Source organism: Vombatus ursinus, unplaced genomic scaffold, assembly GCF_900497805.2.
Source record: "Vombatus ursinus unplaced genomic scaffold, bare-nosed wombat genome assembly UNPS02000580.1, whole genome shotgun sequence".
Taxonomy (NCBI): domain Eukaryota; kingdom Metazoa; phylum Chordata; class Mammalia; order Diprotodontia; family Vombatidae; genus Vombatus; species Vombatus ursinus.
The window spans coordinates 5,144,886-5,216,974 of NW_020940358.1; positions in this window are offsets into that span (position 1 = coordinate 5,144,886).

Here is a 72,089-nt window from a genome sequence, read left to right on the forward strand (position 1 = left end):
TGATAGCCTCTTTGAAGCACTTTATAGAACTCAGTGATACTGATGATGATAATGGTGATGATGATGATGAAGAAGATGATGATGATGTTATAATCACAGGGGCTACTGAATAACCACTGATATCTGGATTTAAAGAGGGGAAGGTACAGTTGACTTAACAGCAGCCAATAGAGATTCCAAGGTCTTCTACTAGCTCCCCTCACACCAAACCTTTGAAACTGCATTTCCTGTTACTTTTAAGTTGTTGTTGTTGTTGTTATCATTGTTGTTTAATTATTTTTCAGTTGTGTCCACCTTTTTGTGAACCCATTTGGGTTTTTCTTGACAAAGATGCTATAGTGGTTTGCCATTTCCTTCTCTGACTCATTTTACAGATGAGGAAACTAAGGCAAACAAGGTAAAGTGATTTGCCCAGGGTCACATAGACAGTAAGTGTCTGAGGCTGGATTTGAACTCAGGAAGATGACTCTTTCTGATTCCAGGCCCTGTACTCTACTGTGCCACCTAGGTGCCTTACCTGTAAGCTACAGCCTATTATACTATTTTCAGCCCTGTATTTTTATTGTTCTTCCTCTTCCCCAGCATATCCTGCCCATCTCTTCTCTTTCATAAGTTTCAATTTTAGTCTGACTTCTTCCTTAAAGCTTTCCCTGACTAGCTTACCCCATGCTAGACTTCCCCTAAAGCATTAATTGTCTAACCATAATATATTTAATATAATACACATACACATATATGTATCATAATATGATACACATATCTATATGTTACACAAAGTAAATGCTATATATAGTCTACTTAGTACATGCTACACATAACAACACATGGGCCACACTAAATATGTATGTATGTATATATGTAGATATTTTTATATATGTTATAAATAATAAATAACCAACATATATATAGCACTTTAAGGTTTACAAAGCATTTGTAAATACTAGCTCATTTTATCTTCACAACAACCCAGGGATGTAGGTGCTATGATTATCCCTATTTTGAGGATGAGAAAATTGAATCAGGCAGAGGTTAGGTGACTTGCTTGAGGTCACACAGCTAGAAAATATCTGAGGCTAAATTTGAATTCATGTCTTCCTGCCTCCAAGGCCAGCACTATCCATTGTACCACCTAGCTGCCTAGCACATGTATTGCAATGTGCTGTACACCTTTTCCTGACCTCATTAGTTATTAGCATTCTCTCTGTCTTGAAGTTACTTTAATTTATATTTACGTATGTGTATATACATTTTATCCCCTGGTAGAATGTAAGTTCCTTGAGGGAGGGACTGTTCTGTTTTTGTCTATATACATCCCATATGAGGTTAATGTACTCTCCACATTTTGTACATATGCTCCACACACATAGTATATATTGAACATATGCTATATATACTATATGCTACAAATGCTCCAATTTAGTGCATATGCTATGCATAGTATAATATAATAACAGCGTATATGCCACATGTGAGGCTACATGTAAGCTGCCGATAACCAGAACAGCTTCAAATAAAGTAATTCTTTCCCTCTCCCAGAAAATTTTTAATGATTCCTTACCAGGAAAACATATGCTACAATAGTACATTTAACACATATGTTACATGTATGCATAGTACATTCATAAAGCATATACACTATATATATATAGCACTATACATAGAAATACTATCTTGAATGTTTCTGTGCTAAGCAGTAAAATGACATAGATACTAAATATAACGTAGGCTACATATAATATATACGAGATAGCACATACTGTCTTACATTGCTTTCTGACTGTCACCTTTGTAAAACAAGTTTCTAAGACAAGATTCTCCAAAAGCAGAGACTGCATTTCCTTCCCCTGTCTCCCTCACAACATCTGGTACAGGGCTGGTTCACTGTATAACGGCTGCCAGATAAAGATTTGTTGGCTTGTCTAGACTTTGTCTGGCTAACTAAGTTGTCCCTGTACATTTCATTTCAACTCTGACCTCTGTGCTTTTGCCCAAATGTTCAAGAAGTTGAATCCCTCAGCACTCATGCCTCTGGCTTGTACTATATTTTCTCATGATCAGGGGTGTGGACTGGCTCTTGAGAACCAATTGTTAAATTTTCATTGTGCGCATTTACACCTTGGAATCTGGCAACCACTACAAACCAGGCTTGATTTATTGTTTAAACAATTTTTTAAACATAAGAAATTGATAGAGAAAATATTATTAATGCAGATAAAACTTTAAAGTACATTGAGCATACACCCCCCCCCCCGAGAGCCTGTTCTTAAACATTTACTAGTATACTGCAGAGTATACAACCCGTATATGTTGCCTTGTAAGAGACTCGCAAAAGCACATAATGCCAGAGATGAAAAAACCCTTCAAGGTCATTTAGTTGAATCACCTAGTTAAAAATCACAATTTTAGGAGTAGGAGAACCTGAAGTCCTGAGAAGTTAAGTGATTTATTCAAGGTCCACACACACAACCATCACAGGTGGCAGAGCTGAGCTTTTCTGATCCCCGAGTTCAGGGTTCTTTGCACTAAACAATAAAGACTATTCTAGCTACTTCCTGTTCACAGGCTTATAGGATCATGATCTGAGAGTAAGAAGGGACCCCACTTCGTTTCCCCACCTAAACTATGAGCTCTTTGAGGGCAGAGCTGTGTTCTCTCAGTTCTTCTCCTCTCCCATGGAGCCTAGTCTTTGCAAGGTGGGAGCATGATACATGCTTATTAGATTTAATTGAATTGAACTGAACACTTTGCCAAGCTTTGTGCTCCAGTAAATTGCAAAGGGAGGTGGGGGAGGGGAGAGCAGATGATTCTATGACTTTGCTTGAAGATGAATCAATTTCAATCTGTAAGAGGGAAGATGAGATCTCACAGTTAGGTGCCTCTTCTGACATTGTGATTTACAAAGAACTTTTATGCTTGGAAATTAACATTTTCATTCTGGTTCCCTCTTCTTTCCCTTCTTAGTTTAATCCCCAAGGTCTAATCCAGTTGGTGACTCCATGTCCAGACCAGAGCAGCTTGGACTTATGGAATCAAAGAACCATAGCATGTTTGAGAGAATTAGAAGGGATGCTGGAAATCATCCTTGACTGTATCTTTCATTCTCTTCTCACCACCCCTATCCTATGAGTTTTTATATCTTGTCAATCTCACCTACACATTTCTGGCATCACTCCTTTTCTTTCTACCCTAGTTCTGGCCATTACCACCTTTTACCTGGATTATTGAAATACCTACTTAATTGGTCTCCTTGCTCTAGTCTCATCCTTTTCCAATTCATCTTCTACACAGCTGTCAAATTGATATTCCCCAAACACCTATCTGACCATGTTATTCCTCCCCTAGTCAAAATCTTCAGTTTTGACATATACCTTTGCAATATAATTGCCACCTACTTTTCTAATCTCATTTTATATTATTTCCCTTCATGTACTCATGCAGTCAAATTGGTTTACTAGGTTGTATCCGAACATTTCATTCCATCTTCTTCCTTTGTGCCTTTGTCCAAGTGGTCACCCATATCTAGAATGTGCCCCTTCCTTATATTAACCTTGTAGAATCCCTAGCTTCCTTCAAAGTACTATTGAGGTGCTACTTCCTACACAATCCTTTTCCTGACTTCATTAGTTATTAGCATTCTCTCTGTCTTGAAGTTGCTTTAATTTATATTTTTACTTATGTGTATCTATGTTTTATCCCCTGGTAGAATGTAAGTTACTTGAGGGAGGGACTGTTTCATTTTTGTCTATGTACATCCCATCACCTAACAGTGACTTTGCCCATGGTAGCCATAATACATTTTTTTGTTGAATTGAATTTGATAATAATGATAGCTAGCATTTAATATAGAGCTTTCCAATTTGCAAAATGCTTAACATATTACCTCATTGAAACCTCATGATCATTCGATAAAGTAGGTATTATCATTTTTCCAATTCAACAGATGAGGAAATTAAGGCTAAGAGAAATTAAGTACTTTCCCAGGGTCATAAAAACCAGAAATTAACTAAGTAAATAAAGCAAGATTTGAACTCAGGTTTTCCTGACTCCAAGTCCAGCATTCCTAGCTGCCCTCTTATCTAGTTGAATTCATTCTATCCCTTATACTTTATAGATAATGAAACTGAGATCCAGAAAATAGAAGGGGGAGAGCATTCATGAAAAGTGTTGCTGGCTTTATTGTTTTGCCTCAGGCTCATGATGGTTTTAACCTAGTTGACCTCTTGGAGCCTCCTGGGATCAGTGAGAATTTCTGAGTAAGAGACTGGTGAGCCCTGCTCAAGGGAAGCCTGTCAGTCCTGTCCTCATGCCTGATGGCAAATCACATTGACATACATTTCAGCAGGAGTTCTTGGTCTGGAACCCTGAACCATCCAAAAATAACTCACAAGTAAAATGTCTGATGGAGCCCAGGTCCTCTGTGGGTGGTGCCCTCCATGCTCCTAGCCTCTACCTCTCTCACACACTGTCAGATCGGCGTCACACTCTGAAAGTCTTCCAGAGCCAGCCAGTAATTGTTGGAGATGCAAAATTGGAAGGAAAGCAACCATAGTGACTTTTCAAAGTACCAAGTGACATTGTCACATCTTTTGACTTCAGGAGGTATTAACAGACTCACAGGCACCATTTCTAAAATAAGTTTTTATTTGTGTCTTTTGCTTTTTTTTTTTTTTTTTGGTTGGGCAATGGAGTTAAGTGACTTGCCCAGGGTCACACAGCTAGTAAGTGTTATGTGTTTGAGGCTGGATTTGAACTCAGGTCCTCCTGAATCTAGGGCCCGTGCTCTATCCACTGACCTGCCTAGCTGCCTCTGATTTCTTTTTTAACACCATCATAATTGCCCTCAATATCCATTACTCTCCCAGAGAGCCATCTCCTAATAACAAATAGTATTTTAAAGACAAAAAAAAGGAAAAAATCATTACTGATTAATACATTGAAAAAATCTGAAAATAAGTGCAATGTTCAATACTTATAGACATTCCATCTCTTTCAAAGGGGAGTAGTAGGGGTATCTCTTTGCATCTCTTTTTTTGAACCATCCTTGTTTTTTACAATTTTGTGACATTCACTTTTTATTTGTGTGTGTATATATGTGGTTGTTCTTTACATTTACATTGTTGTAGTCTTTGTGTATATTATATTCTTTACTCTGCTTAATTTGCTCTGCATTAGTTCATGTAGATCTTTACATGCTTCTCTGAATTCATCACATTCATCATTTATTTATAGCACTACAATATTTTATTACATTCATGTACCACAATTTGTTTAACTTTCCCCCAATTTATGGACATCTACTTTGTTTCCAATTCTCTATCACAAAAAGAGTTGCTACAAATAATTTGGTGTGTATAGGGACTTTCTTCTTTTCAATGGCTTGCTTGAGGTCTAAACCTAGTCTCTGGGTGAAATAGTATGGGCATTTTAGTCACTTTATTTGCATAATTCTAAGTTGCTTTCCAAAATAATTCTACTGATCACAGCTCTATCAACCATGCAGGAGTGTGCCTGTCTTCCCACAACCTCTCCAATATTGAGTATTCCCATCTTTTGTCCCATTTGCCAATATGTAGGGCATGAGGTAAAGCCCCAGGATTGTCTTGATTTATATTTCACTTATTATTAGTGATTTGGAATATTTTTTCATATGACAGTTGATAGTTTTCAATTCTTTTGAGAACTATTCATTGTTCATATCTTTTGATCATTTATCTGTGGGGAATGAATTTAGTGTTTTTACACACACACACACACACACACACAGTTAGTTATATATATTGGATTCCAAATGTTTATCAGAGAAATTTGAAACAAAGATTTCTTCCAATTTGGCAGCTTCCTTTTTTCTAGGTGCAATAATTTTGTTTGTACAAGACCTTTTCAATTTCAAGTAACCAGAATTATCTATTTTATCTTCTGTGATTGCCCTCTATTCTTTGTTTGGTTAAGGATACATCTACTTACAACAATGAGAGACATGATTTGATACTCTTCTTTTTTAAATAGTATGATTTTTAGTATTAAGGTCATGTATTCACTTTGAATGCATTGTGGATCTAGCAAAGGAAACTCAGGAGCAGTCTGGTAGGTAGGAGGAGAACCAGGAGAGATAAGTGTCTAAAAAACTTAGAAGAGAGTATCAAAGAGAAGGTGATCAACAGTGTCAAAGGCTGCAGAGAGATCAAGGAGAATTAGGATTGAGAAAAGGTCTTTGGATTTGACACTGGATTTTTGGTAACTTTGGAGAGAGTAGTTTAGGTGGGATGATGAGGTTAAAAGATGGATTGCAATGGGTTAAGAAGAGTGTGAGAGGGAAGAAAGTAAAGGTACCTATTGTAGATAGGCTTCTCAGAGTGTAGTCACCAAGGGCAGAAGACATAGGATGATAGTGGGGATAGAAGGAGGGATTTTTTGAGGATGGGGGAAATATGAGCATGTTTGTAGGTAGTAGGGAAGGAACCAGTAGATAGGGAGAGATTGAAGATAAGTGACAGAGTAAGGATGACAGAGTGGACAATCTGTTGGAGGAAAAAGGATAGAATGGTATCACTTTTGCAGGCAGAAAGAGGGGTTAGCCTTAGTAAGGAGTAAGGTCACACTTTTGAATGAGATGGGATGAAGGAAAAGATAGTGCCAGAAGGCATTTGAGTTACATGAGATGGAGAATAAGGGAAAAGACAGAGTTTAAAGCAAATGGCCTCAACTTTTTCTGTAAAATACTAGGCAAAGTTCTCAGCTGAAAGGGTTGGAGGAGGGGAAGCCACAGGAACTTTGAGGAGGGATGAAAAGTTTTGAAAGAGCAGCTTCATAGAGTGGGATAATAAGTTGATAAAGAATGTATGTAGAAGCATATAAATTTGCAGTGGACCTAGTCAGAAATGTTGCATGATTTTCTTCACTTTCATTAAGCAAAACATGTTTAGGAATGAAGTTAGGAAGTGGTGGAAGTGATCCAAGGCTAAGACTTGGCAGAGTACAATCAGTGATATAATAAGAGGGCCTAGGACTCAAGAGAAGGGGACAGTGTAGAATTTGACTGATTTACCAAAGGGTCAAGATGGGAGAAATAGGAAATGGTGGCTAGTGCAGAAGGGATAGCCTGAGAGAGAGTTGAGAGATCAAGGGATTTGGAGATCATGGAATAAAGAGTTGGGTTTGGTAAGGGAAAATGGAGGGAAGGGTGGAAAGCCAATAGATTATGGTCAGATAAGAGGATTTTCAGAATTCTTAAAGAAGGAGGTAGTATATTTGTGGGTAAGGGCAAGGTCACCACCTTTATGTGTAATGGAGGAATAGGTTAAGGAGCTGAGTGATTAGGGTGATTGAGCGAGAGTCAATACATATGTTGAAGTCCCCTATATGAAGGCAGGAGATGGGGAACAAAGAAAAATTATGAGCCAGGTACTGACCTCATTGAGGAAGGAAGAGGAGTGGCCTAGGTCTCTATAAATAACAGCTACCAGGATTTTGATTAGGAGGTAGATATAGATTGCATGAATCTCAAAGGAGTAAAGGTTACTGAGTGATAGAAGTAGAAGAGCCAGTGGTCAGGAGCAAGGATTACTCTAACTTTCCTGCCTTGATCAGTGAGCTGAAGGAAATAGTGAAAATGCAGCCAGTATTGGAAAGTGTGGTCAGGGAGTCTGTGTCATCAGGGGGAAGCTAGGTCTCAGTGATTGCTGTAAGGTGGAAGGAGTAGGAAAGGAAAAGATTTAGGATGAAGGCAAGTTTGTTGCTTATAGAACAGGCATGCTGAAAGGCAAAATGGAAGGGTAGGTAACATTCGATTGGGATTTTTGAATGAGAAGGTTGAGGGAGATGGAATAAGGAATCACCTGAAGGGGAAAAGGGATAGGGTTTGGATGATGACCTACCAGAGTTTAAAATCACTGGTATGTGAAGGATATGACCAGTTATGATTATGTTCATCATTGAGTACAACATGCCACTCTCCTTCCCAGAGAAGGTTATATTTTGATTGAGTAGGAGATAAGAAAATGAAGACAGCAAGAAATTAAAGCCACATGGTCAGTTTCTTCAATCTACTTTTCGAATAATCTTGTCCAAAACCCAAAAAAAGCAGAAGTTATTTTGCATGACCCATTTTTGAGGAATCCATGTTATCTCTTAATGCTTACTTATTCACTAATAATAATTCTATATTTTTTTTGCCAGAAAATAAAGTCAAACCCATTGTTCTATGGTTCAAGGAAAACACACATTTGCCCATTTCCAGTTCTGTGACACCTCTCTAGTTTTCAATGCCTTTTAAAGATCATTGACAACAACCAGGGTGAAAATATGGGTGAAAGTATGCTTGTGAGGTAAGGCAAAGATGGGAAAAATAGTTAACACATATAGTAAGGTCAGAATCCCCAAAGAAATTGATAATCCAGAAAGATGGGATGTATCTAATAATGAGGTAAAATTTAAGAAAGATAATTTTAAAATCCTAGACTTGAGTTAAAAAAATCATTTGCACTAATACAGAGTAGGGGAGGAGTAACAAATCAGAATGTGTGAAAAAGATGTCAGTCTTAGTGGACTATGAGCTCGAGATGGGTTTACATTTTGATAAGGAAGCAAAAGATCCAAATACAATGTTAGGAAACCTTAAGAGTTGGGTTACATTGAGATGCAGTATCTCTAGAATGATGGAAATGCTAGTTCTTTTGCACCCTTCCCTTGTCAGTGTACATCTGGAGTACTGTGTTCACTTCTGGATGCCGCAATGTAGGAAGAACATTTATAAATACAAGAAAAGTGCAATCTGGAAGGTGAGGGAACTTGAAACCACACCACAGAATATGAGGAACTGTTGAAAGAATTGAGAATGTTTAGCCTGGAAAAAAGTCACACATGGAAAGACATAACAGTTATTTTTACAAATTTAAAGGGCTTTCATGTGAAAGAGTCATTGATTGTTCTGTTTGTTTCCAAGGGGTAGCACTAGAATTCAATTGGGAGAAATAATAGAGATGGGTTTCAGCTGAGAAACTTTCTAACAATTAGCACTCTCCAAATGTCAAATGAGTTGCAGGAAGAAATGACAATTTTCTCTTTGCTGAAAATCTTTTAAGAGAGGCTGTATGTCTACTTGTTAAGGAGATATCTGTTCAGACATAAGTTGGAATGGATTCAGTTCAATCCAACAAATATTTATTATGTTCAAGGCATTATGATAGGTACTAGGGATTCAAGAAAACAAATGAAATAATCCCTGCCATCAAAATGCTTAAATTTTGCTAAAGTGACCTTTGAAGTCATTTCCTACTTTATGATTTTGTGATAGTGGCTCAGCGCTCACAGCCACCAGCTCTCCAGTCCCTGAAGACATTGTTTGGTACTGGTGATTTTCACTCACTAAGGGCAACTAAAAGAAGATCTTATATCTCATCTTTCCACCCCATCATACCCTCTTCTGTTCCAGCGATCCTGAATTCCTGGCTATCATCATTCAAATCATCTTCCCCATCTCCTACTGCCTGACCAATTATGTATACTCCCCCTGAACCAAGCTCCACCATCTCAGCCAACATCCCACTGAAAAGCTACCCACCCCTTCCACTGTGCTCTTTGGAATGTCTGTTCTATATGCAACAAATTTGTTTCCATCTTAAACCTTTTCCTGTCCCACTCTTTTCATCTTTTTGCACTCACTGAGACCTGGTTGTCCCTTGATGACACAACTTACCTGGCCACGATTTTCAGTACTTGTTGCACTTCCACTCCTACCCTTCCTATCTCCTATCCCCATCCCCCTACACTCACTGGTAAAGGTGGGAAACTTGGAAAACTCTTCGCTCCCCATGGTCACTTCTAGGCTCTCTACCTTCATTATTCAGTAACCTTGTGTCCTTTGAGGTTCATGCAACCCTTACTTACCACCCAATGGAGATTCTAGTAGCTGTTAACTACTGACTTCCAGGACATTCGCCTCCTTTCCTCAATGAGCTCAGTGCCTATCTCACAGCCTTTCTTTTCTTCTCAACTTCTGTCCTGAAACTAGGGAATTTCAAAGTACATATTGATACTCTCTTCAATCACTTTAAGCTCCCACTTCTTCAACTTATTCATTTCCTATAACTAACTCCTTCACTGTACCTCAGCAGCACACAGAGATGGTCATACTTGTGATCTTGCTGTTAGCCACAAGTATTCCACTTCCAGGTTCATAAATTCTGAGGTTTTCTTATGTGATCATAATCTGGCTTCATTATGTCTCTTCTTAAAATCCTTCAACTGTTCCCCAATTACTTAGCATATTCAATCTAAACCTGCTTGGATTTCAAGGCAATCCAAAATCTAGCCTTATCTCTATCTAAGTGACCAATCAACTGACAAGTATTTGTTGAGTATTTATTATGTGTTACGTATGATGGGAAATATAGAGATTATCATGCTTTCACAAATGCACGAGGTAGTAGAAACATGTCTTCAACCATTCAGAAATGTGGGTAGTTAGGTGGCACAGTGGATAGAATGCTAGACTCATATGGAGTCTTTCTGAGTTCCCGAAGATGCTTACTAGCTGCATGACCCTGGGCAAGTCACTTAACCCTGTCTGCCTCAGTTTCTCATCTGTAAAATGAGCTGGAGAAGGAAATGGCAAATTACTCTTGTGTCTTTGCCAAGAAAACCCCAAACTGGGTCAAGGAGTTGAACATGACTGATAGGACTGAACAACAATGTGGACACATGCTGGAGCTTCTATTTAGCTAAAAACAGAACACCTGATAAATTCTTGACTTACTTTACCAGTAATTTCATTCTTCAAAATGTGGAGATGAGTGAGGCAGCATGGAGTGTTGGCTTGCTAGGAACCTGGAGCCAAGAAGATTTAGATTTCAATCTTGCCTCAGACATTTACTGGCTGTGCAACCACTAGCAAGTCATTTAACCTCCATGAGCTTCAGTTCCCTTACCTATAAAATGAGGATAATAATAGCACCTACCTAATAGGCTTGTTGTGAAGGCTAAACAAGATAATATATGTAAAGTATTTGCAAAACATAAAAAGCTAGCAAAATGTCAACTGTAGGGCAGATCACAGTAGCACAGTGGCTGCAATGTTGGACCTGGAATCAGAAAGATCTGATTCAGATCCTGACTCAGATATTATCTTACTGGTTGTGTGACCCTGGCCAATCACTTAATCTCTCTTGGCCTCAATTTCCTTAGTTTTGAAATATGGAAAATATTAGCACTTGCCTCACAGGGTTGTTATGAGGAACACATAAAATAATAGATATAAAGTGATTTGCAAACCTTAAAGTGTTAATAATAAAGTTAGATAAATGCAAATCATTGTTAATGACAAGGAGAGACTGGTTGCTGAAGTAGCAGTGAGAGGAACACTAAAAAAAGAATCCATGAAGGAGAAGACCTCTCCATTTGGTGTCAGGAGCCTTAGGTTCAAATCCTCGTTATTCGACCTGTGTGAGCCTGGATGAATCAATTAATTTCTCTAGGTCTCAGTCTCCTCATCTGTAGAATAAGAGTTGGATTAGATGACCTCCAAAGTCCTTTCCAGTTTTAAGTCTATAATCTTATGATCAAAAAAAGAGGAAAAAAAGTCATTATTTGGTGCACACCCTAGATTTTGGAAGAGATGATTTCAAAGAGTTCAGATAAAGGATCATGTTAGAAACCACCAACTCTGTCATTCATACTCCATGCTCTAGGTCTCCTTGTGCTCTGCACACAGTAGTTCCACCAGCCTTATTTCCTTGCAGTGCCCATAGGAATGTAGGAAGTCTATATAAGACAAAATGTGGTCAATGTCCTCATGATGGCTTCAAAACCGGAAGTGCAGAGCAGAGAGGATACTAACTAGAACCAAGAACCCAACCCCAGCCCTACCACACCTGCTTATTTGCACCACTCCACCAGGCTTCCAAAATCCTGACAGCCTCTCTGCTTCTTTGCACTAAATCCCGTCATTTCTCCCTTTCAAATGTTCTTTTGTGAATCTTTAGCTTCAAAGTTTTGGGTTCATTTTTAAGGTAGTCTATATCTATGGTTGGATGGATATCCAACCTGTCTTAGCTTCTAGAGGCTATGTAGTTTGTAGTAGGTCCAGTGCTGGACCTTGAACCAAGAACACTTGCTTCTGGGGTGCCTCCATTCCTCCAAACCAGGTGTGTGGTCTCTGGATTTCCCATCACACCTTGCACAGAATAGATCCTCAATAATTGTTGATCCTCAATTGTTGATTGATTGGCTAGTTGGTTAGCTAGGTAAGGATGAGGCTAATTTATGGAAGGCCTTGAAATCCAAGCAAGTTTAGATTGAGTGCATTAGGTCATGGGGAGCAACTGAAGGATTTTTAGAAGAGAAGAGACATAGTGAAAGCAATATTTAAGGAAAATTAGTTTGGCACTCATATCAGTCTTGACTCTTTTTGAAAGTACATCTTTTTTGTTTCCTTCCTGGAAATCAGATACTTTCTCTTTAAGGGATTCTGTAATCCAATTGAAAATTCCTGTAAGCCTCCTCCAGCCACCTTTCAAAGACCTAAGATGAACCAGGCACAACTGTGGCAAATGAGAGGACTAAATATGACACAGAGTTGGGAGATTGTGATTAGTAATCTAGTTATGTGTAGTTATCTGGTTCCAGCAGACTGCCAGCGATGGAGGCCTTAGCCTTTGTGAATAGTCCGCACTGCCTGGAGAGAGCTTGATCCTTCCCATCAAACCACAGGCCATTAACAATGACCTCCAATGAATCCTCATCAAAAGAGCTCCCATTATCTCTGGCCTCCAGCTTCTACCTACTGGGCTGCTGCTTCTATGACTTTCTTCTCTCAGCTCTTTCTTCTCCCACCCTCCCAGACCCCTGGTTATTCACACCTTAGATCTTTGGAAGACAGCTAGAGAAGATGCCTAGGAGTTTTGAACTGACTTTCAAATCCTTTAAAAGGGAAAAAGACTAATTGAGAGGAAAGGGATCAAAAAGCATCTGAGGCCTCTAATATAAGCATTGCAGCTGGGAGTGCTGTTAATTTCTAGGTTAGTGTTTATAACAAAGCAGTGACATTCTAGACATGAATTCTAGTTTTAAAATTACTTTGATGTTATTAGCTATAGTTATAAATTTATTTAGATTAGTCATAAAGTTATTTAATGTTACTAGCTATACAAAATCTGACAGTTTTGAATGGCATCTTCTCTTTTTAATATGCTCTTCAAGGCTTGTGGCACTCCTAAGGAAGAGACTGTTTTTTTTTTCAAGTCGACCAGCAATAATAGGACATATTTGCATAAGATTTTAGGGTTTGCAAAACACTTTCTCCACATCAGCCCTGTGAAGTAGGCACCAAAGTATTATCAGCACCATTTTACAAACGAGGAAACTGAGTTTCTGAGAGGTTTACAGAATCACACAGTGAGTGTAACATCTGGGAAATTAAGCCAAATCTTCCAACTCTGAATCCTGTACTATCCACTAATCATAACTGGGGCCAAGTGACTGGATCTTTGCTCCAGGGAAACACATTTAGAGGGTGCTGGCAGCGCTTGTAGTCCTTCAGCAATGTTAAAACAAGAGACTTGAACTCTTGATTACAAGAATAATTAATTTAAATAGGAAGCTACTATTCCTGAGGGTAGGCTGGAGTAAGTTCTTCCTGCATATCCTTGCTGTTTCTACGCCACCCTTTGCCAGGTTTAGGATCACCTCTTCAGCAGTGGCCTTGTCCTATTGTCCTGGATCTTCATCTTCCCAGTATGGTGTGTCCTCCCTTTCCACTCAACTGAGGGGGCTCTTGTGTCACTTTCCCAGGTGAGGTTTGTAGGACTGCCACAATAGCAGAAACTACTAGTTATGGTTATGTTCTCCACTATAATACTCTGCCTCTCCATGACAGAATATAGTAAAGTCATATCAGACATGCAGACATGAATTCAACAATTCAATACATGGAGAGGGGAGAGAGAGAGAGAGAGAGACAGAGAGAGAGAGAGACAGAGACAGAGAGAGAGGCAGAGACAGAGAGACAGAGACAGAGAGACAGAGACAGAGAGACAGAGAGAGGAGAGAGAGAGAGGAGAGAGAGGGAGAGAGAGAGGGAGAGGAAAGAGCAAGACAGACAGACACACACCCACAGAGAGAGAGAGAGAGAGAGGACAGAGAGAGACAGAAACAGAGAAAGACACAGAAAGAGATTCCACCAGTCTTTTTGCTTGCCCTTGCCATATTGAGGATGAGATGGACACATGAATCTTTTGTTCTCTCAGTCAGTACCTCTCAGTGTGAGAATCTGTCTCTGCCTCTCCCATTTCCTCAGCAGCTGGTAGATGGAGTGCCAGGGAAGGAGCAGGTAATTCTGAGTATATGCAATGATCATTTTACACTCTGGCTTTAGAATCGAGCTCTTGTATTTGATAAGACTCCACTAAAGCTGAGTAACATTAGCATTTGTACTTTTGCCTGTGTGGGCGCTCTATCTATCTGGAAGCATAATTAAAATAACATTGCCATTATCAATAACCTGGTATCTTTGCTCCCCATCCCTGTGACTTCCCAAACCAAACCGACCTTCCCTGGCTACTACTCTCCTGTATGCGCCATCTCCCCTCGTTAGAATATAAGCTCCTTGAAGGCAAGGACCTTCTCTTTTTTATATTTGCATCCAGCACAGTTAGAACAATATGCTTTGGCACATGGGAAGCACTTAATAAACATTCATTCATTCCCAAGTGCAGATTGCAGCCCCGCAGCACCAGGTCTCCATAAGTTATTTGGTCAAAAAACTTTATGACCTGGTCAGTGTTCCACTGATGAGCTAAGCTGGTCCTCAGATGATGGACATACAGTTGATACACTTGGTCATATGCAAAATCTTTCAAGTTTATTCTCTACTGGAGCAGTCTCTGAGAATACAGGATCACTTCTGTGCTGTGGTGGAAGAGAAAGATGTTTTGCAGAATATTTGAAGAAAATGCAGTTTTGTTATAAGTAGTAACACAAAGTACAGTGTGGCAAAGTAAATAGAGAGCTTGCCTTGAAGCCAGGAAGACCTGGGTTTGAGTCCCATCTTTGACACATATTGGCTTTTGACCCTGTATAAGTTGCTTAATCTGTCAGTGCTCTAGGACAACTCTCAAAAACTGTCAGTTGAAGATAGCGGCTTCATTGGCAAGCTTCTTCACCTTTGACTCTGGAATCCCCTATAGCAATAAATCACAAGTCCAGTCCCATTCCCAAATCATAACACAAGCTGACAATCTGCATTGGCAAAGGGAGTTTGTCCATCAGGATTTTCCTGAACCAATGAAATCACAGTTCTCCTTCCATAACTTACCCCACCTCCATTCAAACAAATGAAAAGTCAACTAAGTGCTATCAAGTAAAGGTTATCTTGGCTCTGCTTTAATGAATAAGGTCAGTTGTATTATGCCCAATGCATATTAATTAGACTCCAAATGGCTGCTGCTGAAGTGGCAAAAAATGTTAGAAGACAATTTGTTTTCTTCCAGTTTCATAGAATGGAGAAGATGCTTCAAGATGACCCAGTCAAACCCTGAAAAAGATGTCCCTCTGCAGCATGTTAGACATAAGGTCTTCCAGTCTTTCCTTGAAGACCTCTGGTGAGGCTTCCACTCCTTTCTAAGGCAGCTCATTCTGCCTTAGACAATACGAACCATGAAGAAGTTTTTCCTCACAGCGAAACTAAACTTGTCTCTTTGTGACTTCCACCCATCACTCTTAGTTCTGCTTCCTGCAGCCAAGAAGAGCAATTCAAATGCTTCTTCCACACGATGACCCTTAAAATCCTTGAAGACAGCTACCATGTTAAGTTTTCACTTCTTCAGACTAAGCATCCCCAGCTTCTTCAGACCATCTTTATGCTCCAGGACCTTGAGGACCTTCACCATGCTGGTCTTACTCCTCTGAACATTCTCCAGCTAATTGATGTAATTCCCTGAACATGGTGCCCAAGATTGAACATAATATTCCAGTGCTGGTTTAACAAAAGCAGAGTATAGTGGGAGCACTACCTCCCTAGCTTTGGACCAGTAGTTGAAAAATTTCTCCCAAATTTATTTATGCTATTCATTTCTTCAGAAGAGCCCTTTTTCAAAACTGTGAAGCAAATTTCTAGAATAGTTTATGTCTGAATTGTCACAAATTATGAATCAGTTAGGCAGAAATTAATAAGGCTAAAGTAGTTCCCTGTCCTTGTTGTTGTTCATCCTTCATTTTCAAAGAGGACCAAAGTGCCAATTCCCTGATCTACTTTGATACCAGCACACAACTTTTATGGATAAGTAGGTGATTTAGCATGCTTGGTATCTCATGAAATGTTATAATAACTGATATTTATGCAGTGTACTGCATACATTATCTCATTCAATCCTCACAAAACCATCTTAAGTAGGTGCTACACTTATTTCCATTTTATAGTTGAGGAAACTGAGGTTCAGAGAGGTTAAGCATCCCAGAGGCATCTTAAACTCAGCATTCCCAGAACTGAACTAATTATCTTTCCCCCTAACTCTTTCCTCTTTCTGTTTTTTTTTGGCTAGGTAATGGGGTTAAGTGACTTGCCCAGGGTCACACAGCTAGTAAGTGTTATGTGTCTGAGGCTGGGTTTGAACTCAGGTACTCCTGAATCCAGGGCCAGTGCTCTATCCACTGTACCACCTAGCTGCCCCAACCCTTTCCTCTTTCAAACTTTTCTATTTGTGTTTAATACACTCTCACCCTTTAAGTTTCCCAGGTTTGAAACCTCAGCATTATCCTTGGCTTTTCACCATCCATCATCCCACATCCCTAATCAGTTGCCAAATCTTGTCATTTCTATCTTCAGAACATTTCTCACCTCTAACCCCTTTTCTCCACTCACATAGTCACCACCTTAGTTCAGTTGCTCACAATCTTTTGTGTAGACTATTACCACTTCCTAATTGGTCCTTCTGACTCATCTCTCTCCATTCTGATACATCTTCTGCACAGCTGCCAAAGAGATTTTCCTTCAGTGCAGATATTGTTGTTTCCCTCCTCAACAAAGTCCAATGGCTTCTTGTCTCCAGGATCAAATATAACCTCCACTGTTTGGTTTTTAAAACCTTTGACATTCTGGCCACAATCAACCTTTTTCTAGTTGTTTAATCATTTCAGTTGTGCCAACTCTTCATGACCCCGTTTGGGGTTTTCTTGGCAAAAATACTGGAGTGCTTTGCCATTTCCTTTTCCAGCTCATTTTACAGATATGGAAACTGAGGCAACCAGGGGTAAGTGACTTGCCCAGTGTCACACAGATAGTAAGTGTCTGAGGCCAGATTTGAACTAGGGAAGATAAGTCTTCCTACCTTCAGGCCCAGCACTCTATCTACTGTACCATCTAGCTGCCCCAATCTATCTTCATAACCTCATCATGCGTTACTCCATTTCATATACTCTGTGATCTAGCCAAAGTTGCATTCTCTCTGTTCCTCACACATGCCACTCCATCATGTCTTTTCAGTGGCTGTCTTCTATGACTGGAATGCATTTCATTCTCATCCTTGTCTTATAGAATCCCTCGTTGCTTTCAACATTCAGATCAAGTATGGCCTTCTATACAAAGCCTCTCCTGCTGAGGTAGCTAGGTGGTACAGTGGATAGGGCATTACGTCTGGAAACAGGAAGAACTAGGTTTAAATCAGACCTCAGAAACTTAATAGCTATGTGACTCTGGGCAAGTATTTAACCTACACCTCAGTTTTCTCCACTGTAAAATGGGAACAATTACAGTACTTACCTTACTTGTTGTGAGGATCAAATTAAATAATATTTCTAAAGCATTTAACACAGTGTCTGGTGCATAGTAGGAACTTAATAAATGTTCATTTCCTTCCTCTTTCTCCCTAGTTACCTGGTACTTCTTTTTATATATTTATTTCATTTTTACTTATAGCTATATGTGTTGTTTCCTCCAAGAACCCTTGAAAGCAAGGTTTGCCTCACTTTTGAATCCCTTTGGAATCCCCAGCACCTTGCCCTTAGTAAATAAATGTTTGTTGATTGATTACATGACTTACCCATGATCATATGGTTAGCAAGCGTCAGACATAGGATTCAAACACACATCTGCCCAACTCTAAGTCTGGCATTATTTCCATAATGTCGTGTTGCCTCTCAACAGGAGAACAGGCTTTCTGGACATCTGTTTCCCCACGAGCCGGTTGCTCAAACCCTGAAAAGACATTTTCTGTCTGAGTTTCTACTTGGAAATTCAAGGGGTTGCTCCATACCCCTTACAGACAAGTTTGACATTTCATCTGGAAATGCTGGTTCCTATTCTCCACTTTGTTTGGGCCCATAGCAAATATTATCAATTTGCTCAAGGTCTGAGCTCTAAGCCTTGCTCCAACCAAAGCCTGGGCAGGAAGAAGCTTTGTGTATGTGCCCCTGTATGACTTAGCTTATTAACAGTCTAGGGAGGACTCTGATCTGCCCTGTTCATGGAAGTTCACCAATCATTGGTTGCCAGTGCTCAGAGAGTGGAAGATTAATGATGTGTCACTGCTGAAGGCATATATCCAGGACAGCACAAGAGTCAATGGAGTGGGCTATGAGTCACAAATGTCAGGGCATGCAGAAACTAGCTCAGGACCAAGACAATAAGACATGAAGGAGGGAGAAGAGGATATGCCCCACAGGGCCTGCCTCATGTTGAGACCTTAAGGTTGCATCATCTTTAGATAGTGACCTCTGGAAAACTCCTTTACTCAGTCATCCATTCATGTTCTCACATTGGATAAAACCATGAAACTTCATTTCAAATATTCTGTTAGTGTTAGAGATGACACACTAATGGTCTCTGTATGGAAAGATGAAATTTCTGACCTGCTGCAAGGAAGATATGAGGTCTGATGTGTTTCTAGACATGGGTATGAGCTGCACTGAGGCATCCATACTCCCTCCCTCTATTGACCCTCTTACCAAGGACACAGATTTGTGAGATAGCTGGAGTTAGGGCTTTGTCTGTATCTAAGTTAGAAGTCAGTCTGTGGCTGGTCTTAGTGGTTAGTCTATGGCCAAGGCTGGGGACACAGTATGTATCTGTGAATGGTTTAGGGCTCAAGAACAAACAAAGATACCCAAGCTTCATGTAATTCAAACCCTGGGCTGTGGCCTAACTGGCTCTGTTCCCTGACCACTGATCTATGGCTGCACTAACCTGAACTTTGCGCAAACCACAATTACTAGAGATTTGGGTTCAGAAAAACAAACATTTTTTCCCTGCACCTTAAATGAAGCTTGACCTAAAAACTTCAAAGACACAATCCTTTCATTTTTTTTGTCCATTGTGTTCCTGGATCAGGTTGCTAGCCTCCCTAACTCTTCATTCAGGTCATGCAGACAAAGCCTAAAGCAACGGACCATTTTTAGTGATTACATTTCAGTCCAGAATAAGGTATCACTTTGCACATAGGAGTACTTTCCTCACAGTGCTTTTGAGACTTCAATTGAGTCTCCAACCTTCCTGGGAAGATAACAGTCCTGTAGATTCTAATTCTGGTGACATTAGGATAGAGAATATCCAAGTTACTTATCTAAGGACATGCACATATTTGTGACAGGAGTGAGGAAGTCAGAAGATCATAGGATCATAACTTTAGAGCTGGAAGGAGTTCAAACCCCTCATTTTATAAATGTGGAAATTGAGACTTAAAGAGATAAAATGACTTGCTCAAGGTGGCACATTAGGTAAATCACTGAGGCAGGATTCAAACTCAGATCTCCCTGACTCCAACTCCTGTCATCTATCCATTACACCACAATACAATCAGAACTTGGTTGTTTCATCACTCACCTGTCACAAAACTTTCCATAGGGCATCCACAACATAGGTAAACAAAAACATAGACATGCTGAGTAAGTTATTCAAGATTCCATAAGTTCATGCTATTACGCAGTAAAGAGATCTCACTGTGCTACCTGGATCTTTCTCATGGGCAAGGAAATTTATCTCACAAGCATAATAAGAGGCACAGTTTCCAACCAATAGCCCAGGTCTCTGTGTCTCTCTGCTTTTACCTTTTGCCTATAATTATGATTAAAGTGGGAGAGAGGTTGGTGCCCTAGGTGGGAATATTGGCAGCAGTTGCTGTCTTTCTGTCCCACAAATCATCTGACACATGATATGCACACATAGCCTGATAAAAGGCATTTTCTTGATTTTTTAAATGAACTTGAATATTTGAAATTGGAATGATCCTAGGAAATCTGGGCCATGTGGTGACTCTACCTAGCTACCCTAATGAGGAGAGGGTAGATGGTAGAAGGGAATGCAGAATGAGTAAATGGAATATTGAGGGCAGAAGCTGGAGATATGTATGAAAAGTGACTCTCAGAAAAAGGTGGTGACTTGCACATAGCAGGTGCTTAATAATGCTTGTTGAATTGATCCCAGGGAAAGAATTATTTTACTGCATTAAGATAGGTATAGTGTCCACAAAGAGAAAAATATCAGTACTGCTGCCTTCAACAGTGGTTAGTGGAGTATTGAGGTCAGTTCTGGACAACACTGCAGGAGGGATGTTGATAAGCTAGAGAACATTAGAAGTGGGATAAATTAGGCACTTGGCTGGGGCAACTAAGGAAATAGGAAACTGTCAAAGACTGCAGACTACTCAAACTTTTGATTCCAGTTTTAGCCTCTCTGGTACAAAGCTGAAAATTACCCTAGGGTACGTGTAGAGGAGAAGGCAGTGGTCAATTCTGTGAGTCCTATTTCTTGCCTTAAGCTCTAGGGCTTTGTCAGAAAAAGTTTCATGCCAGAGAAGAGATGCAAGGATGTGAAGCACTGCTTCTGTTGCTTGTGTTGCTGTCCCAAGTGCTGAAAGTCTCAACTGGTCCTCCATGTCTGGTATCAGTTCAGCCCTTAATTCTGGCCAGGACACTGCTGCAAACAGCAACTTTGACTGAAACAGACATTAAGAGTACCAAGTTTCCAGGTACCAGTTGCCATGGATCATTCTCCAGAAGCAGTTGCAGTTGCACCTATAGCTATAGCAGTCTAAGACAGGTGGACACCAACAGGTAAAGTGTGTGTGTGTGTGTGTGTGTGTGACTGCAAGTTTTTCTCTCTCTCTCTTTCTGTAGACTTACTCCAACTGTACCATAGAACCATGGACATCTATAGAAAATAATGTGAGAAATATTGATCTTGCTTAATTCCCTCATTTTACAAAAGAGCAAACCAGAAAAGTCAAGGAACTTGTCCAAGAGATGAGAGCGGTCAGGAGACTTGCCCAAGGACACATGAGTCAGTAGCAAAGAATCACAAAACCTCTGAGTTGGAAGGGACATCAGAAGCCATCTAGTCCAATCCATGACTGAATTCTAAACCTTTCTACAAGATAATTCTAAAAAGCAGTTACCCTACCCCTCTTTGAAAACCTCAGCAAAGGGAGCCCATCATGTCCTAAGGCAGCCCATACCCATCCAGGCAGCACCAATCACCAGGAAGATTATTTTTGACATCAAGCCAAAAGTTTGTTTCTTTACAATTTCAACCCTTTACTTCTAGTTCTTTTTAGAGCCAAACAAAACCAGTTGAAACCCTCCTCCCCACAAGAAGCCCCCAAATACTCAAAGGCACCCCTCATACCCCTACTACTCTTCTCTGCCCTTAAAGGACAACATCCCCACCTTCAAGGTCATCTAGTCTCACTTTACAGAGGGGAAAATTGAAGCCCAGAGAAATTAAATCACTTCCTCAAGGCCACCCAGGTGGCAGACATGGAATTCTAACTCAGTTCCTCTGACTCCAAGTTCAGTGCTCTTTTTATGGCAGCCCACTGATTCTCTCTAACCCACCTGTATGTGAGATGGTCTCTAATTATCATTCTTCTCCTCCTGCTCTTATGGATGTGCTCCAGCTTGCCAATGCCCTTCCTAAAATATGGTGCCCAGAACTGAGCACAATCCTTTGCATTTGACCAAGGATGGAAACATCAGGAGAGTCACTTCTCTCTTTCTGGACACTATTACCTCTTAATGTAGTCTAAGATCAGAGTAGTTTGTTTTTTTCCTAGTGTCCAGATGATAGCCTGGCCCTTCTTGCTACATCAGGCTGCACAGATTTTCCCACAGTTCATGGAAGATGCAAGATGGCTAATTCAGAATGGCTTTCTCTCAGTTCATTGACTCTCATTTTACCACATGCTTTGCCTATTGGATGCAGGGTAAAATGCAGCATTTTTTCCATCTGATTTCCCTGCTATCTTTGGTGAAGCTTTATCTTTCCTTTTGCTTTACAAAATGGGAGTTGGAAGGAATTTGGGTAAACTTCCCTTGTTATTTCAGTGGAGGTTGAGCCAGAGGCTGTGGGGAATGAATGAAAAATCACAGGGCTGGAGTGGGAGCCAGGCCAGATGTACTGGAGGAAGAGGGAATTTAAAAAAAAAGAGCAAAGTCAACACCTAATCAGTGAACCTGTGATGACAAACTTTCCCTAAATTAGGCACTGGGAAAGCTCTATCTCCTGAATTAGTGCAGGGAGGAGGGATATCTTTAGCCTTTCTGTTATTTGGGGACTGAAAGGACAATTGTATTCTTTGAAGAAGTGAAAACGGATTTTATTTTCTTCAGGCAGGCAGAAATGACCTGGTAAATATTTTATTCATTTTTATTTGGTTTAGAAAAGACTCTGTAAATCAGAAAGCCCTGCCCACAACTGACAATGTGGGGGATGGAAATTCACTGGGCACTTTTAAAGGAGAGGCATGGGCTGAATACCAATTGCTGGCCCCAGCCTGGACCACAAAGCCTGCTAAGGAATGTTAAACAGGCTTTTCCCATCCTATCCTTGCCATCCTGGGTTACAATTGACTGAGCCTTGGGCAATAGGGCAAGTATTAAGAATAGCTGGCATTCATATAGTGCTTTACCTAGATTTACATGGTGCTTTATCCCATTTGATCTTCCTGACAAATCTGAGAGCTAGGCACTATTATGACTTCTTTTTATAAAGGAGGGAACCAAGGCTCAGAGACATCAAATAACTTGCCTGGGGTCACACAGCTAATAACTGTTTAATGCAGAATTTGAATCTAGGTCTTCCGGATTCCAGGCCCCACCCCTCAATCTACTATGCTGTACCTCCTCTATGAGTAGAGAAGGACTGTTCATTTTAATAGCTGATTTCAAAGCAAGTCAATAATGGCTTCCTTTGCTTGACCTACCACTTACTCCTAACTGTCATTTTTCTATTTCATCCAGCAAACTAAGTTGTCACAAACAGAGGTTCAAAAGGAAATTCTGATATTTGTGACCTATGTGACCTTGGGTCATATTTTTAACCTCTTTGGTTCCCAGTTTCTTTATCGATAAAATTACTCAATAACTCTAAATTTCCTTCTATTTATAAATCATCTGATATATGAGGTATGAGCTTCATGCAAATATCTACATATTTGAACAAGTTACCAGATTTCCTTTTATCTGGGGCCATGCTGACCTTCTCCCTGAAAATAGAACAAGGCACCTGTTTGTACTCTTTAATAATGTCTAGCCAAATTCTAAACACAGAAAAGTAATAAGATCCATTCATTTCTGAGGCAGACAAGTTTTTTTTTCCTTGTTAAGGGGGTGGAATCTATCCTTTGACCTTCAGAATTCATTCAGAAATGTAAGTGTACCTCCCTTTGTTCAGTGCCATTCATAAACTCACAAAAATAGTCTAATACAATTCCCTCATTTTATATTTCAATATTTTCATGGATTTTTGAACCCTTTGGAAGCTAGGGGATGTGCAGTGGATAGGACATTGGGCCTGGAATCAAGAAGACGAGTAAAAAGGCAATCTCAGACATTATTAGCTGTGTAACCCTGGACAAGTTACTTAACTTCTGTGTAACTCAGTTTCCTCAACTGTAAAATGAAGATGATAGTAGCACATACTTCCCAGGGCTGTTGTGAGGATCAAATGAGATATTTGTGAAGTGCTTAGTACATAGCAGGTGCTTAGCACATAGTAAAGTGCCTTACATTTAGTAAGTGCATAATAAATGTTTTTTTTCCTACCTCTCTTCTTTTGACATGAGTAATACTTGCCCAGTATAGATTTTAACTCATGCATACATTCTCTGTCTTTGTGATGTTTGTCCATGTTCTCCCAAAAATCATGTACAGAAGATGTACTCTATTTATTGAAAGTCTTCTGATTCTTTTTATATTTCATGGATACACTTGAATTGTACTTCTGTTAATCTTCTGGTACAGTGGATAGAACATTGACTAGATTTGGAGTCAGAAAGACCTGAGTTCAAGTCTTACCTCAGACATTTAGTAGCTGTGACCTTGTCAAGTTGCTTAACGTGGTTTGCCTCATTTTCCTAATACGTAAAATGAGGATCATAATAGCACCTACCTCCCAGGGTTGTTATGAGGACAAAATGAGATATTTGTAAAGCATTTTGCAAACCTAAAACATTATAAAAATGTTAGCTACTATTATTTTTGTTGATGACTTTAAAAAACACATTTCTGTCATTTCCCAATGAATTTTCTTTCATGCCCATCCCCAAGGAATTAGTTAAGTAAAAGAAATCAACATATTTTCTATGTCTGACAACATATACTTAATTGCATACCTCTAATCTACCATCCTTCTTCTGAGTGAAGAGAAGCAAGTTTCACCTTCAGTCCTCTGAAATAAAATTGTTTTTTATTTTTGTTCTGTGACTAACCCACCTCCTTTTCTGGTCATACATTTCCTCAAGGACGTCTTTTATATCACTTCTCATATTCAATTTTTTGTTGGCAATATGTTGCAGCCTGCTTACATTCACTGTAGATTTTTCCATTTCACTTTAGGTCACTCATGATTAATTTTTCTGAGATCTTAATGGCACCTGATTCAGACTTGTATAACATTTCTGGGAAAATGTTGTTATAAAGATGGAATTTATAGTAGGGACTGGCCCAGGATCACAGAAAGTCCTATTCAATTTCTCAAATGTGATCCTGCCCAGTCTCCTCCTTTTGTTCTATGTTGGACCCAACTATCACCCATGTAGAGGACCTACCCAAGATGTATGTACTGATGGCCTGAATCAATGGTCAGCCTATTCAAATTCATGTCATTATGTGGACAATAAATATTTTTCATCCACTTGGTTTTTCCTTTATTGAGAGTGATTATAGATCTCATTGAGTAGATCTTATAGTATTCTGGGGCTTGATGTAATCATCATAATATGATAGGAGATAGGAGCATCAGGAGAATGTCATAATTTTTATATAACCCTCTTACATTTGGGACTCTGATTAAGACAACTTCTGAGCCTTTGATAAATATTTATGACAAACATTTCTCCCTATTTTATGATTTCTTCATATGAATTCTTAGAGAATGATGTATCAAAATTACTCTTAGTATGCATCTGCTATAGGATTTTGCGTGACATTAACATATGCGTGTGAAATATCTTGTTTCAGGAAGGCCTTCCAAGGCTGCATGTGGCTCTATTAAATATAATACTTTCCCATCATCAATTAATTTTTAAAAATAGCAGATTCTTATATTTTCTACACAGCTCAGTCAACTGAGAAAAATGTGAACATGTGGCATACAGCATAAAATAATCTATGAAAGCCTTTGTTTCCTTCTTATGAGTTTACCAAGGATATCTTTGGTGAGTGTATAGACTATTCTCATTAAGATTTTGTAGAGATGAGAAAATAGACATATGGGTCAGTAGGTCTTTAGTCACTTTTACAGAATAACAATAAGGTCCATTATCTTTTTCATTCTTTTGGAATATTTTTTTTGAGACAGCTTGAAAATCAATCCTGGAATACCCTTTAAAATTGTTTCAACTCTAAAATCACAAATTTCTTCTCTATATATTGGGTTAGGTTTAACCACTCTTTGCAATCTTGATTTTACCCTCGTGTTTGTTCAGGGGAAATGGAACCCTCAACCTAGATATACAACTTCACCTTGTCTGAGAATCTAAGAATCCCAAGATTGGGTGACTGTACAATGGAATTGGGGAATGCCCTGCCAAATAGTAAATGGTTGGAGATAGTACTGGATTTGGAGACAGAAGACCAATATTCGAATCTTCAATGGATAACATCACATTATAAAACACAACTTCTTAGGGCTATAAAATGAGTGGGCTGATTTAGATGAGAGGTTCTTTTTTTGTTTTTTGTGGGTTTTGAAGTTATTTTTCTTCAATTAACAAGCATCTGCTCTTTCTCTTTCCCACTCTCTCCCAACTGGAAAAAAAAGAAAAGGAAAAAAATCCCTGAAACAAATAAGAACAGTTAAGCAAAACATATTCATATATTGACCATGTCTAAAATGTGTGTCCTACTCTACATATGTAGCCCATTACCTCTCTGTTAAGAAGTGGGTTTGGAAGCATTCCAAATCATTAATCCTCCGGAATTCCAGTTGATAACTGCACTGACTAGAGTTCTTGAGTCTTTCAAAACTGTCTATTTCAATAATGTTATAGTATAAATTGTTCCCCAGGTTCTTCTCACTTCATTCTGTATCAGTTCAAAATGAGATTCCAGTGACACCCACTCCCTCTTTTCTTTTTTCCTTTCTTGTATAGGCTTCTATGTTCATCCCACATTATGGAAGGTAAGTTCCCCTCCTATTCTGCCTCTTTTCTTCCCTAGTATATCCTCTCCCCCTTGTATTTTCTTTTATTCTTTTAAGATAATCAAATTGTAACTAAGATCACTTCCAGGCTTTCCATCTTGACTCCGTCTATGACTCCAACTGACACCATAGTTCTTGGGTGATGCTTGGGCCATCTTTACTCCCCTTTAGAAAGCAAATACTTCATCTTTTTATAGTCTTTTCCAACTCCTCATTTGTATTTACCTTCTTATGTTTCTCTTTACTACTACATTTGTATTTCAAAGTTTTTACCAGAGTCTTCTCATCAAGAATGCTTGTAAGTACTATATTTCATTAAAAGTCCACCCCTCCCACCTCCATAGTATTATGTTCAAATTTTCTGGGTAAGTTATTTTTGGTTGTAAACCTATATATTTTACCTTTTGGAATATCATGTTCTATGCTTTCTAATGGTATATAATGATAGCTGCCAATCTTGTGTGATCCTGAATGTGATTCTTTGGTATTTAAACTTTTTTCCTTCCCACTTGCAGTATTTTTCTTTTGATCTGTAAGTTCTGGATTTTTGCCATGAAATTATTATGAATTTTCATATTGAAGTTTCTTTTAGTAAGTGGACAATGAGTTCTTCCTATTTTCACTTTGTTCTCTGGTTCTAAGAGATCATATGACGAATGAATCAATGAAATGAATGGAGAAGCATTTTTAAAAGTTATTATTATATTCTAGGCACTGAGCAATGGGAATACAAATACAAGCAAGCACGATGGTTCCTGCCCTAAAGGAGCTTACATTCTAATGGGGTTAGATAACACATAAAGGATGAAGAACAAGATTGGTGGAAGGGAAAGACAGAATGACAAATTATTATCATGAGATAAAGGAATTTCAGAGTTCATGAATGTGAAAGTGGAACCCTTGTGAGTGATGGCAAGATCAAGAGTATGATTATCTGTATTTGTAGCCAAAATGGAGGGGAGGAGTGGCTCATGGGAAATGAGTAAATTGAGAGACTGAGTGTTTGAGAGGGTATCAATAAATATGCTGAAGTTCTCTAATATGAGATAAGGAGTGGTGCTTAATAAATTTTTATTGACTTACTGACTGACTGAGTTAGAATGGAAAGAGAGACAATGATCCATGCACTGAATTCATTGAGGAAGCAAGGGGGTTGGTTGATTACAGCTACCAGAATCTTGATAGGGTGATAAATAATGATTGAATGAACCTCAAAGGAGAAGAGGTTACAGAGTGTTAGTGGTAAAAAGAGGATCTGGAAATGGAAATGGATAGGAAGTATTCTGACTTCCTTCTTCAGGGAGTATGAATGAAAGCATGACCAACACTGGAAAAGGTGATCATGGATTAATAGGGACTCTATCTCTGAGGATGCCAGAAGATGGAAGGAGTGAGAAGGGGAAAGGTTTATGTTAAAAGTTAGCTTGTAAACTATGGAACAGACATTCCAGAGAGAATAGAAGGGGAGGATAGATCTAGAGTGGGACATTGTGGGGGGATATTGGTTGAGGGGGATGAGAATAAGGGAGTGGACACTGGAGGATAGGGAATAAGATTTGTACAAAATAACTAGGGGTAGAGTTTCACTGGGATAGGGAGAGTATGACATGGTTGCAGAGAAGTTCACTGAGGAAGGCAGATTATTAGACCATTCAAGGCCCTCAATGTCCAACCTTGTGTCAGATGATGCTGTTCTGTGCTGCATGGCCTGACTTACAGAAAGCAAAAGCAGGTAAGAGCATAGCATAGGGAAGTCTAGACAGGAGGAAGAGCTGGCAAATCAAGGTGGATCTGATTCAGGATCAGCCTCCAGAGCCCTCAAAAAGGTCCTGGACAAACACAGAGGCCAAAGGCTTGCCTGGATCCAGGGCTTATACCAGTCTCCCTGGGAATTTAGGAATAAATTAGTAGGCCACAGGAGGGTGAGTTGGATTCACATGATATAGATAAATAATAAACTAAAATTAATCCAGAATCTCATTGATGAAGCCATTCCCTTAAATTAAGCAGATTGCAACCTATTTGTGCCTGCCTATCTCATATTACTATTGTCTATTTCCTTTCACAAACTTGCTATGGGGGGGGGGTCCTCCTAATGTTTTGGGAGCAGGTTTCTTTCTTTTTTTGGAATTGTGAGGATAACAGTGGTCCTGTCTACTGGTATGCCTTACTCTAACATTGTGAACTTTTCTGATCATACATTTCTTTAATGAGTTCCTTTACTTTGGTTTTTCTTCATGACTCATTATTTGTTGTGTTACAGCCTACTGATATTGACCATGTGTCTAAGTAATTCTCATTTTTAATTCTTCAGACATTACAGTTTTTCACAATGACTATGAAGACAGAATTTTTGATATTGAAAACTGTCCTTTTGTTTCTGGTTAAAGTTTGATGTTGGAAGCCAATGTCACTGTATTGCAGAATACAAGAAGGAAAGGAAAGTAGAAGGAGTAGGAAGGTAGGAAGGGATCAGGTTATGAAAGGATTTACACTCTTCAAACAGAGGAGTTTATGTTTTATCCTAGAGACAAGAGGAAGCCCCTGGCGTTGATTGAATAGAGGGATGTCTCTTCACACAAAGCTAAATTGGTATTCAGAAAGTGGACTTGTTTGTTATCAGGCCCATACTTGGGGCATGTTATGAGGACCAAGTGAGACAATATATGTAAAGTGCTTTGAAATCCTTTAAGTGCTACATAAATCCTAGCTATTGTAGCTATAGCAATCTTGTCTTCTCTAATGAAGGTTAAACATTCCCAATTCCTTCAAACATTCCTAGTATGGCATATTTCATGTCCCAGAAACTAGCTGTTATTTTATGTGGATATCCTTCCACTTTTTAATATCTTCCCTAAAAAGTGGCATCCAGAAATGAACACAGTATTCTAGATGTGTTCCTACTAGGATAAAACAGAATTATTATCTCCATTGTTCTGTAAACTATGTTTCCTCATGGTAGAAAAGCAGCCTGATGTACTTGATAATGGATTGGCTTTGGAGTCAAGAAGACATAGGGTTAAGACATATAATGGCTGTGTGACCATGGGCAAGGCCTGTAATTTCACAGAGCCCAGGACAACTCTCCAAGTCTCTCAGTTAATGGATAAATTGATGCTCTGCATTGGTTGAAGGAATTTCCTCACTAAAAGTCCCCCATATTGATGAAATAATGGGTCCAAAACAACAACCAAACATTCATGTTAGCCATTTCCCCCCTACCATGCCATATCATGGATGTATATTGAACAGTCATCACATTAAAATTCTCAGGTATTTTTCATGTGAACTACTGTCTCCTTTATTGTATTTATGAGACTGAATTTTCAACCCAAGTGCAGAACTTTACATTTATTCCTATTAAATTCCATTTTATTTTATTTGGCCCATTTTCTATCCTGTCAAGGTCTTTTGGGTTCTGAACCTATCTTCTAGTGGGGAAACTATCCTGCCTACCTTTGGTCGTTTGCAAATCTAATCTGCAAATTTGTAAATCTAATAAACATGCTACATATACTGTAAGCTCCACAAGGGTAAAGACTGTGTCCAAACTTTGTAAATGCTTAGTATAGTTTTCTAAATGGAGTTGTTGTTATTCAGTTGTTTCAGTCATAGCTGACTCTTCGTGACCCCATTTGAGGTTTTCTTGGCAAAGATACTGGAGTGATTTGACATTCTTTCTCCAGTTCATTGTACAGATGAGAAAACCAAGACAGAGTTAAGTGACTTGCTCGGGATCACACAAGCTAGTAAGCATCTAAGGCCAGATTTTATCTCAGGAAGATGAATCTCCCTGACTTCAGGCCTGGACCTCTATCCACTGAGCCACATCTCTAAATGGAGTAGGAACTTAATAAATACTTGTCAAATTTTTAAAAAATTGTTTAAGTCATGCCTTTTTCCAAGTCACTGATGGAAGGAAGGTTGGAGTCAGAGTATGGGGGCCCTCTACTCCCAGCAGTATGCTCCTTCAAAACAAGGCAACAAGCATTTATTAAGCACTTACTAATGCCAGTAACTGTCCTAAGGGCTAGGAATAAAAAGGCAAAACAGTCACTGTCTTCAAGATGCTTATATTGTAATGGAAGAGAAAATACAAACAGCCATGCACTTTCAAGGCATATACAAAGTAAATTAGAGATAATTTTGGAAGGAAATTAATTTCAGTAGCATTGGGGAACCTGAAAAGGCTTCCTATGTCTTCTGCATCATTGATTTGCCAATGGCTCCAAAACAACTAGTATAGAGCCTTCATCCATCTAGGGACTTGATTTGTTGTATACAATGGTGAGCCTTTTCCAGATTGGATCTGAGTGATTGCTCCAAAAGATCTGCCAGCAGGTGGCACTGTTACAGCACAAGGCTCAGACCTTGCTTCCTCTGCCATTCCAGGAGCCACCACTTCTCCGACATGGGTGGGATAAGCAGAACAGAAAGGAGATCGGCCATAGAATACTCTGACATCCCTACTGGAGATTTTTTGAATGTTAAATTGAGCCAACCCTATGGGCCATGGCTCAATAACTACAGAGTAAGCACTGAAATGGGGATAAGAAGTGTGAGGTCCTGCTCCCTCTTTCCCCTACCCCCAAGCTCTCTTCCCTTCCTCTTGTAATCTCTCAGTCCTTGGCCAACAGCCTAGGCCTATAAAGCTTTCTCTGCAGGCAGAGGTTTTGTGAGGCTGGTTAAAAGTTAAACAGTCTCTTTCTGAAATGACACAGAGCAAATGCATTTCTTCACAGATGAGCAACCAAGCAAAAAAATCTATTAGTGAAAATTCATTTCATAATACAAAGCTGAACAGAAGTTGCTTTTCAGACCAAATCCGTAATTGTAGTTCTTATCTCAAGATGATTTTTGGCTTAAATAGCCTTGGGCTTTGGGCTCCTGAATAGCAGGGGTAAGTAATGACACCCAATTCTAGTTATCTTAGTGCTCCGAATTCTTAGAGGAAAACCTTTCTTTTGGGCCTCCTCTGCTCCTCTTCTGTCCCTATTCACTTCTATCTACAATTTCTTCTGGATCAAAGCATAAAGCAAGGACCTGCAGCTCTTAGAATATCCTGTCTCTGACTGCCTCTTTCAATGGGCTTCATGACTCATGGTGAATCTTAGTGGCTCCAATGCATACTCCGCTAAACCTCTAAAGTCCCTTTATTCTCTTACCTCCAGCCCCTGATTCTCCTACCCCAAGTTAAAATATACCTAGGTAGGGGCATTTTTCTGCATTTCCTAAGATGAAACATGAATGGACGTGTAATATAAATACAACAAGATATCATTTGGCATTAACAAGGAGAGTGAGAGGGAGCAAGTAGAGGAGGGGAATGGAGGCTTAAACTGCAGGAGTCATTTAAAATAAGCAGAAAATTCAAGTCTGAAGAGGGTATGAAGGGAATTGAGAAAGCACTGTCTGGCATTGAGATCATGGTCCAGTGATTTCTGTGCATTGCACAAAAGAGACCCCAGCTGTGTCCATCCCCACCCCCCAGCTCTAAGGTAGAGGCTTACTTAGCTTCACCATGGTGGATAGGCTGGGGTGAAAATGGCTGTTTGGGGTGTTTTTACATTGAAATCCTTTGGGATATGAAGGCATGAGGTAAAAATTCCCTTTACTTCTGTGTTTACCCTTCTGAATTAGCTTTTTTTCTTTGTCTTTGGAGAATGTTCATGTCAAATAGAGGGAAAGCATTTGGCCCCCAAAGAAGGCAATTGAGAGATGGCCACAATAATGAAAAAGGCAGCTAGGTAGTAGCTAGAGTAGATAAAGGTAGATAGAGTGCTGGGCCTGGAATCAAGAAGACTCATCTTCCTGAGTTTAAATCTGGCCTCAGATACTTACTAGTTGTGTGACCCTGGGCAACTCACTCAATCCTGTTTGTTTCAGTTTCCTCATCTGCAAAGTGAGCTAGAGAAGGAAATGACAAACCACTCCAGTATTTTTGCCAAGAAAATTCCAAATGGAATTACAAAGAGTCAGAAATTAGTGAAAAGCAACTAAACAACAAATAATGAAATAGAGGCAAAGCAGATATCAATATTTTTATGCACTAAGAAGATGGTGGAATCCCCCAAACAAGTAGGCAATGGCTAGACCTTCACAGCTATATAGGTAGAGGGTGCCTGATCATCAGCTAGATCAAAGGAAATACTATTCTGAATTAGAGGCAGTCATCTTTTTTCCCCCAAAAGGCTTTCCTGCTCTTCTCTGTCACTCATAAGAAGCTAGCTTTGTCGGGTTAGGATATGAAAAGCTTGTCTTGGTTAACATTTTGAAACCTCATCTTCCCTGGCTATAAAACAGGCCTGTTGTACTTTGGTACACTAGATAGATAAAGCATGTGTCAGACATTTGCTATCTGCCAGGCACTGTGCTAAGCACTAGAAATACAAATATAAACAAAAAGAAAGAAGATCCCTGACCCCAGTAATCTTACAGTTCTGATGGTAGAAGACAACCCATGAAAAAAAGATGAAAAGGAAGGGGTAAAGTCCAGAAGGAGTTGCTGGTGAACCAGTGTAGAATGAACATGTACGATGTGGGTGTTTTCTCAAATGAAGGCTCAGGGACAAATTCACCAATAAGAAGAGGATGCTGTGAATACTTTATTACTTCAAATTCAATAAACAAATATTTATTAAGTACCTTCTATGTGCCAAGCACTACATTAAGCACTCAGGATACAAAGAGAGATAAAAACACAGTTCCAGCCTTCAAGGAGCTCACATTCTATTGGAAAAAATAATATGCAAATAACTGTACATAAAAGATACATACCACATAAATGGAAGGAAATCTCACAGGGAAGGGCCTGGGATGACTGGAAAGGCCTTCTCCCTTTGCAGGAGATAGAATTTGAGCTGTCTTTTTTAAATTAATTTTTTTCAATTAATGAGCATTTATTTTCTCTTCCTCTTAATCCCCTTTCCCACTGAAGCAGGCAGGTGGCATATTGGATCAGAGTGCTGGACCTGAAATCAGGAAGCACTGAGTTCAAATCCTATTTCAGGCACTTGCTAGCTGTGTTACCCTAGGCAAGTCACTTACCCTTTCTGTACCTCAGTTTTTTCATCTGTAAATGGAGAAATCTCCCAGATTTGTTGTAAAGGTAAAATGAGATAACATTTGTAAAACACTTTGCAAACCCTAAAGCACTATATAAATTCTAGGTTAAAATACAGAAAACCCAAATTCCTATAAAATAATATACATAGTCAAGCAAAGGAAATTCTCACAATGGCCACATCAAAAAATACGTCTTCTTCTGCATGTTGAATCTATTACCTCTCTGGCAGGAGGTTGGTAATATTCTTCATCATCTGTATTTTAGAATCATAGTTGGTTACTGTGTTAATCAGAGTTCTTGAGGGAAGACAAAAAGGGAGGAGTCAAAGGTGAGAAGGGAGAGTATTCCAGGAATGGGAGACATCCAAGGCAAATTCATGGAATTCAGAGATGAAGTGATGTGTGCTTGGAATGGCAAGTAGGCCAGTGCCACTGGATTACAGATCATGTTGTTCAGTCTTTGTTCAGTCATGTCTGACTCTTTGTGACCCCATTTGGGGTTTTCTTGGCAAAGATACTGGAGTGGTTTGCATTCCTTTTGTATCTCATTTTACAGATGAGGAAATGGTGGCCAACAGTGTTATGTGACTTGCCCCCAGTCACACAGCTAGTAAGTGTTTGAGGCCATATTTGAACTCATGAAGATGAATCTTCCTGATTCCAAGCCTGGTGCTTTGTGTATTATGGCACCACCTAGAGGTCTGTAAAGTATAAGAAGACTAGAAAGGTAGGAAGGGGCCAGGTTGTGAATGACTTTACTTAGCAAACAGACTAATTAGAAACTTGATCTTGGAAGTAATAAGGAACTACTGGAGTTTATTGAGCAGGGCATAATAAGACCAGCCCTAGGTTTTAGAAAAAAATAATTTTGGAAGCTGAATGAATGATGGATTTGAGTGGGGAGAGACTTGAGGCAGTGAGATAAACAATTCTAGTTCAAGAATGCATCTGAGAGTCTGTATTAGGGTTGTGACTGTGTGACTGGAGGTAAGTTGGATGAATATGTAAGATGTGAATGTAGAAACAAGAATATTTGACAAGATTGGATATATGGGGTGTGTGCATGAGGAGTCAAGGATGACACCAAAGTTGCAAGGATTGATGACTGGAAGGATGGTGGTGCTCTCAACAGTAATGGGAAAGTTTATCAAGGGGAAAGTTTGGGGGGAAATATAATGATTTCTATTTTGGACATGTTCTGTTTAAGATGTCTATGGGACATCTAGTATGAGATGTTTTAAGTGCAGTTGATAATTTGAAACCAGAGCTCAAGAGAGAGACAAGGATTGAATATACTGGTCTGGGAATCATCTTCATAGAGATGATCATTGATCCCTTGGGAGCTGATAAAATCACAAAGTGATGTAGCATAGAGTGAGAAGAGAAGGGGGTCCAGAACAGAATATTGGGGGAACTCAAACTTAGTATGTGTGATCTGGATGAAGATCCAGCAAAGGAAAATGAGAAAGAGTGGCCAGATAGGTAGAAGAAGAAACATGAAAGATGAGGGTCACAAAAAACTAGAGAGGACTGATTGAAAGGAGAAAGTATCCAGTAGAAGAGGTGATCAACACTATAAAAGGTTGAAGAGAGGTCAAGAAGGATGAGGACTGGTAAAAGGCCATTAAGATTTGACAATTAAAAGATTGTTGGTAACTTTGGAGAGAGTTGTTTCAGTTGAGTGGTAAGATCAGAAGCAAGATTGCATAGAATTTAGGACACAAGAGGAGAGAAAGTAGAAGCATCAAGTGTAGATTGATTTCTCAAAGAATTTCATCATTAAGGGGAGAGACGTAGAATGATAGCTATTGTGGATGGTCAGATCAAATTAGGATGGTGAGACATGAGAGTATATTTGTAGGCAGCAGAGAAAGAACCATTAAATAGGGAGAGGCTGAAGATTAGAGAGAGAGTGTGTGGGAATCACAGTGGGACAACCTGCTGGAGAAGAGAGGAGGAATGAGATTAAGGAAACATGTCAAGGGATTTACTTGCTAAAAAGAAGGGTTATCTCTTCATATGAGGCAGGGGTGAAGGAGGAGATAGTGGGAGAAGATGTATGAGTGATGTGAGATAGAGGAAGAAAGAGAAAGCTCTTGGTAAATAGATTTAATTATTTGGCAAAGTGTGAGATAAGGTCTTCAGGAGAGAGGGTGGAGATGTGTTTAATGAAGACTGAGCAGGGATGAAAAGGTTTGGAATAGTTACTGTGGTGAGTAGGATAGCAAATCAATTTAGGAAGTATAAAGGCGTTGCCTTGATGCAGTGAAGACTCACTTGAGATTATGTAAAATTGGTTTGTAATGGGTTCAGCATAGACTCAGCACTTTCCCTCAAACCCTGTCCTTGCTGAACTCTCTTATTACTATTGAGAACATGACCATTTCCCTAGTCATCTGGGCTTGCAACCTCAGGGTCATCCTTGACTCCTTACTCACACTTACCACACATATCTAAATCTGTTATCAAATCTTATTTTTGTGACTTTCTTCAATTCTGTTTATCAACATGTGAATAGGAGTAAAGATAGCAGAGTAATGGAAAGTGAGAGTAATCCAAGGTTGGAATTTGGCAAAATGTGATCAGTGATATAGAACAGGGGCAGGGGGCAAGGGTTTGGGAGTAATGGATAATGTAGAATTGGACTGATTTACTAAAAGGTCAAGACAGGGAAGAGAAGAAAATATATTTAGTACAGGGATGATATTCTTAGAAAGAAATGGGGTGGAGGGATTGGAGGTCATCAGGGTGAGGACAAAGAACAGGTTTAGGGGTCATTAGGCATAAGCAATAATGCAATTATTACAGGTTGTGATCAGAGTTCACAAACATGGAAGTGGGACACTTCTGGGTGATAGCAATATCAAGGATATTACCATCTCTGTGATTTTGTTGGGATGGGTACTTAGCTCCCAGATGCAGGTCTTAAACCTTCCATACTTTAGCATTGACCGTATGCTTCTGTGGCCCAAACATTTTGTTATCTAGAGGTCAACTTTTTGATGAGAAGCTAAATTAAACATTTAGCTAAAGTGGTCATTTGATGACAATCCACAGCCCACTTCCTAGCCCATACTCAAAACCAGGATGGCAGGACTCACCAGAGCTTGTACTCCACTGGTATGGAGAAGTCAGGGTCACTTTTGCATTATTGTTGGCTAAGAACTGTGAGAACCAGAGGGGAGAGCTAGCATGCTACTACTACTGAAAGAATACTGTCTAGGGTGTGGGAATCACCTGCTCAACTTTGTAGTTCACTGACCCTGACAAACCCCACAGTGACTTCTCTGCCTTAGGACACCTGCTGTAAACTCTGCTCCTGCTTCCCCTTCACCTGTTGAATTTGATATCCTGCCCCAGCAAAGTCTCTGCTTTGCTACCCTTTTTCCCCAGCATGGTTCTTCCCTCCAAGCCTTGTTGATTGCCATTAATCACCAGCAAGCTCCAGCCTCCAAATCCTTCCCTACCCCTCCTTTTAGTGGAAGAGGGAAATAAATTTTAAGAATAAATGAATAAATAACAGTCTGTTTACTTTCTGTCTGTGTATTTTAGATGTTTTGATTTGGTAGAAAAATGAACAAAATGCTACTGTTCTTAAAATACTATTCTCAAAAAAAAATACACAGCATCCCTTCATTCCTTAATTCCTTGATGTATTCAACATATGTGCACCAAACACCTATTAAGTGCAGAATACTGTTTTGCTCTATGCTGATTCTATACTGAGCACATCAGTATAGAATCATATATTCAGTGCTGGAAGGAGCTTTAGATGTCATCTGGTTCAACTCTTTGATTTTATAGGTGAGAAAACAGAGGTCCAGAGAGGTTAAGTGACTTGTCTAAAGTCACACAGGTGGTCATTGGAAGAGGTAGGGCTCAAATATAGGTGCTTTGATTTCAGATTCAGTTTTTTTTTGATTGTACCTCACAGCAGTCTCTGTCCTCAGTGAGTTTACAGGCTACTTGATGAAATAAGACTTCTGTGCATAAAAGGTTAGATATCAATAAGAGAATAAAGAAAAAGAGAGTATATGCCTAAGATACAGATGAATGGTAGAAAGTACAAAGGCCATGAAATCAGGGGAGGGTGGGCTCACAGTGGACTGGGGTGGCACAAGACACATTCATGGAAGAGCAAGATCTGAGTTGGACATTAAAGGATTTGGATGTGTGGAGATCAGGATTTGGTGAGAGAGGGCAGAAAACAAAAGGAGCAAAACTGTACAAAGGTAGAGCTGTGGAAATATGCTAGTGAAGAGATCCAATAGCACAAAAAAGCTAAATGTTACAATGAAGAAAATAAGAAAACAGGATTATGTTATTCATTAAATATATTCCAACAGTACCATGAGAGTATTCATAGGCCTTCAGAATTAGTACAATAGACCTCTCAAAAATATTCTCCTGCATAATGTGACAACTTCCAAATGGTCTTAGTAATAATAAAGCTATTCAAGAGCCATTTCTGAGAGTTGGGAGTTGGTGGAGCTCCCAGCCCTTTGGGAATGGTCTATATCTGTATTTAATTGAGTATAAAATAACTGAAGTTGTTTAACTAAAATATAACTTATTTGATCTGGTAACTTAATGGACTATAAACCTAAAACCAGAGCAAATTAAAACAGGATGTGCTATGTATAACACCCACATCAGACTTTAATTTTCTTTTTTTTTTGTGATATTGAAACCCAATCTTCCTAGACAGCCTCATTGTGAAACAGCAAGCACAGTGGTGATATTGCAACCCAGGAGGTATAAATGAGGCATAATTACTGCTGATAGTAGGCACTCAATAAATAGCTGTTGAAATGAAATGGAAATGCATATAGGATCAGGACCTCGGATAGCTCTTTACTCTATGTCTGGCAGAGCTCAGCCTGACCAGCTGGCAGTATCTTCTAACCTTGCTACACACCATTCTGTGTTCTACAGATGATAGTTACCTATTGTTAGAGCTGGAAGGGCCCTAGCAATCACCTAGTCATAGAATCATGGAACTCAAGCTGGAAAGGACTAAAGAGAACACTGAGTACAGTCTCCTAATTTTATAAATGAGGGAATTGAGGCCCTGAAAGATTGTGACTTATTCAAATGTTCATACCTAATAAGTGGCAAACCCAAGGTTTGTAATCATATTCTCTGGCTCCAGATGTATTACTTTTCCCCAGTAAATCATGTACCACTTTATTCAATCTAAGACCTGTCAGTCTGGGTTCTTGAGAACTGAGTGAAGACAGCCTCAGGGCGTTGTGAAACCTGGACTTTCTTCACTACCATTTGCTAACTGTGACTAAAAGGTGTAGGGGTATAGGAATAGGATAGTTTGTGTGTGCGTGCGTGTGTGTGTGTGTGTGTGTGTGTGTGTGTGTGTGTGTGTGTGTATTTTAGATATGCACCTCCCTGCAATACATGCATAACTGGGGTCTGGAATTGTACGGATAGATGAGCAGCTGAATGGTAGGGTAAAGACCCCATTCCTCAAATAAAATCCTATCCCTGTCCTTGAGAATGTGCCATGGGTTCCATTGCTCTAGGCGTCACAGATACTATTGAGCATAATACTGACTTGAAGTAAATAGTTGCCTGCATTTACTTAAATGGGGTAGCCTGGAAATGCTTTTTGGATTGTGTTGCTGCTATGTCTTTGTTCCTTTTCTTTAAAATTACTGATCTCTGCCCCCCCCCTTTTAGTACCATTGAAAATGAATGACTTCCTCCAAAATTAAGTTTGATTTTTAAAAATCATATTTAAAATGGTGCTTTTGCTGGTCATTCAGTCATGTCTGACTCTTCCTGACTCCATTTGGGGTTTTCTTGGCAAAGATATTGTGGTGGTTTGCCACTTCCTTCTCTCATTTTACAGATGAGGAATCTGAGACAAATAGAGTTAAGTGACATGCCTAAAGTAACAGTTAGTAAGAGTCTGAGATGGAATTTGAACTCAGGTCTTCCTGACTCTAGGCCTGGAGTTCTATCCACTACACTAGCTGCCCATAAAAATGGTGCTACTATTGCTCAAATATATATGGGGAAAGGACTTCCAGATTCAAACACAAAATCTTCTTTGTATTATATTTATTTTGTGTTTGTTATATTACTGTATGGTTATTAAATTAACTTTAGCATAAAAGAGACATTTCTATTTCTTCACATTGCACAACTATATATATACACATATACATACATACATATATATACATATATATATAAATATATTGACCTTTTCCTTCTTCCTTTCCCTGCTCCCCCCATCTCCAGAGTGAAGCCTTATGATTATCACTGTCTCTAAAAGACTACGCACCTCCTAGCTTCTCCAGATTTAATGCAGCTACTCTTTCAGAGGTTGAGCATTTGCAGGGTGTAAGCTTCAAAAAGTGAAGTAACTTCAATAATAAAAGAAAAAAATAGGGAAAAACCCAGAAGTTGCCAGAGTAAATTAGCTGCCTCAGAAATGACACAGGCACTGAAAGAAATCATAATGCTATTCCATGCCTGAGGTCAGGAATCCGACCCAATTCCCCCATCTATTCTCAGCCACTCCCAGTTACAATTTTGGTACATGGGAGTGCGATAATAGCCCCCTGTTACCATGCTGTGTAATTAGGGAGCTGTCTCTTCCAGCTGAACCTAATGGATACTGAAGGTAGGCACGTGTGTGTGTGTGTGTGTGTGTGTGTGTGTGTGTGTGTGTGTGACTTCTACAGGCACACTCTGCATTAGCCACAATGCAGCAGCTAAAGAAACTCCCATGCCTTCATCATGCAAAAAGAGCCTACACACAATACAAATGTGCTTAGCTTGTATTCTGCATCCTTGTTTCTTATGTTATCTTGTTCACATTGAGATGTGATTGGAGATGTGACTTTATAAATGCTAATTTGGCCAGTGACACCTTCTATCATAGTCTCAACTCTGATCATCCACAGGAAACATAGCCCATAGGATCCTATTGTGTCCACCCCTCCCTTCATTGCTATCTTATAGTTTGATGCTTTCCTGTGGCTCCTGTCTACTCTGTCTCTTACCTCCTCAACCTCTGGACAATGTAATAATAATAACAATGACAAAAACAATAACTCATATTTCTGTAACACTTTGAGGCTTATAAAACATTTTCTTCGCAACAATGCTGTGAGGCAGATAGTGCAAGTAAGGATTCATTGTTGATTAGAGCTGGAAGGGACCACAGAAGCCACATAGAAACCCCTTTCCTTATTTTACAGGTGAGGAAACTGAGGCTTAGAGAGGCTTAGAGAGGTCTAATGAGTTCCCCCATGGCCCTTCAATTAATTAGTGACTGAGCCAGGACTAGATACCAGGTCTCCTGATTTCTTGCCCAGCATTACCTCTAACCGCAAACCAACAAAACCAGAGGAACACAAGAGACATTTGGTGGTTTGGTTGCTAAGCATTGGCAAGGTCAGCATGTTCCCCTAGTGGTAGATGGAAGCCCATGACAAATGTATAAGCTTTAGGGAAGGTTTCTAGATGCTGCTCATTTCTTAGTGTCTATTAGCCCTTCACTGGTTAACACACCCCAGGCTAAGTTCATCCTACTTTCATTGTGTCAAGAAACACCAGGGTGCTTACTTCGGTCTTAAAATCAATATTTGAAAGACAAGAAGGAAGCTCCTGGCCTCATGCAACCAGTCACTCTAGTCATTTAAAGCCCCTCACAATCTGGTTAGCTTATCTTTTCAGACTGATTTCCCATACTCCTCCTCACAAATGGCATGTCTCAGACAAGCTGGCAGACTTGTTTCACAGTGTAACATCCCCTGTCCTTTTTGCTTTTTGTATAGACTATCCCCCCACATCCACCCCCATGCCTAGAATGTTCTCCATTCTTACCTTCACCTCTTGGAATCTCTAGCATCATTGTGTACCATTTCCTAGATGAAGACTTTTAAAATTTCTTGCTGTTAGTTAACACTTTGCCCTCCCTTCCCATCCTCCTTCCTCCCATCACTTTGTTTTTACTTTGTATTTGCTTATTTAAAAGCAGTTAGGTAGTACAGTGGATAGAGCACTGGGCCTGTAGTTGGGAAGGACGGAATTCAAATCCAGATCAGACACTTATGAGCTATATGGCCCAGGATGAGTCACTTAACTGCTGTATGCCTCAGTTTCTTTGAATGTAAAATTGAGATAATTAGGCACTTACCTCTTAGGGTTGTCATGAGGAGCAAATGAGATAATATCAATAACGCACTTAGCACAGGACCTGGCACATAGTAGGTATTTAATAAATGCTTGTTTCCTTCTTTATTTGCATAGGCATTGCTTCCAAGGGTCAGGGGTGTTTTTATTTTTGTCTTTGCATCTCAAGGCCTCAGATAGTGCCTTGTCCATAGTAGGGACTTAATAAATGCTTGTTAAATTGAATGTTGTATTAGTGACCCATCTCCCTTGCAAAGTGATAAGCACTAATTTTCTGTGGGAAGAACCTTATCCTGATACCTGGCATAGGGGTCAGGCCAGAAAGGAAAAGCCAAGTCAACCCTATTATGCTTTTTTGATGTTTATTATCCCTATTTAACAAATGAAGAAACTAGACTCAGAAATGTTAATTAATTTGTCTGGGAGGTATTTTCCATCCCTACTTTTGGGACAGTAGGTCTTTGTGAGTGAAGAAAGTTTTGAACACAATTAGTCACTAATTCCAGGGGAGAAGGTCTAAGGAGATAGGGAAGCTGTAGCCATTCTCAAATACAAAAGAATGTTGCAAGAGGATTGGAATTGTCTCCTTCTGGGGTCTCTGTCCCCCAGAGCCATGAACTAGGCAGCCTTAGGACACTCAACCTTTCTCTCACAGAGAAATTCTACCTGTTAACAGATTAGCTCCACGAGGGACAGTGAGTTAAAAGGGCATCTTGTTCCTTTTCCTGTAGGTGCTTAGTTTTCACATGTGGTACTTCTATGCTTGAGAAGAGAAAAATGAGAATCAGGGCAACTTAGTGAATAGTGAGCTTTCCTCAGAGCCAAGAAGACCTGGGTTCAAATCCTGCCCCTGACATACTGGCTGTGTGATCCTGGACAAATCTCTTAACCTACCAGATCCTCTTCATCCCCCTCCTCCAATAATCTAAAACTGCAAGTTGCAGAGAAAGTGCCCATATCCATAGGTACAGGAAGTTCCCCATGGAGAGTTCCCACACCAATGAAATCACAAGCCTGCTTAAAAAAATAAAAAGAAAAAAAAATCACAAATGAAATCAAATACGTTGTGTCTATATACAAACCAATCTGGGAAAAGACAAGTTGAGTACCATTAAGTTATTTATTTCAAAATATTTTGGTGTAACTGATTACTTGAATAAAACTGTTTTCCTTTCCCCCCAAGCTAGTTTCTGCGTGTCAACAGTCAGTCATTGTTGCAGAGTCTTTAGGCATACTGTCCCTAAGACACAGAATTTAATTCTCCCAGTATTCAGCAGACGCCTACAGGCTGAAATGCTAAAGAAAATGGAATTCATGTTCTAATAAATGAAATAAGGAAAATGGGGACTAGCAAAGACTTTTTGATGTATAGATGACCTCAGGATCCAAATAAGAGGCTCCCCCAAAAGTTGTTACTGTCTTTTTTTGGTCAGTTTTGCTAGGTCCTTTTATGCTCTAAAATACAAGTCATTGTGTCCTATGGATTTGGAATTATATCTTATACTGTATGTGTTCTCTTTGCCTGCTTCCCTTCCTCTTCTTTCCTCCCTCTCTTCCCTATCTTTGTCCCTCACTCCCCATCCGCTGCCCTTTCCTTCCCTCCTCTCTGCCCATCTCTTTCCCTCCTTCCCGTTTCCCCCTTTTCTCTCCTTCCCCAATTCTCTCTCTCTCTCTTTCTCTCTCTCTCCCCCTCTCCCTCTCCTTATTTCCTCTCTCTTCCCTTCTTCCCTGCCCACTCTTTCCCTCCCTCCATTTCTGTTTCCCTCCCCCCATATCTTGCTCTATTACAGTGACTTTTTGTTCTTCCTTCCCTTTGTGGATATATCCCAGTTTCTTAGACCTCATCCTGGAAACATTTCAATTAGAATAAATACTTATTTTCTCTTTTTTGTCTGCCCCACAAAGAAGTACTGCTATTTCTAAGGGGTGAGTTGAGGAGGATTGCTCCAGGAAAGAGCCTTGATGCAAACTGAGATTTCTGTAAATTAGAATGACCTCTAGATAATGCAAGAGCATATGAATGCTCATACACTGCTCCTTCAGGAATGAGGTGCAATTACCAATCAATCAACAAGCATTCATTAAATGTTTACTGTGTGTCAGACACTGTTCTAGGCAATGAGGATACAAACACCCCAAAATGAAACAATTACTGCTCCTGAGGCACTTACATTCTATTGAGACAACTTATACATGCATAAGTACATACAGAATAAATACAAGTTAGTTAAATACATTATCATTAGGGAGATAGGACACCATCAGTTAGAGGGATCAGGGAAGATTTCCTGTAGAAAGTGATGCTTGAGGTGCATCTTAAAGGAAGTAAGGAATTTTTGTGGCTGAGCTGTGGAGGAAGTGTATTCTAGGTATGGGAGATAGCTTATTCAAAGACACAAAGATGAAAGATGCAGTGTCCTGTGTCAGGAACAAAGAAAGAGTCACTGGACCACAGAATATGGAAAACAAGATAAAGCATAACAAGACTGGAAAGACAGGTTGGGTACTGAAGGTCGCAAAAACAGAAGCAGAGGAGCTTTATTTAATCTTAAAGGCAGAAGGGAGCCACTGGAGTTTACCGAGTAGGGAAACTACATAGTCAATTCTGCACTGAAGGAAAATTCACTTGAAGGATTAGTGTAAGGAAAGACTTGAAGTGGGGGGATCAATTAGGAGGCCACTGCAATAGTCCATAGTACAGGTGATGAAGTCTTGAACTAAGGTGGTTGCTGTGTAAGTAAAGAGAAGGGAAAAGAAGTGAGAGATGTCACTGAAGTATAAACTACTAGATTTGGCAAATTATTCGACAGGTGGCACGAGGTAGAGTGAGTTATGAAGAGGAATGTCAGGTTTATAAACCTGGAAGACAGGAAGAATGGTGGTCCTCTTGACAAAATTGGGAGTATTTGGTAGAGGGATTGATTTGGGGGAAAAGATAATGAGATCCATATTAGACATGTTGAGTTTTAGCTGTGTCTGAGATGCACTCATTCAGCAATGTCCAATAGGCAGTTGGTAATGAGGAATTGGAGTTCAAGAAAGTCTGAGACTGGTTACATAGATTTGTGAGACAATAATCTAATCCTTGGGAGTTGATGAGGGGAGAGAGACAGAGGGAGAGAGAGAGAGAGAGAGAGAGAGAGAGAGAGAAACCAGGATAGAGCATCAGAAGATAGCCACAGTTAGGGACATTTTATGGATGGTGAGTCAGTAAAGGAAGCTGAGAAAGAGTGGTCAGACCAATAGAAGAACCAAGAGAGAGTAGCATCACAAAATGAAGAAGAGAGACAATACAAGAGGAGCATGTGGTCAACAGTATCATATACAGGTAAGAAGGATAAGAACTGAGAAAGTATTTAGTAGTGGAGGAAGTGGAGTTAACAATGAGAATGACAAATAGGTTTAGGATGGATAAAGCAAAGGCAGAGATAGAATGATGGAAGGCAGTGGTCAGACAAAGAAATATCCAAGCTGTTTTTTTTTTAAATCATGGAAGTGGAACACTTGTGAGTAATGATAAAATCCAGGGTATAGCCATTCCTGTGAATGACTGGGGTGGAATGGAGGAGTAGGTAACAGGATACAAAGAGACCGAAGAATTGAAAGGTTAGCATGTTTGAGAGAATATTTACATGATTGTTGAAGTTCTCTAGTGTTAGATCAGACACTGGAGAGGAGAGAAAGACAGGATCCAGATGCTGAGTTTCCTGAGAAAGGAGAGAGAATGACTAGAGAGCCAATATATAGAAGCACCATAATTTATGTTAGGTGAAAAAGGTTAATAGAGTAAACTTTAAAGGAGGAAAGGTTGCTGAGTGATGGAAGCAAAGGGAGGGTATGGAAGTAGAAGTATGGGGCGAGGAATATTCTGACTCCCCCTCTAGGACCAGTATGACTGGGGAGGGGGGGTGGTATAAGAGGGTATAGCCAGTGCTGAAGAGTATGGTCAAGTATGCAGTATCATATGGGGGAAGCCAGGTCTCTGAGAGTACAAATAGAAGGACAGAATATGAAAAGAAATACATTATATATAATGTTTCATTATGGAATGAAAATGTCAAAGGTCATAATGGAAGGGGTGGACAGAATTGAAGTAGAACATGGGAGGGAAAGGATTGAAAAGGATGAAGATAAGAGAACGTGAGGTGAGGACCGGGGATAATTTACTCCTAGGCAGCTAGGAAAAGCAAAAGTTAGTGGGAGTTGGTTAGCTATAGGGCTGCAGAGGTTGGAAGATAAATTAGGGTAGTGGTATGGGTAAGACCAGGGATTGTGGGGTATTGGACTAGGGACTGAAGGCTGTGACTTGCTCCTCAGAGTGAGAATAGAGCTAAATGTTGGGTCCACTTCAGAGGTCTGAAAAACAAGGAGAGAAATGCCCCTAATGTACAAAAGGCCACCAAATATAAATAAGGGGCTCCCCAGAAGTTAGAGAAAAAGTAAGAAATATCACCCTCTGAAACTGAAACTACAAAGAATCAAGGCAAAATGGATATGATTAGATGTCTGTGGCAGTCTTTCCAGTCAATAGTTTGCCCTAAACAATGAGCCACAAATTTGTCTACTAATCCCCCATGTGATGATTTGCAAATTTGCTTGATAAAATTAGGATGACTCCCAAATATCATTAAATATTATCACTAAGGATAGATAAGCTGTGATTTAATTAATTATATGAGGTCTCATTATAATGGCAAATATTCTTGATGGCTGAGAAAGAATATTAAAAAAGAAAAGTTGGATATGAAAGAATAGTAATAATAACTAGAGAGGAAGCATAGAACAGTGTTCAGAGAGCTGACTTAGGAGTCAGGAGACATGGATTAAAGTCTTGCCACTGACATCTCTACGTGACATGGGAAAGTCACTTAACCTCTCAATGGCCCAAGAAAACTCCTTAAGACTACAAGTGACAGATGAGTGAGTTTCTACACAGTGACAAAACCAAAATGTCAGAGGGGAAAAACGTACTTTAAGGTCTAAAATATACTTTCCTCATAACAACACTGCGAGGTAGGTAATAAAAGTACTATTATTACCATTTTAGAGATAAGGTAGCTGAGGCTCAGAAAGGTTAAATGACTTGCTTGTCACAGAGCTAAAATACATCAAAGTCAGGATTTGAATCTGGTCCTAACCCTCTTGACACTATATCATAGTTCCTTCCCTATGTTGTCACTATGTGTCTAGCATTGTTCAAGGGGTTAGTGAGTAGTGAATAGAGAAGAAATGGAAATTTTATTTTCTTGATTTGAATATTCCCTTAACAACAAGCAATGTACTTTTTCAGGTTCTATGCTCACTAAGGGCCCTAATCTATAATTTGGTCTTCTGAGTGGATTTGCCCATCAGAGGGCCATACCCTGTGAAAAGGCCCATCCTGTTTCTCCTGCCAAACATGATTTTCATAGCAAATTAATAAACAGACATCTTGGTTCATAAATCAGTCTCAAATGAGTTTGGTTAGTGTGACTAGATGGCTGAGAGTCTGATCCCCTCTGTGTGGACTGATAAAATGGAGTTTCTGATCTTGGGAAGACAAACCTCTGACCTTGGGCTACTGAAGTAGGGATTTTCCATGAGGATCAACCTTTAATAGTCAGCAGGTCTCTGGTTAATGATTTTAGCTACAAGAAGTTGTTTTGTGAAATGTGCTTGGTTATTATCCCCCATTGCCAAGAAATGGCGAACTCCCTTAGTCCTCTTTCAAAACGAAAAATAGTTAAATTTATAGCTATTCCTTGTGGGAAGGCAGAATTAGAGGCCATAGGAACCAACCTTCCAATAAATGGTTGCCACTTAGTTAATGAATTAGTTCTGGCAAGCAGTTATTATCCCTTAAAGTAAACATTCCACATAAAGGGAGAATGAGAGGTGATCAGAGATAATGAATATTATTTCTTTCTTTGAAGGTACTGTAAACCAATGTAACTCTTGTATTAGATATTCTTCCATAACGCAAAGGATACTGGAGTCATGCTCTAGGTAGATCTCTTACCTTTCTGTCTCTATCTGTTTCTGTCACTGTCTTTCTGTCTCTTTTTTATACCCCTCATTCAAATAGCCTGGGAATTTCACTACCTGTAGCTGTCTAGTATTCTGTGACCAACATGTTTGGTATGCTGTAGGGGGATTCTTCCTAAGGTACAGACTAGATTAGAGAGCCTCTAAGATTTTTCCCAACTAGGGGATTCTGTGAATTTTCCTCATAAGTACAAGGTTCACAAGGCTTAAAAAATGAATAGATTTGTGTGGCAAAGTGGATAGAACGCTGAGCCTGGAATAAGGAAGATATCTTCCTAAGTTCAAATTTGGCCTCAGACACTAACTGTGTGACCCTGGGCAAGAAACGTAACCTTGTTTGCCTCGGTTTCCTCAACTGTAAAATGAGCTGGAGAAGGAAATGGAAAACTATTCCAATACCTTTGCCAAGAAAACCCCAAAAGGGGTCCTGGAGAGTTGGATATGACTAAAAAACAACTCAACAACAACAACAACAACAAACGTAAGTCACATCAAGCTTCATGGGAAATATCAGTTCCCCCTCAGAGACCTGAATACTTTCAGTCACTTACAGTTATGTGCTGGGCAGGGTTCCTCCAGATTCTAACTGTAGTGTGCCCCCTAATGAAATAGGGACTCACTTATCCCATTGTTCTTCTAGTTCACTTTGCAGCATAGCTTGTCAACCTACTCCAGTCCTCTGCAGCTCCCAGAAGATAGTGCTGATTCTGAATGGGGTCATATCCTCCCAGTGCTTCTTTTGAAGTTCTCTGTAGACACCATTCCTGCCATGGCAAAGTGTATTACATCTTAAAATGTAGCTCCCAACCATGATGCCTCCATCTGAAGCCTTTCCTTTTACCACAATAGCTGTTATCTCAAGCTTCATATAAGAATTATCCTACAGTTCAAGAATGTCTTTCTCTATGCTACTTTCAATGCATCTACATTCTCAATATCATATTAAGTCATGGTTATTCTGGTCTGATGTCTTCACCCCCACTCCCAGCCTCTGTGAAATGTCTTTTCCACTAGTATTGTAATTTTCCATATGTTCAGAGGCTCAGAAGACCCCTTATCTCCCTGTTCCAATTAACCCTTTGGGATCCTGAATCTTTTGAGGGCCAGTTTTGTACAATTATTACAAATACGCAGAGTTGCTTCCTCCTACCTCCAAGGTAATGGGTGTAGATGAGACTGAGAAGAGTTAAGCATCCTTAGAGTTACTTCCCTCATCCAAATAGCCTAGGACTCCACAGGGAATTTCTTTAAATCTAACTATTTTTCATTTAGAAATTAGACAAAAAAGAGTTCATCGCTTCTTGGCAATGGAGGATGAGAACCAAACACATTTCATAAAGTAACCTCTTGTATAGAAAATAGTTAACCAGAAACCTGGTGACTTTAAGGTTGAGCTTTGTGAGTTATCTGCACCTTGGTGGTCCAGGGTCAGAGTTTAGCTTCTCAAGTTCAGAAACTCAATTTTATTAACTCATAGAGTATAGATCAGTCATCAATTTGTCTAGTAGTCTAGCATTATAGTGGGAGTAGAAAATCTTACAGTCTCTGCTATATTCTCCCCAAAGTCAAAAATTTTGCTGTTCCTACAAATTATATGAGAAACTTATATAAATGTTCACACAGATTGCATAGCTTTACACAGATATTAAAAATACAGCATCATACCTCAGTAATTGGCATAATATAACCCTTACATGAACCATAAAGGAATAGTACTATTTTTTGTATTATCTTCCCTAAGATTCAGTCTTTTGCTCTGTGTCAGTAGTTGAAGAATCACACAATTGGAAAGGACCTCAGAGGCTATCTCATTCAATTCATACATGAAAAAAAGAGTATCTTCTCTAACATATATGATAAAGGATTATCTAGTCTTTGTTCAAAGAAATCCATAAGAGGACCCTGTATTTCCTGAGATATTCCATTTCACTTTTGGATGGTTCTAATTGTTAAGAAATTTTTTCCTTACATAAAAACCTATATCTGTTTCTTTTCAAGTTCAATTCTATCCAGTGCTTTTAGTTTGGCCCTCCATTCTTCTCTCTGAAGCCAAGTAGAAACACTCTAATTCCTTTTCCAAGTGACAACCTCCAGATACTAGAAGGCAGATTTTATATCAACCAACAAGCATTTATGGTATACCTACTATATGACTGTGTTAGGTGCTAAGGGTGTAGATACAAAAGTGAAACAGTTTCTGCTCACAAGTAGCTTACATGCTTTTATAATTTTTTCCATTTAATTTTTATTTTGTTTTTTCTCAATTACTTATTAAACAAAAAAATTTAATATTCATTTTAAAAAGTTTAAATCAGGAAGATCCAAAACAGAGAAAGAAAACTAAAGACTGATTTCCCTAATGAATATTGATGCAAAAATTTTAAATAAAATTCTAGCAAGGAGATTACAGAAATATATCACACATATCACACACTATGACAAACTGGGATTTGTGCCAGGAATGCAGAGCTTGTTCAATGTTAGGAAAACTATTAGCTTAATTTACCATATCAATAAACAAAAGCAACAGAAATCATAAGATTATCTCAATAGATGCAGGTAAAGCTTTTGACAAAACACAACACTAATTCCTATTAAAAATACCAGAGATCATAGGAATAAGTGAAACTTTCCTTAAAATGATAAATAGTATCTATCTAACTCCATCAGCAAGCATTATTTGTAATGGGGACAAGCTAAAATCCTTCCCAATAAGATCAGGGGTGAAATAAGGATGCCCATTATCTACTCAATATTGTACTAGAAATGTTAGCTATGGCAATGAGAAGAAAAAGAAACTGAAGAAATTTGAGGCGACAACGAGGAAACAAAGCTATTACTTTTTGAAGATGATATGATGGTATACTTAGAGAATCCTAGAGAACCAACTAAAAAACTAGTTGAAATAATTAACAACTTTAGCAAAGTTGAAGGATATAAAATAAACTTACATAAATCATCAGCATTTCTACATATTACCAACAAAGTCCAACAGCAAGAGATAGAAAGCAAAATTCCTTTTAAAATAACTGTAGACAGTATAAAATACTTGGGAATGTATCTGCCAAGACAAACCCAAGAACTATATGAACACAATTATAAAACACTTCATACAAATAAAGTCAGATCTAAACAATTGGAAAAATATTAATTGCTCATGGGTGGGTCGAGACAATATAATAAAGATGACAATTCTATCTAAATCAATTTACTTATTTAGTGTCATACCAATCAAACTACCAGAAATTATTTCATAGAGCTAGAAAAAAATCTTAACAAAATTCATTTGGAAGAACAAAAAGTCAAGAATATCAAGCAAATGAATGAAAACAAATGTGAAGGAAGATGGCCTAGCCATACCAGATCTCAAACTGTATTATAAAGGAGTAATCATCAAAACTATCTGGTACTGGCTAAGAAATAGAGTGGTGGATCAGTGAAATAGATTAGGTACATAAGACTCAGTAGTAAATGACCATAGTAATCTTGTGTTTGATAAACTCAAAGACCCTAGTTTTTGGGACAGGAACTCACTATTTGACAAAAACTGCTAGGAAAACTGGAAAACAGTATGGCAGAAACTAGATATGGACCAACAGCTTATTCCTTACACCAAGATAAGATCAAAATAGGTACATGATTTAAACATAAAGGGTGATATAATAATAGGAGAGCAAGGACCAGTTTACCTGTCAGATCTATGGAGAAGAGAATAATTTATGGCCATACAAGAGATAGAAAGCATTATTAGATATAAAATGGACAATTTCAATTATATTAAATTAAAAAGATTTTGCACAAACAAAACCAATACAACCAAGATTAGAAGGAAAGCAGAAAGCTGGGAAACAATTTTTACAGCAAGTGTCTCTGATAAAGACCTTATTTCTCAAATATATAGAATTGATTCAAATTTATAAGAACATGAGTCATTCCTCAATTGATAAATGGTCAAAGGATATGAGCAAGTACTTTCAGATGAAGAAATCAAAGTTATCTATAATCATATTAAAAATGCTCTAAATTAATATTGATTAGAGAAATGCAAATTAAAACAACTCATACATCAAATTGGCTAATTTGACAGAAAAGGAAAATAATAAATGTTGGAGGGGATGTGGAAAAATTGGGACACTGATGCACTGTTGGGGGAGTTGTGAACTGATCCAACCATTCTGGAGAACAATTTGGAACTATAACTAAGGGTCTATAAAACTGCATACTCTTTGATCTAGCAATACCACTACTAGGTATGTATCCCCAAGAGATTTTTAAAAAGAGGGGGAAAGGACCTATTTGTGAAAAAAAAATTATCTATAGCAACTCTTTTTGTGGTGGCAAAGAATTGGAAATTGAGGGGATGCCCATTAATTGGGGAATGGCTGATCAAATTATGGTATATGATTGTAATGGAATATTACTATGCTATTAGAAGTGATGAGCAAGCAGGTTTCAGAAAAACCTGGAAAGACTTATATGAACTGATTCCAAATGAAGTAAACAGAACCAAGAGAACATTATACATGGTACCAGCAATACTGTATGTTGAAAAAAATTTTTTAAAAATACTGTATGATGATCAGCTGTGAATGACTTAGCTATTCTAAGCAATACAATGTTCCAAGACAATTTTAAAGGACTCATGATAAAAATAACATCCATATGTGGAGAAAGAACTGATGAAGTCTGAATGCAGATCAAAGCATATTATTTTTCTTGTTTTTTTTTTCCCCTTTGGGTCTGTGTCTTCTTTCACAACATGACTAATATGGTCATATGTTTTGCATGATTGAACATATACAATCTATATCAAATTGCTCACTGTTTCAGGAAGGGGGGAAGTGAGGGAGAGAGAGAAAATTTAGAACTCACAATTTTTTGAAAATGAGAGTTAAAATTATCTTTGCATGTAGTGGGGGAAAAATAAAGTAACAGATAATAAAAAAAGAAAAAAATTCATTTTTCAAAATTTAGAGTTCCAAATTCTCTCCCTCCTTCCTTCCCCTTCCTTTCCCAGAGAAGGCAAGCCATTTGATATTGTCTGCACATCTGTGGTCATACAAAATATTTCCATATTACCTATGTTGCAAAAGAAAGTACAGGCCAAAAAAACCCCCCAATGATAATAAAGTTTAAAAAATATGCTTTAGTCTGCATTCAGACTCCATCAGTTCTTTCTTTGAAGGTGGTTAGCCTTTTTCATCATAAGTCCTTCAGAATTGTTTTGGATCATTGTATTGCTGAGAATAGCTAAGCCATTCTCAATTGATCATCTTACAATATTGGTGTTACTATGTACAGTGTTCTCCTGATTCTGCTAATTTTACTTTGAATCAGTTCATGTAAGTTTTCCCAGGTTTTTCTGAAAGCATCCTGCTTGTCATTTCTTTTTATTTTATTTTTTCTCAATTACATGTAAACAAAAATTTTGGCATTTGGTTTTTAAATTTTTTTTTATTTTAAATTATCTCAGTCCTTCCCCTCCCCTCTCCTCAAGAATGCAAGCCATTTAATATGGATTATACATGTGCAGTCATGAAAGACATTTACATATTAGCCATGCACAAAAGAAAATGCAGACTAAAAAACCACAACAACCTAAGAATAATAGAGTATGTTTCAATCTGCATTCAGACCCCATCAGTTAGTAGCTTACATTCTAATTACAAAACACTGATATTTACATAACAATTTTTAGTTTTCAAATGGCATATTATCTTATTTCATCCTCACAGCAACCTGATGAGGTGGATACAACAGATATCATCTCTATTTACAAGTAAAAAGATTGATTTTCAGAGTGACTAATTGACTTGCCTGGGGTAATATAGTTAGTAAATGTCAAAGTCAGGATTTGAACCCAGATGTTCCTTAATGGTGGTCCAACACTCTATCCATTAGACAATATGGCCAACTAGATGGTGTAATGGATTGAGTGTTGAATTTGGAGTTAAGAAGACTTGAGTTCAAATCCTCACTCAATCATTTGCACTGGACATGTCATTTAACCTTTCTTAGTCTCAGAGAGAGAGAGAGAGACAGAGAGACAGAGAGACATAGTGAGAGAGAGAAAAGGGGAGAAGGGAAAAGGGGAGAAGAGCAGAGGAGAGCAGAAGGCCCAGGTAATCACTCCTGGTTAGAGGGGAGTGGTCATACAGGTAGGAGGCAAACCAGGAAGGAGAAGAGTATCCAGGAGGAGAACATGGTCACAAGTGTCAAATGCAGGAGATAGATTGAAAAGGATTAGCCTTAAGAAAAGATGAGACTATCACATTTGGCAATTAAGAGATCACTGGAGGGACAGCTAGGTGGCTTAGTAGATAGCGCACTGGCCCTGGAGTCAGGAGGACCTGAGTTCAAATTTGACCTCAGATGCTTACTAGCTGTGTAATCCTGGGCAAGTCACTTAACCCTGATGAGAGAGAGAGAGAGAGAGAGAGAGAGAGAGAGAGAGAGAGAGAGAAATCATTTGTAACCTTGAAGAGAGCAGTTTCATTTGAGTACTGAGGTCAAAAGCCTGATTGAAAAGGATTGAGCAGTGAGTGAAAGGAGAGAAAGTGAAAGCAGCAAGCATAGACAACTTTTTCAAGAAATCTGGCAGAGAAAGATAAAGAGAAGAGATATAGGATGATAGCTTGAGGGCTTAGTATTTTTTTAAATGAGGAGACTTGGAAATGTTTGGAGGTAGCAGGGAAGGAACCAATTGACAGGGAGAAGTCAAAAATTCTTAGGAGAAGAAGGATGATTGAAGATGCAATCTGGTAGAGAGACAGGAGGGGATAAGACCACATGCATGTATAGAGGGGTTGGCCTTGGCAAGGAGAAGGGCCACTTCCTTTTCAGAGAAAGGGAGAAAGGAGGAAAAGAATGGAAATTTATGTCAAGGAGTTTTGAGAATAGGAAAATGGGAAGAGGTAGCTCATATCAAATGGCCTCTATTTTTTCAGTAAAGAAGCAAAGTCCTAAGCTGAGACAGAGAGAGAAGGGAATATGGGAAGACTTTCAGAGGGAAGAGAAGGTTTGGAATAGCTTCTGTGGGGAGTGAGATAAGGAAATCAATCAGGGAGGAACAAAAGGACTGTCTTGCTACAGTGAGGGCCCAGTTGAAGTTGGATAACATGGATTTGTAATGGACATGTTTGTCATGGTTATGGAATTTCCTCCAGCTTCATTCAGTAGCTTACTGAGTATTATCTTTATAGAACCCCAGTCACTCTTTGGTGATGTTTTAAACATTTGTGGACTAACTAGTATATAGCAGATACATAATGAAAGTTCATCAATCGATTGAATGATAATCCACTGAAGGTCTTACCCAAATATCCCCCTAAGTATATCAAGTCCTGTGGCATCATTTCTGCTGGCATCACGTGCATTTCTTGAAGTTTTATAGAACTATACATATTGGTTCCCCTGAGATTTCTGCTTAAATATGAGTGTCCCCAGCATGTTTGATATGCTATGATATGGTGATATGAGGTAAGTGAACGATAATACATGTCTTTAGGGGAAGAGTACTCAGTACTTCCACTTACCAAGTGGAAGCATTCTGGCTGGGGATCCCCATAGGAATTGCAAGGTACATGTCTAGATTTATTCATTTCTGCCCATTAAGTACTTGTTTGAGAAACTTATCCTTAAAATCTCAACCTTTATTGGAATTAATCTTGACAAGGAAGCCCTTTTTACTTTTTTTTTTTTTTAGGCAATTGGGGTTAAGTGACTTGCCCAGGGTCACACAGCTAGTGTCAAGTGTTTGGTCTGAGGCCGGATAAGGAAGCCATTTTTATTACATCTAACAGGTAATGGGGCAGAGCCAAGAGGGCAGAGTAAAAGCAGTGACTTGCTTGGGCTCTCCCCCAAACCCCTCCAAATACCTATAAAAAATGGCTCTAAACAAATTCTAAAGCAGCAGAACCCATAAAAAGATAGAGTGAAACAAATTTCCAGCCAAAGACAGTCTGGATGGTTGATCAGAAAGGTATATTGCGCTGGGTGGGGAGAGGAACGCAGTTTGACTTGGGTGTGCAGGGCGCAGTGACCCTGGAGCAGGCCTCAGAGGACTGAATCACAGGCAGCTGTGGCAGTTTCCAGACTTCTCAACCCACGAATGCCAAAGACAACTTAGAGGGTCAGTGGAAAAAGTCTGTTTCTATGGTGGTGAGAGAGGAGCGCAGGGTCCCAGCCCCATTCCTTGGAGCCGAGGCTGCTTCCTGAGCTTCCGCCCACAGACTGAGGAGGAATCGAGTGACTGATCAGAGGGGGATTGCTAGGATCTCTCTGCTGGTGCAGGATTCTCTTGCTTTGCCTGTGCTTGGATCTGGGTCACAGTTCTAGGTGGCGGTCCTGTGGCAAGGAGAAGCTCTGGCGTGGTGGAGCTTGTAGTGGCTGTGGAGAGGAAACCCTCCTCACAGTTCTAAGACGGAAAAGAGTGCTCATAGACCAGGGCACAGGCCAGGAAAGGAGTAAACACATCACCCTTGATCAAACCACCTTGGAAGAACTGAAAATTTACAGGTCCCTAGAAGTATCTCTGAAAACAGCTGCACAAAACCCCTGAAGCTTGGGACAGAACATTCTCCACACTGGAAACAGACTCCTACCTTAACAAAGAGTCTATAACTCAAGTAATTGGCTGAGATCATGAGCAAGCAGTGCAAAAAGAGTCAGACTATTTTATCTTACTTTGATGACAAAGAAGATCAAAACATACAACCAGAAGAAGACAATGAAGCCAAAGCTCCTACATCCAAAGCCTCCAAGAAAAATATGAATTGGTCCCAGAACATGGAAGAGCTCAAAAAGGATTTTGAGAAGCAAGTAAAAGAAGTAGAGGAAAAACTGAGAGTGATGCTAAAGGAGACCCAAAAAATACTGAAGAAAATAATACCTTAAAAAATAGCCTAACCCAAATGGCAAAAGAGGTCCAAAAAGTCAACGAGGAGAAGAATGCCCTAAAAGCAAAATTGGCCAAATGGAGAAGGAAATCCAAAAGCTTACTGAAGAAAATACTTCCTTATAAATTAGAGTGGAGAAATTGGAAACACGCCAAACTGCGTTCCTCTCTCCACCCAGCGCAATATACCTTTCTGATCAACCATCCAGACTGTCTTTGGCTGGAAATTTGTTTCACTCTATCTTTTTATGGGTTCTGCTGCTTTAGAATTTGTTTAGAGCCATTTTTTATAGGTATTTGGAGGGGTTTGGGGGAGAGCCCAAGCAAGTCACTGCTTTTACTCTGCCCTCTTGGCTCTGCTCCATTACCTGTTAGATGTAATAAAAATGGCTTCCTTATCCGGCCTCAGACCAAACACTTGACACTAGCTGTGTGACCCTGGGCAAGTCACTTAACCCCAATTGCCTAAAAAAAAAAAAAGTAAAAAGGGCTTCCTTGTCAAGATTAATTCCAATAAAGGTTGAGATTTTAAGGATAAGTTTCTCAAACAAGTACTTAATGGGCAGAAATGAATAAATCTAGACATGTAAATGGGGAGTAGGATAGGATGAAGGGAAATATACTTAGTTTTTCACAACAGGACTACTGTGGAAGTGTTTTGCATGACTACACATCTATAACCTGTACCGAGATGCTTGCCTTTTCAATGAGGGTGTGTGGGGAGGGAGAAAGGGAGAAAATTTGTAACCCAAAGTTTTCAAAACACACGTTAAAAATTAAATTAAAAAATACTATTGTGCTATAAGAAATGATGAACTGGCTGACTTCAGAAAAACCTGGAAAGACTTGTATGGTCTGATGCTGAGTGAAGTGAGCAGAGCCAAGAGAACATTGTACGCAATAACAGCCACATTGTGTGATGACTAATATTGATACATTTAACCCTTCCCAGAAATACAAGGATCTAAGACATCTCCAAAGGCCTTGTGATGGAAAATGCTATCCATATCCAAAAAAAGAACTCTGGAAGTTGAATTCTATTTTTTTTCTCTTCTGTTGAGTTTTGTTTCCTCTTTCTCATGGTTCCTCTTATTGGTTTTAATTTTTACTTACAACATCACTAATGTGAAAATATGTTTAATATGAATGTAAATGTATAGCCTATATCAGATTGTGTGCCATCTTGGGGAGGGTGGTAAGGAGGAAGGGGGAAAAAATTTTAAACTCAAAAGCATATGGAAGTGATTATTGATAAATCAAAATAAATTAATATAAAAATAAAAAAAATACAGGTTTATGACAAAGAAAAAAATAACAGGTAATAAATAGTTCTTATTCCCCACTGGGTTCACCTACATTTGGTGAAAACACCAATTTTAAAACCAAATACTGAAAGGCTATTGCAATCCTATTCTTTTGCTCTTGAAAATTGCCACTTCTTGTAATGCAATGGTGTAAAGAACTGAGAGAAACTTGGGGATACTTGTATGAACTGATGAAGAGCAGAGGAAGCACAATGAGAATAATTTGCATAAAAATTGCAAAGCATAAGTGAGAATAACATTGAGAGAATTCTGGACTTTGGTCAATTCCATGTCTAGATATGACTTTAGAGAACTGATGGTGAAGTATTACTGTCACCTCTCAGTAGAGGTGGTGCACTATGGGTGTGGAATGACACACACATTTTTCTGTCCAATATATTGATTTTCTTTTGCTACAATGCTTATTTTTTACCAAGTAGGATTGAAGGGGAGGCAGTGAATCATTGGGAAGTGATAGTGATATAGAAAAAGAAAAGAACATCAATAAGGCATTAAAAACAAATTCTGTCTTGAAAGGTGACCTACTTTCTCTTGCTTGTGCCTGCCCTCAGCAACCATCTGACCATGGTGGGAGCTTTCCTGCCCCTCCCTTCCTGCTCTCCATTCTCTTTGAAACTTCTTTGGTCCTGGTGGCCAGTACAAACTGCAGAATTCATGAAGTATTGGGGTGTGTGTGGGGGTCATTCTTGAATACTTTTAGCTATGAATATTATGAGTACAGTGGTGTTGGCCTGGTCCTATCTTGGGAAACTCTCTTCTTCTGCTTCACTGGGGATTGATTTTTTTAAAGGAGAGAAAATAGAGATCAAGAGGAAGTCCATTAATCTTAATTGAGTGTTTATTATTCCACCTTCCCACTGAAAGTATGCTAGCAATCACTTTGACCTTCAACAGATTTTTTTCCCTCTGCCCTGAATTATTATTTTTAAAATAATGAAGGCTGGTGAAAAGGGCCAGATAGAAAGTGAAGTTTCTCTGAGAGTCCCCAAACTGGCAAATATAATGTTGAAGTCATTGAAGCCATTAGCCCAGCTCAGTCCTGTGAGGTGAAGCAGAGCACTCATCTAGTACATTCCCTGTGTCCTTCCTTTGACTGAGGTTACAAACTAATGATGGAGAAGATGTTTTTCTAGGGCCTCTGGCTCAGGACAGCCATTGCATTTATTTGATAAGCTGACCTCTTTCCCCTTGAGGATATGTGTGCTATCATGCCCCCATCTTATTGAAGATGAAATCTGGCTAAAACTCACCTCAAAGGCCACCTAGAAGTGGGGAGAGAAGCCAAAAGAAAACCACTAGATAAAGTTGGGTATGCAAAGAGGAAAAGGCATTCCTGAGTTTTGCCTGAGTGAGAGTGAATGTGAGGATGTGGGGAGAGGTGGAGGTAAGAGCTCAGTAAGTGTGTGTGTGTATATGTGTGTATGTGTTTGTGTATGAGCCCCTTCGACAGGCAGCAGAGGTTTCAGTAGATCACAGGTTGTCTTTGGAATCAGGAAGACACAGATTCAAGTACTATTTCTGACATATACTGTCTGTATGGCCATGGGCTAATCACTTCACTTCTTAGTGTCCTAGGCAATTAAGACTGTAAGTTATAATGAGTTGCTGATCTACATCATCAGAGGTAGTTTGCACACCAGCAACTCTCAACATTGGTGAAATCAGAGAACTGGACCAAAAATTAACGTAAGATAGGCTGGTTTTTAGCACCACCACTAGCCTTTTCTGCTCCCCACTCCCATCCTCACCATTGGGTGCCTCCCTAACTCACACTAACTCACAGCAGTCCAGAAGCTTCAAAGGACAGAATTCTGGTGAGTGTAGTGTTTGTGGTTAGAAAAGCCCTCAGGAGTATTATGAGACTCAAATAAGATATTGAATGTAAAGCACTTTGCAGCCAGGTGGCTCAGTAAATAGAACTCTGGACTCAGAATCAGGAAGACTTGTGTTCTCAAATCTGTCCTCAAACATTCAGTAGCTATGTGACCTTGGATAAGTCATTTAGGTATGGTTTGCCTCAGTTTCCTAATCAGTAAAATTGGGATGATAACAGCACCTACCTGCCCCCCCCCCCCGCAAGGGTCATTGTGAGATATATGCAAAATGTTTAGCTCGTGACATGACACATAGCAGGTGCTTAATAAATACTTATTAACAAACTTTAAAGTGTTATATAAATGCTAGTTATTATCACTATATTAGTCTTCAGTCAAAAGGCCTCCAATCTGGTGATGACTTCAGTCCCTGAGCCTCCTACTGCACAGCAATACAGGGGTATGTCCACCAGGTTCTCAGGAGCACACACTTTCAAGTTTAAACTGCATCACTAATACTTTCTTAAGTCTATACAATTAACAAAATGTTAAATCAAGCCCTGATGTATGGCAATTGCTGATTTCTGAAGTGTAAATGCTCATGTTGAAAGTTTCACAATCTTGCTCTTCTAAGCTAGTGAGTTAGAGTTGCTCCAGCATCCCAGAGTCCTCTGCAAGTTGTGCTTTCCAATAAATCTAAGAATGACTACAGCTTTCACTAGAAACACAAAGTATAGTACTATTTACATATTCCCAAGAGTTCAGAGCCCTGAGATTTTCTCTCTTTAATCTCAATCCTCCTCCCAGGAAGTAGAAACCTTAATTATTTCTGATGATAGTTACTCCCGTTATCATGTAAATATTCCTCAAAAACCATATGCAAAATGTTGGAGAAGCTGTGGAAAAATTGGAACACTAATGCATTGTTAGTAGAGTTGTGAACCAACCATTCTGGAGAGCAATTTGGAACTATGCACAAAGGGCTATAAAACTGTACATATCCTTTGACCCAGCAATACCATTTCTAGGTCTGTATCCCAAAGAGATCATAAAAAAGGGTAAAGGACACACATGCACAAAAAAAATTTATAGCAGTCCTTTTTGTGGTGGCAAAGAATTGGAAACTGTTGCGATGCCAATAGATTGGAGAATGGCTGAATAAATTGTAGCATATGAATATAATAAAATACTATTTTTCCATAAGAAATGATGAGCAGGTGGATTTTAGAAAAACTTGGAAAGACTTATGTGAACTAATGCTGAACGAAGTGAGCAGAATCAGGAGAATGTCATACACAATAACAGTAACATTGTGCAATGACCAACTTTGATAGATTTATCTCCTCTTAGCAATGCAACCATCTAAGGTAATTCCAAAAAATTCATGTTGGAAAATGCTATCCACATCCGAGAAAGAATTAATAGAGTCTGAATGCAGATCAAAGCATACTATTTTCTCTCTCTTTTTCTTTTTCTTTCTCATAGTTTTCCTGTTTTGTTCTGATTCTTCTTTCACAACATGACTAACATGGAAATATGTTAAATATGATTGTACATATACAGCCTATATCAGATTGCATGCCATCTTGGGGAGTGGGGAGGAGAAAGAGAGGGAAAAATTTAGAACTTAAAATCTTACAAATATGAATGTTGAAAACTAAAAATATTAATAATAGCTAAAATTAGTAATAAATAATACAATAAATAAAATAATAAAAACTAAAAAATTAATAATAAAAAAGAAAACAATATGCAGCTAATCATAGAGATGGAAAGGAGCTGGGGACCAGGCTACCACTTAATAACAGGCCATTTAAGCAACTAGTAAACCATGGCTACTGAATGGAGTTGGGGAAACCAGGCTACTGGATTATTGGGGGCTGGAGAACAGAAGCAGAAAAAGGACTAATTAGTATACAACTGTTCTTCAGTTTCCACAAACTTGACCTTCAATAAAATTATTTCTTTTTTTTTTTTACCTTAAAGTTACCTTTTCCCTCGGGAGGAGAAAGACATATGACAAGAATGCTCTTCCTTGTATTAGTAGGTCCTAGGTTCAACTCCCATTTCTGACACGTTAGCAGTGTAACCATGGATAAGTCCCTTAAAGCCTCTTTGACTTTAACTTTCCTCATCTGTAAAATGAGGATAAGAATATCTGCAATACTTACTTTACAAGGTTATTGTAAGGCTCCAATGATAAGTGAGACCACTACTTGGCAGTAAAACCCAGAATGCTTCACACTAAGAAGAGAGACATTGACAAATGTAAAAGATGTGTATGCTGGAACTTAGTTAAACTTTTTAAATTTCTCTTGGTTTCATTTTAGGCTTTTCCAGGCTGTGAGAGATATTCTCAGATCCCTAGGAATGTAGCAATCCAGGTCCTGCCTGTGTGGGGCCCATTTTGACCTGTTTCTAAGCATCAGTATTTCTGTCTCAGAAAATGAGAGGTTTTGACAGGGTCTTCTCAGTTAAGCAATGTGCCTTCTAAATAGGTGCTTACCAATCACTTTCTGATGGGGTATAAAGACAGTTTGCAAAGGAAGAATGTTGGAGCACTTGGTGTAACAGACTAAATACACATTGCAGCAAGATCTTTTAGTGTAATCTTGTGAAGAGGGAAGGAGAGAAGAATCTGGTATATATGTAAAAGACCTACAGCCCAGAAGTTCATCTGTGGCAAAGGAGATGCAGCTGGGCAGTTCTTGCCAGGGCCAACTGAATGAATATTAGTAAACCTAGAAGCTTAGGCTCTGAGCTGCTGTGAATGTTAGAGACCTTCATAGAAGGAGTGTTGTGGGGATGGACATTGAGGAGAATGACAGATGGTTTTTGTGATAGTGTTGGTAGACCAGAACAGAGTTTCATTTCTGGGAAGAGACAACACAATATGGTTTCCTTGAAAATAAACTGAAAATATGCAGCCTAGCATGGCAGGTTTGGCCATGAAAAACTTAGAGCCAGATGCATCACCCATCCTTCAAATCTGCTTAATTCTGGTGCCTGACAGCATCTCCTTCTTCTGCTTCCTTCAGATGAATGTCGGCATATCACTAAATGGACCACCTTGTAGTTTTTATGTCAACTGTCTCAAAGACTCCATAAGGTGGAAGGCTATGTATTTTAAGTAAAATGAAAGATGTTCATGTTAATGATGCTTTTCTGTCCTTGCTAATCTGTCAGCATCTGTTGCTGGGCTGATGTGTAGGGCATGAACTAAAGCACTAGAAAGGCAGAAAGGTAGCCTGGGATACTGAACCCAGGAGGGCAGGATCAGTGGGAGCAACTTACCTGAGAAGGAGAGATTCAAAGATAGAATTCCCAATCTATTGCTACAAATGATTTCTGCCTTTGCCAGACTGATTACTAAGTCTCTACTGAAAGCACCAAGTCCCAGAAGAGAGAGCTTATGCTGTTAGGTCCTATGGTCTTGATGATTAAATGAAGCCTAAGAACTGTTCAATTCAGCCCAGTTAAACTCAATAACCATTTATTAAACTCCTAGTATATGCAAGGTACTGTGCTAGGGGATCTTTCTCTTTTTTTGTCCATACTTGTGATTTCATTAATGTTGTGAACTCCAAGCAAGCAAGGAAACTTCCTCTACTAATACAGATCAAGAACTATTCTGTAATTTATAGCTTTAGGGAGCCTTGCATGGATGTATAGAGGTGCATCCTTGTCCAAGGTCATGCAGCCAGCATGTGTTAGAAGCAGGTCTTGAACTCAGCTCTCCATGACTCTGCTGTCAGTTCCCTAACCACTACTCCACCCTATGTATTGTTGGCTTGTGTTGCTGGGGATGGAAAGATGAAAAAAAAAATGCCACAGTTCCTGTCCTTAGGGAAGGAGCTCTCTTGTCTGCACAGAAGTTGTTGTTTTCTTCTTCTTTTTAAAATCCAATTTGGTCAGTTGCAAGGTTGCCCCATCTTCTGCATTATTTCCTTGACATCTTGATGCATCAATAGCAAGGATGATGAGGATCTGATGCAAGTTGGGTGTCAGATGACAAAAAGAGGCAACCATTTAAGTGGTAGGAACTGTATTGTTCAGGGTTGTTCATATTTTATTTCCAGAAGGGAAGGTGACCAAGAGATGAAGAGTGTACAGGACTTCTGCTCCTCTCCATGCCCCCCCAAGATGGCACCCAGGGAGATGTCTCCAGCCTCTAAAAGAAAGTCACCAAGTCCTACAAATGTATGTCTCTTTTGCTATTTATAAGTGTCTAATGGAGCAGATAGCCTACCTCCCCTGACAGCTATGTGCTCACTGGCTCTTTGCTTCTCTGGAGTCTGAGTCTATTCACTATTTTACCAATGGATGGATGAATATATTTGTCAATATCAGTGTGAATCTGAAAAGCAAAACATTAGGCGTCTTTCAAGGCCTATTTCTTTATTCTCCACCTAGATGCTCTCCTTTGGACTTTTCTTCATCATGTCCCAGGAACCTCTGTATGCTGCAAGATCATGCCAGCCCTGGAACTCACATCTTGTCAATACCGTCTGTCCCTGGGGCTCCTCCTTCTGATTGGAGAGTGGAGACCTCTCCTCCCAGAACCTCCATTTAAAGAGGGAGCCCAGGTCAGCCATCTCTCCATTTCAAGGTCCTTGAGGTCAGGAACTGTCTTTTGCTTTTTTTGAATCCCAAGTGCTTAGCATAGTGCCTGGCACATAGCAGGCACTTAATAAATATTTTTATTTTATCAGACTGATTGACTGCTCTGGAGCTTGTTGGGTGAACTGACTTGGGCTGCTGTTGTGGTTGCCATCTTATCATCTTCTCGTCCTGGTATGACCGCGGGCTCCCTCAGAGTGTGAGTAAAAAAGGGAAATGTGTTCTCTAAAGGGTGAGAATTGAGTTTTCCTCAATGGGATTTTTATGTTATTGCCAGAGGTCAGAAAGATGAAATTCCCTAACATCAATTGCTTGGGTTCTGCTGTGCTTTCTTTGAGGGAGGGAGCTTAAAAAATATAGCTCAGAAGTCAGCAAGATAGCCTGAATCTGTATTCCAGGACATTCCTTCCATTTTTCCAAAATCTCTATCCTCTGTTCATACCAGCTCCAGTCAACAGAAACACTTTACACACTCAGCTTCCAAAGGGAAGCAGCATGGTATAATAGAACATGAACCTTGGAGTCAGAAAGACCTGGGTTCAAATCCTGTCTCAGAAATAAGTGACTCTGAACAAGTCACTTAATTCCTCTGGGTCTCAGTTTCCTCATCTGTGGGATGACTTCTGAGGATCTTTCCAACCTTAAATCTATGATCCTATGAGGTAAGGCCAGTGACCTCTATCTGTTCTATAGTTAGAAGTTGCCCAACTCTTTGGAGTGATAGAAAAGAATATATATCACCTAGAAATATGGATCTAGGAGACAGGAGCTCTCAGGGAAAGGTGAAAATACACAAATAGGAGCATGATCGTATAGATAATATCATTTAGTAGCTATGAAATCAATCAATTAATCAACAAATACTTATCAGGAGCTCAATTATGTGCCACATGCTAAGCACAGGGGATACAAACACAATGACACAGTCTCTGCCTTCCAGAAATGCGCATTCTAACTCTACTGGAGTATGTAGAGCACCTTGACCCTGACCTTTAGAGTGGGATTTCATGTCATGTGGTTAAGCCTCAGAGTAATTCTACAAGGCAGGATGGGTAGGTATTATCATCTCCACCAATCCAATCCAATATAACATAGCCTGCTATGTGCAAGGCTCTGTGCTAGGCATGGGAGATACAAAGACCAAATGAAAAAGAATTTCTATCATTAGAGAAATTATGTTCTACTGGCAGTTGATTGTAGAGTGGAGAGGGAGTCCAACACTTGTTGATGAAGAAAAAGAAGTTAAGCAAAATGGCGCAAGTAGGGAGCTAAGGCTTGATCTCTTAGAGGTGTGAGATCAGTGATCTTTAGAAAGAACTTTGGTATGATTAGTCTTCTGAGAAGTGGCTAATGTATATCCTGGGCAAAAAAATCTCCCTCCAAGCCACTCAGACTCATGGTGAGGGAGATTGTGGCTTAAGGAAGCTTAGCTCAGCATCATTTATTTGATGACAATGGTTTCATCTGACAGTTCTGGAAGGCAGAGTCTCACTGGATGCTCAGGCCTTATATGAACCATTGTTGATCTTTCTTGATAGCAAATGAAATTTATCAGGGCATTTTGAGCCTCAAGGGATGAAGAACTGTGAACTACGCCTGTAGCCCACAAGCGCTCCCCTCCCCCCTTACCCTTCACAGACACTAAGGCCATTCATAACTGAATGCACGTTGATCTTCCAAACAGAATGTCTGTCTCTGTTCCACAAAGCTCAATCATGTTTCCATATTTTATAAAGAAGACCACAGAAGTATACAATCATTGTGTTAGAGGCTGTTATCATATGAAGGGCCCACGTACACTGAGGATGGTGGCAGTCATGGTGTTTTTGATGCTTTTTTTTTTTTGCTTTTTGGTGAGGCAATCAGGGTTAAGTGACTTGCCCAGGGTCACACGGCTAGTGAGTGTTATGTGTCTGAGTCTGAATTTGAACTCAGGTCCTCCTGACTCCAGGACCAGTGATCTATCCACTGCACCACCTAGCTGCCCCCCATTTTTGATGCTTTCTCACCCCGTTGGTTTGTAGTCTCTATCTGAGAAGCCCAGGGAAATAAGGTTTTATATTCCCAGCATATTGAATCTGACTCTCTAGAGCCTCCCTCTTGATCCCTCCAATTCTGACCAAAGATAGCTTTCTGTTATGCCATCTGCCTTGCAACCACATCCTCTAAACCAGAGACCATGAAAGACCAGGGACCATAAGACCTCAGAGACTTTATAATTTCAACTCTGGAATTCCCACCCTGGGGTCTGCACTGCCCAGATTGGTAAGTGATTCTCATGACTCATTATAACTGATCAGGCTCTAGCCATACTTCATGTGATACATAGTCCATCTTCTCACTGTTGGCCTTGTCATATGTAAGTACTTTCCTTACTCACCTTTTCATCTTCAGAACCATAATCACATTAAGATTGCCATTGTTATGAGAAAGAATGTGTCAGTCTGTTTGTGATGGCTCCACTCATTGCCCTCTGACTTACCAAATCAAAACACCCCCCACTGGACATCAATTCCTTGTAAATGTTGCCTTCCCCCATCAGAACCTGAGCTTCTTGAGGGCAAGGATTGTCTCATTTTTGCATGTGTAGTAGTATTTTGTATTCATGTTTAGAAAAGTATTTGGCACATGGTAAGTGATTAAGAAGTGCTTCATCATTTATTCATTCATTCACTTGCAAGCATGCTACTTATCACAATGCAGAAAAAAGTTTTAAGAAAGAAGATATAACTCCTGTCCCGAAGGCCATTAGTATGGAATTCTCTCCTTATTAGTGGAGGTGAATGCCTTGCCCTATGTGAGGAGCAGGGAGGAGTTGATAAGAGGAGGAGAACTCCAGCCTCTTTATGTCTTCTTAGAATGTCGAGTTCTCTGGGCACTTCTGGCTTCTAGCTTTGAGATGGAAGATGGAAGAGATCAACCCTACTTCAGGCTGTTGAAGAAAAAGACCCTAGGAAGACATGAGAAGAGCTGGCAGTTTCCATCTTATCTCTATCTACAGCTTTCTACACTTGGGTGAGATGTAGAACTCTCTTTTGGTTGAGCTTAGTTACCTTAATCCCAATGGGAGAGCTCCTTCACTCTGTATTGTCTGGTGTTTATTCTTCCCTGCATTCCTTTTCTAATTTTTGTTTTGCTACGGATCTAGATAAACGAGTTTCTTCGCTATTTACTATGTGTATGTACCATGAAACTGATATTTAGAGGGGAAGGGAATCAAACTTCAGATATAAAGCTTTGGGTCTCACTTCCCCCTAAAAATTCAAACTGTGCCTAGAAGTTAGATTAAATCTGATCATATCGCCTAGAGTAGAGTAGCACCATTTAGGGGAGCAGACAGATATAGTTCTAGACTGGTACTCCCCTTTCTCTGAGAAGATCTAAGTGGCCAAACTTCCTGCTTTCCCTCCTGGAAGGAATTACAGTCTATCTCAGAGAAAGATTTGGGAAGAAAAGACTAGAGATGTCTATTCTACCTCTCTTCCAGTCACACGGCAACACCTGCCACATGCAGGATAGCCCTGAGCTGTACATAAGGCCTCATTGCAAAGGCAAAATGGAAATATTGAATTGGCAAAAAATTGGCAAACTCCTTCCCCCCCCCCCCATCACTTGTATTTTCAACTATGGAGGCTCTTGGTACAGTACAATCTCTTTCCCTTCCCCCCCTCCCCACATCACTATAATTTCTCTCTAGGACCTCCAGGGAGGTAGATTAGCAGGGAGATGTTTTTAAAAATCTTTTTCTGCAATATCTTTTCAATTCTTTTGGCATCCCAGCTCTTTAGTATGGTTACCTGGTCCATTAGGTTCTTTGGCAAGGTGATAATAATTCTTAATTGCTGTCTTGAATTTTTTAGTGTCCTGTTGCCCATTCATGACCAAAACATCCAGGGTCTTTCTCTTTTCCTGGTTTGCTACCACTTACTTTTCTCTGGCTCTCACTCCCTTTCCCCTCCTGCCCACCAGTTTCCATCACAGATCAGCCTCACCCATCTCTTTTTCATTCTCCCTTGTTACTCAGGTAAGGAAGGGCCCAAGTGAGAAAGAATGGTAAAAGGATTGGAGCACTTACTATATAACTGAGTCTTCTGTGTGTGTAGAAGCTCGGGCAGAGCAGCATGCTTTTGCAGAAGCAATGTCTTTCAGGCAAGCATTTTCTCTGCTGCATACATTATCCTTCCCATTTTAATTCTCTCTTGTACATCATTTCTATGGAATCTCAGAACCTTGAGGAAGAACCCCTATGACTTCCTTGATCATTCTTCTTTCCTAGGCTATCTGCCCCAACCTCTCAGCACAGAGTCTTAGAAGGATTCTCTTGCTTCTCCGGACCACACTTCTCGTCTTAGACATATTGACCAGCCAAGCTTTGACAGGGAGAAAAGGTAGGATTTTCCTTCTTGGCTTCTACTACCAGCACTGGAGGGCATTCAGCCTTAGCTCTGTCTCAGTGATTAGCAAAATCTTAAATGATTATAATAATTAGCTAGTTGAGGTTTTCTTTGTCTTTCTTTTTTTCATATGAAATTAAGGCCAATTCTATCCAGTGCCCTCCCAGCCCTGGCAGTGACAGTGACGCTCTCACAAACGTGCACATAACCCTCTGAAATCACCACCTGCTTTGTTTTCACAGGTCTCTTGAAAGAGCACTGCACCAAGAATGTAATCCCTTTTATTTATCACATTTTGAGCTACAATGAAAAGAAGTCTCGAGTAATTAGCTGTTGCCTGGTGCTTTACTTTATTCCAGGCATAAAATTCTTCACTTTGCTCATTATTTTCTCCATAAGTTTCTAACTCTTTGACCCTCCATCTCAGGAAAATGTTAAATGGAAAGTCTTCCACCCCAATGTCCATATCAAGATTCTCAAATCCCTCATATTTTCTCCTTTTCACTAAGATAGCTTTGGTATGAATAGGTCAAAGGGGCATATAAAAGGGTGTTCAGATTTATGGGAATGGGAGGACAAGGGAGGGATCATTGCAGGGGAGATAGGTGAAGTAATAGAAGGGCAAGGTAGTGAGTAGAAGTAAAGTAGATGAATAAGGAGGGATAGGAAATAAGAGATGCACAAACATAAAAACAAAGATTAGGAGTAGAATCTGTTAGGGAAAGCACATGTTTATATATGTATGTATGTGTATACATCTATATGTATAGATGTATACATGTGTGTATGTATCTATATCTATATATAAATATAACCACACTTAATTGTAGCCTCAGGCGGGGGTGGGGAAGGGGGAAGGAAAGGGGGAAAGAACAAAGTAAAAAGTGTACAGCAGAGAACAAAATAAAACTTACAAAGAAGCAAAGAAAAGATGGACAGCTCTCAACACAACATGTAGTGTTTAATATATAAGCTTTCTTGAAATGGAAATTTATTGCTATATATTTTGAATCCTCTCTTATGTTCTACTGTGCACATAATATTTTTTCTTTTCTTATTTTATATTTTTAATATATAAGCTTATGATATATTTCTTTTCCTTTTCCTATTATGTATTTAAGTTTTAATAAAATTTTTTCTTAAAAAAGATAGATTTGGTAGTGTGGCAGAGATTGCCAGCCAGACTAAGTCCATAAGGCTGTTGAGAGAGAAAGAGAGACAGAGAAATACAGAGAGACACACAGAGAGAGGCAGAGACAAAGAGACAGGGGCAAGAGAGATGGAGATTTGGCTGACAAGAAGATGCATCCTGGAGCAGTGACAAGAGCAATGGGCTAGAAGTCAAAAGACCTGAGTTAAAATCCCAATCGTAGCCTTTACTTACCTTATGACCTTGATTAAGTGATTTAGCTATCTGGGCCTCAGTTTCATTGTCTCTAAAATGGGAAATAATAGTACTTGCCATGCCTATTGCACACAATGATTCTAAGGATCAGATTAAATAATAAATCCATACACATTTATTAAATGCTTACTATATGTCAGCCTTGGGGGCTACAAAGAAAGGCAAAAATACTGTCTCTGCCTTCAAGGAGCTTACATTCTAATGGGGGAGAAAACATGTAAAAATACATACTATATACAAGATAAATACATTATAAATGGATGGAAAAGGAAGGCACAGGGTAAGGGAGGAGAGGTATAGAAAGATGTCTTATAGAACGTGGAATCTGAGCTATCTTGGAAGAAGCCAGGGAAGCCAAGCGTTTTAAAATTCTAAAACTCTCACAAATGTATGCTATTTTATGATTATGATAATTACAATTATCCATTTGACTTATGTGGTGTTGGATATATCTCAGAATTTACCACTTGTATGACCATGGGCAACTCACCTAACTTCTCTGGGCCTCAGTTTCCTCATCCGTAAAATGATAGGATTGGACTCTAAGGTACTTTCCAGCTCTAAAATCTATGATCTGATGATTCACTCTATGCTTTCTATTATGTATCTTTGAAACCATCCTATGAGGTAGGCAGGGAGGATTTTATTATCACCATTTTTAGATGAGGAATCAGAGGCTGGGAGATACAAAGCGTCCACAAAGCCTTCCAATGACAATGCCAGAACTGGAACCCAAGTCTTCTGATATCTAATTAATTGTGTTTTATTGCTTCCCTTTTGAGTAATTAAAATATACAACTTTTGGCTGTAAAATATCCACTGGCCATTTCCAGGAAATAGCAAAAACAGCTAAAATTTACACAGCACTTTAAGGCCTGCAATAGCTTTATACATATCATGTATATATATTATACTTACATATGTTATATATGTATTTACATATATTATCTCATTGAGCCCTCACAACAACTCTATGAAGTAGGTGCTATTATTATCCTCATTTAACAGATAAGGAAACTGAGTCCCAGAAAGTTTGTCTTGCCCGAGGTCACATAGCTAGTTAAGTATTTGAGGCAGGATTCAAATTTGGTCTTTTTGACTCCAAGTCCATCATTCTATCTACTCTACCAAGCCGCCTCAAGAAGTAAAAGGTAAGGCTGCATCTCACTTACAGCTTCAAATAAATACAATAAGGAGAAACCTTCATGTGGTTCAAAGTCACACTTAGACAAATTGTCCTTGCCCAGAAGTTAACAAAGCACTTCCAAGAAATCTATCCTGTATCACGGCTTCTGGGACTAAATGATAATTTGTAATGTAAATCCCCAAATCAGTGACGAGAGAAACACTCAGGGCCTGTAGTGTCTATAGGGGCTAGAGAGCAAGAACACCATTTTGGTGTTAACCATGAGGACAGATGTTTCTGTGGCCCTTTGTACAAACCTTTTCATGTGTGAGACCCTAAAAAGGTACCAGGTACTTCTAGCCCATTGCTCTTGTCACTAGTCCAAGATGCTTCTTATTGTCAGGTTTGAGGTTGCTCACGAGTTGCCCCCATGTGTTTACTTTTACCAGCCAAACCAAGAATATATTATTTCAAATCAAAAGACACTGAATAAAATAGCATAGAAAATACAGTGACAAGAAAAGACTCTCCTTCCCTCTGTGCATGAGCCATACCTTGCTGTCATACCATGAATGGAGAAGGGCACCTACATAGAGAATGTACCTGATCAGGGAATAGATTTGGAGGGCACACA